At 32.3% G+C, this 72,089-nt stretch overlaps 2 protein-coding genes across 5 annotated transcripts; one reads left to right on the forward strand and one right to left on the reverse strand.

Annotated features, from left to right (window-relative positions):
* Window positions 1-8,259: 8,259 nt before the first annotated feature.
* On the forward strand, window positions 8,260-35,955 carry LOC114371167 (ubiquitin carboxyl-terminal hydrolase 13-like). 4 transcript variants are annotated; one of them, XM_028328602.1, is made up of 33 exons: window positions 8,270-8,328; window positions 8,445-8,481; window positions 8,647-8,725; window positions 9,551-9,710; window positions 9,828-9,985; window positions 17,729-17,991; window positions 18,071-18,289; window positions 18,405-18,513; window positions 18,595-18,710; window positions 18,886-18,984; window positions 19,795-19,904; window positions 20,924-20,998; window positions 21,866-21,944; window positions 22,080-22,226; window positions 22,691-22,771; window positions 22,881-23,000; window positions 23,754-23,876; window positions 25,296-25,373; window positions 25,510-25,598; window positions 25,676-25,784; window positions 25,877-25,945; window positions 26,119-26,232; window positions 28,074-28,129; window positions 28,218-28,395; window positions 28,548-28,649; window positions 28,735-28,806; window positions 30,037-30,102; window positions 32,072-32,137; window positions 33,920-34,003; window positions 34,128-34,244; window positions 34,765-34,839; window positions 34,974-35,060; window positions 35,421-35,955. In XM_028328602.1, the coding sequence occupies exons 2-33, from the start codon at window positions 8,452-8,454 to the stop codon at window positions 35,454-35,456; spliced, it is 3,366 nt and encodes a 1,121-aa protein (XP_028184403.1). In that variant the 5' UTR covers window positions 8,270-8,328; window positions 8,445-8,451; the 3' UTR covers window positions 35,457-35,955. The 4 variants fall into 4 exon arrangements, with proteins under 4 accessions (XP_028184406.1, XP_028184404.1, XP_028184403.1 ...); XM_028328604.1 differs by having other exon boundaries at window positions 8,276-8,328; window positions 8,650-8,725; XM_028328605.1 differs by having other exon boundaries at window positions 8,260-8,481; window positions 8,650-8,725; window positions 9,554-9,710.
* A 29,819-nt stretch (window positions 35,956-65,774) lies between these two features.
* LOC114371637 (RING-H2 finger protein ATL70-like) lies at window positions 65,775-66,296 on the reverse strand. Its single transcript, XM_028329010.1, has one exon. The coding sequence runs from the start codon at window positions 66,294-66,296 to the stop codon at window positions 65,775-65,777; it is 522 nt and encodes a 173-aa protein (XP_028184811.1).
* Window positions 66,297-72,089: the final 5,793 nt, after the last annotated feature.

Consider the following 72,089-nt stretch of genomic DNA (forward strand, 5'->3'; position numbering starts at 1 on the left):
GTTTATCTCTATTCGTGGAGAAATGTGATGATTCCTCGTGTGGTTTTTGTATTTGGATCCTATGATGATATTGAACTTTGTGTTTGTGGAAGCAAATGGCTAGGTGAATTGCTTTAAGGAACCCGTACTGGAGGACAATGAGACACAATGCTCTGATAGGATGTGAGATTGGGGGCATGAGTTTTTGTTTTAATGGCACGATGTTTCGAACATGTTATTTTACTTTATTTTATTTTGTTGCTTAATTTGGAGTGAATAGACATTTTGGTCCCTGTCTTTGTAACCATTTTGCAAATTAGTCCCTATCTTTTTGAAATGTAAAAAATAGTCCATATCTTTACATCCGTTATGCAAATAAGTCCCTATTGTTAAAATTCAATTTCCACTGATAGTCATATGTCTATGTGGCAAGTAGCCACTTACCACCACGTGTAGTAGTGGGGTCATTGGTGATCCACGTGAGTAAAGCCTCATTTCAACTTCCAGAAACCAACCCAAACCCAAGTTCCTTACTTTTTTGGGTGATTTTCAATTTTCAAAGGTTTGGATTTGCAGACGTTGTTGTTGTTTGTTCAAAACTGAAAGAGTGATGATGGGTATGGATTTTCACGGCATGAAAAGGAAGAGGCTGCAGGCTTTGTGCAAGAAACATGACATCCCTTCAAAGACATAAATGTGGAAATGATTGATTTGGTGACTCCTGGCCCGGGTTTAGAGAAAATGAGTGTTGTTTCAGTTAAGAATTTGAAAAGTTCAGAGATTGAAAGGTTGGAGTTTGAAACAAATTTTTCCCGGGAAATAACAAGGGGAGATTTTGGAATTTGTAGAGTTGAGGAAGACATGAAAAGTGGACTCAATGAGGAACAAGTTGTTAACAATCAAGGAGGTTTGCATTCAGCACCAGTTGAAGTTGTTGTAGAGGAATTTAACAACCCTCTGGTGGAGGGAGAAGGCGAGCATTTGGGTGGTGAAAATAATCTTCTTGAAGATGTTTGTGAAAATGGAAAGGAAAGAGATGAAGTTGTAGAACAAGGAAACCACAATAGCCCTCAAGGGTCAAACATGAAAGATGCCAACAATACACCTCACTAATGGGCGTTACTTTCAAATTTAACAAGGACTATTTTGTAACACTTATGCAAAGATAAGGATTATTTTTTACATTTAAAAAAGATAGGGACTAATTTGCAAAATGGTTACAAAGACAGGGACCAAAATGCCTATTCACTCCTTAATTTGAGTTCTTTTGTAAACTTCAGCGACCTTGTTGTGAATCGGAAATGTTTCTGATAAATTTTATTTGGTAACAGTGAAATAAATGTTGACCTTTTATCCACGTGGATTTACTTACAATTTTATTAAATAAAATTAATTTTGATTAGATTCCGCATCTTATGTGTTTTTTTTCATTTATATGCATGTTGGGATACATGGTGTCACACATAACATAATGCTTTTGCATATGAGGTGTTGCAATGTTCATAAGTGTATCTTGACCATTTATAATTGGTTTTCAAACTTATATATGAAAATATTATTTTATTTATTTTATTATTATTATCCATTATTATAGTACAATCATATCAATACTGTTGGATGTATATTTTATATTAGTTTAAGAAAATTATTAATATTGATTAGATATTTATTCTCGAAAATTGTATGCTCATTATTTTCATTATAATTTTGAGCAATTATAATTCTAAATTTAAATATTTGAAAGATTATGAATATATTTTGAGATATATTATTCAAAAAAAATTGATTAGTATTTTCATACCTTTAATGTGCTCCCATAGTAGAAATATCAAGGAAAAATAACTTACGAAACATTTGAAGTTTATTTCTTATATACTCGTGAAAAAAGCTATAAAATTTATATGAAAAATCATATCACTACTTTATTCTTATTCGTTATTATTATTATAGATGTAATTAACAATGATTATTTATAATTTAAATATTTTATATGGATTACTTTCGGATGATTTTATATTCACGCTTATTTTCACATTATGATTTGATTCATGCTTTTGTCAGAAGACATATTATTTGACTTAAAAGATTTGTAAATTCAGGTAATCAATAGCGTATGTATGTGTATATGAATTTTATACACATGTTTTTGAAAAGTTTTTCTTTGAATTGGTTTGTAAACTAATGTATAAAATGTGATGCTTTTAACTGTGATCGAGATTCAAATTATTTTGTGCTTATATATGATTGTCCGTGCTATTTATAATCCAAAATAAAATTTTGTCATCTTTATATTTAGAAGTGCATTCAGTGAGTTATCATAATTAGTTTTGTTTCACACGAACATGATTAATTATATATTAAAAGAAATATGAATTTGATTTAAAGTTGTATTCTGCGCATGATTGATTTCATATAGGTTGAATGCTTTTCTTTGAATGACATTATTGATTTATAAATATGTATGCATGATATGCACTGTGTCTTTTATATAAAACAATGTCAAGAAAAATAAGAAATAACTTGAGATATATTTTGTCTATCTCAATGGTATAATGACTCACAAGACAAGATACCAATGTTAAAATTGTACTACACATTTATCGGTACAATTGGAAAACATATGATTATAAACCAAAAATTTACAAGACAAAATAAGTTTGTTATTTGGAATGACCAATTGAGCCATTCCAATTTATTATGATGCAAAAAGTAGTTAAAAAATTGATGTGAACACCCATTGAAGAGTCAAAAGAATCTTTAGTTTAATGATTTCTGATGTATTACTTATTTCCAAGAGAAGTTAATAATAAAACCATCACATGATAATGCTAGTGTGTTTACATCTCATGATTTTATTGAGTATTGTATGACTATTAGAATTTATATTGCACAAAATGAACTTGCAAAATCACTTACTAAAGATTTAAAATTGATTGCAAGACCATTGCTCATTAGATCAAAACTATGAATGTCTTATTGGGGAAATGCAATCCTGCATATTGCAATATTAATTAGCATCGAGCTAATAAGTTATAGTTAGTTCTCATCTCTTGAAATTGATTTTCGGTTAGCAACCTTATATTTTCAATTTAATATATATCTTTTCTTCAGATGTATTATATATGTTGTAAATATGAGTCTAATTATTTGATCACAACACATTGAGATGAGTCCTCAAAGAAGGTTGCAAATATATGTTGGGTATGAATCTTCATATGCAATAAAATATGTTGAATCATCAACAATAGGTTTATTTACAACTCAGTTTATCGATTGTTATTTTGAATTAGTTTTTCCAACATGAGAGGGAGATAGTAGGAAGTTGGAAAAATGAGATTAGTTTAAATGGATTGTCATTATCTTGATGCTTGTGAATCAAAAATTCAAAAGATAATTCATTTACAAAGTTTAGTAAAAAAAATGACTAAATCGTAGGTATCAACTGCTAATGCTCCAATAAAGTTTGATGTCCTTGTTGGACATGATAATATTAAAAAACAAGTCTTAGATACACATGAAGCATAATAGATCATTGGTTTCAAAGATAAAAATTCTCAATTAAGAAAGTAAACTAGAAGTAATATGACCAAATTGAGGTTATGAGGATGTTAAAAGATTCCTTAGACATATTTATATATTTTAGTTCTAGAAGGACTCAGTTACTTGAAATTAGTGAAATTAAAGAAATCTCATATTGTGTCATGAGTGAAATATGATGGAATGAAAATAAAATCAACTTTGACAATATATTTGCATATAATGTAGTGTTCAATGAAATACATGATAATGATAATGAGGAATAAGAGTAAGTTTAAAAAAGATTATAGACAAAGAAATGATTAACCAAAATAGAAAAATTCAATTGAGGAAAAATTAGACTCATTTTCCAAAGTGAATGATTTTTGGACCTATAATCAATACACTTGAAGATGTGAAACACAATTAGGTTTTTGGACATGTAGTCCATAAACCTGAAAATGAAAAACTAGTTAGATTTTTGGACATGTAGCCCATATACTTGAAGATGTAAAATCAATTAAGTTTTTGGACTCGTAGATTATACACTTGAAGGTGTAAAAATAATTAAGTTTTTGGACTTATAGGTTATGCACTTGAAGATGTAAAACCAATTGGATGTAAATAAATTTTTGTGCAAAACGAGAATAATGAAATTGTGAGATATAAAACATGATTTGTTGCTCAAGAATTTTCACAAAGACCTAACATTATCTTTGAATACACATATTCACCTGTAGTGGATGTGAAACTTAATCAATCTAGTTACACATGAAAGGTTTAATTTACATCTAATGAATATTGTTACAGCCTATTTTGTATTGGTATATTGATAATGACATTTGTATGGAACTTATTAGTGGATATAATTTGCCCAGTAGTGCAAATTATTGAAAAGATTATCCTATCAAATTGATCAAGTCAATGTACGAACTAAAACAATCTAGATTATGAAGAACTCCTATAGGATTTAATCTTCTCAATAATATTTGATAAAAGAATGACATAAAATCATCTCGTTTGTCTATGTATTTTTACTAAAAGCATGAAAATAAATTTGACGTAATTATTTTATATGAAGATGACATAAATACTTTTGGAACTTTTGAAGAACTTTCAAAGCTATAAATTGATTAAACAAAGAGTTTGAGATGAAAGACCAAGGAAACACAAAGTTTTGTTTGAGAAATTGGATACTTGAAGAATAAAAAATTTTGTGCATCGGTAAGCTTTTATAGCAAAGGTGCTTAAAAGATTTTACATGGGAAAATTACATTCATTGTACACTCCAATGATTGTAAGGTCTCTAAATATTAACTATGATTCTTTTAGATATTGAGAAAAGAATCAAGAAGTATTTAGTTCTGAAGTACCATGTCTTAGTGTATCTTACTATGCATACATGACCTGATATATCATTTTCCACTAATTCACTAACAAAATATAATTATTCACCAGCACAAAGACATTTATGCATGCACTTTTTTATTTTAGAGGTTATTTATGTTGAACCAGCAGCCTCAATAACTTAAGAAGGATAGACTTAGAATGCAGAAGAAGCAACAATCAATTTAATAATGTTCTTTAAACATGTAAGACAAAATTGATTGCAACAAAATAAATGAGATAAGAGAAGAGAGAATGCAAACACAGTTTTATACTGGTTCGACAAAGTCCGTGCCTACATCCAGTACTCAAGCAACCCACTTGAGATTTTCCACTCCATTTGTAAAAATCCATTTACAAAGTCTGAACCACACAGGGACAACCCATCCCTTGTGTTCAGGAATTCTTACAACTTAAAGATCCTCAATCCCTTAATCAATCTCTTTGAATGAAAAGAAAGAAAGAAGAATTCTCTCTTGAAGAGAAAGATATTACAATTGAAGTCCATGGAAAAACTCTTAATGAATTTGCAAGTGTTTGCCCAAGAGTTTCTTTTGAGAGAAAATTTGGCAATGAAGTTCTTTTGGAATTTTTCTCATTTCCTTTTGAGAGGATAAAACATTTTGAACAAGCAAAACTCTCTCTTTAAAATTCGTGCCCAAGTCACTTATTTATAGGCCTTTGATGACCATTCACAAATCCAATCAAAAGATGTGACTATTGCCAGATTTTCTGAAAACTCTCTACTGGTAATCGATTACAATGTTTGTGTAATCAGTTACACAGCTATAATTTGAAGGGTCATGACTTTTGAATTTGAATTTCAGGAATTTCGTTGCTGGTAATCGATTACATACATATGATAATCGATTACATGTTCAAAATTTAAATTCAAAACCCTTTTCAACAGCTCTTTTTATTCTCCCCTTCTGGTAATCGATTACACTTCCTGGTAATCGATTACCAGAGCCTTGCATGACTTTGAAACCCTTTGTTTTGAAGCAAGGCTTGGTCTTGAAGAAATCTTGAATCAATGCTTTGTTTGTTGAAGAAATCTTATATTAATCTTGAAGCAAATGTAATAGCCTTGTTTGATTCTTCTTTGACATCATCAAAATCATGTATACATATATTCACAATTTATTAGATCCTTACAATGATATATCATAAGTTTACATGAGGTGTTACAACAATTCCATAATAATACGTGAAACAAGCCAAAATAGGCACATCAGCTAATCATGTAGAAAATTTAGCTCAACATAAGGAAAAATGACATCAACGATCACATGTGAAGACAATGTTACATGTATTGCTTAGTTGAAAAAATGATACATGAAAGGAGATAAAATAAAACATATTTTACCCAAGTTATTTTTCACCCATGATCTCCAAAAGAATGGTGATATAAATGTTCAACAAGTTTGTTCGCGAGAAAATCTAGAAGATCTCGCTACAAATCCATTGACAAGGAAAACCTTTGAGCAACTTGTTAACAAGATTGAACTTCCTGGCAAGGTTTTCAATGAGATAGGTGATAACGTACTCAAGAATGATGTACTTTTTTCCTTCACTAGATTTTTATCCCACATGATTTTTTCTAATAAGGTTTTAACGAGGTACATTTTCAAATTAATGGGCATCCAAGGGAGAGTGTTATGAATAATCTTTTGTGGATGTCATTATCTTCCCTTATCCTTATTTGTATATATCTTTATTTGTATTTATCTTTTGTAATGGTTCAAATACCTTTTGTATCTATAAATAGGTTACTTCTTTTAGAATGAATACGCACAATTATCATTCTCTCTAAACTATCTTCTGCTTTCTCTCTATTTCTTCATGTTATATTTAACCACTTTTAAAATAATTATAAATTTCAATAACCTTTTAATATTTTTTTTACAACCTTATCATATATTAAGTCTATGATCGAATCTACATATTGAATAACAATTTTTTTATATTTTTAAAATATTATAATTAAGTTTTATGGAAAATTAAATTTATATAATTTTATGTAATTTATTTGCATTCGTTCGGATATTATTCAAGTTTGATCTTTGTCGAAAATAATTATTGATCAGATTTTACTTACCTTTTGACTAAACTTCAAATTAGTCTGAGTTTATTTTTCCTAATGAACTAGAGGGTTAAAACATTTTTTTTTCTTTGCATCAAAATTATTTTATATCCTATTTGGTTTAAATTCTCCCTTCTCAAGTAAAGCCTCCATGCAATCACATAAAAAAAAACCTCCATGCAAATATTATTTGTTTTAAAAAATTTCTCTTATTCTTCTCTTATATTCTTATTTAAATTCCTTCATTTCTTTACTTGATTCTTTCATATCTCCCCTAATTTCTTCTTCTCTTTCTTATCCAATTTTATAGAGATTTTCTCTAATTTTCTAGGATAAATTAATTATTCTTATATATTATAACCTGCATACTAATTTAAATTTCTTTATATCATATTAATTTATCTTTTTTCTCTATTTAAACTATATTGCCTTTCTCATCTTTGATGTGTTCAACAAATATCCTCCTCTTTTACTATCATTTCATTCATTTAAATATATATTTACATGAATCATTTTATATATATTTTCTTTAATTATATAATATGGACAAATTTTTCTCTTTATGATATATAATTATAATAAAAAATTATATATTAGATTTGTCTTGTACATTGCACACTAAAATACTAGTTATAAGTTAATAAATGTATTTAAAATAATGTATTTATGGCGTTTATCATAAATTAAAATTAGAATACACAACTTATAAAAAGTGGAACTTTCACATTCCTCACTATTCTTACTATTCTTAATATTTTTTTTCTTTAAAATGTGCTTATGTTTAAGTGTCCGATTGATTCTCTATCAAACAATGCTATAAGGGAGATATTCATAGAAGAAGAAAACACAACTACTAAAGTCAGTTATTTCAAACTACATTATTTTTATATTTATTTATATATTTAGTTTTTCTTAATTGGCTACTTTTTTCATTATATTCTATTTCTAAATTAAACTTTAATAATTTTTAAAAATACCAACAATTAATTTTTATATTACAACTAAAATAACTCATTATAAATTTAACATATAATTTATATATTCAGAATTTTTTTTATCTAGACCACAAATATTTTGAAAGTATTTAACATAGATTCCATACCTGTATAATCTTTTTAATAAATATTCTTTTTAAGTATTTAATTCAGATCCCACACTATCCGCGTGATCGTGGTATTCAAAATATTTATTTATTATAAAATTTTAATTATATAAAAACAATTTTTGATTGAAAAAAGAAACTATCCAAAAAACCCTTTTAGCACACGTTCGTACACCGCATTGGGGTTTATTGTGACGAAATTCCTGAAACGTCCTATTCTTCCGTGCGCGAGCGAGCAACCCTTCTCACTAAAAAAGTCACGGTTTTTGCTTCTTCACATTGCTCACTCTCACTCACTAAATATATATACACTCTCTTACACTCCAATTTTTTCTGTCTATGAATTTCTTTCTTTTCTGCGTCTTTTCCTTCTTTCAGCACAACAATGACTCTCATGACTCCTCCTCCAATGGATGTAATCGATTCTTTCTTTCTTTTTCTTTCTTTTCTGCCTCAACTGAATTCGATTGCATTCACCGTACACCGTTCTTGCATTTGATCTTTTTTTTTTCTTTCTTTTTTTTGCGATTTTTCTATTGCGCGATTGCTAGGGTTTTTGATTTTGTTGTGTTGTGTGCAGCAGCAACAGCAGCAGCAGGAGCACGATGAGATGCTGGTTCCTCGCTCTGACCTGCCTGAAGGTCCTCAACCTATGGAAGGTAATTGTTGAATTTCGGTAATGCTTGTTGTTGGAGACTCTGAATGATCGTGTAAACTTCTATTGAATTTAGATTTTTTTTTAATTATACGTGAATTTAGTTTTTTTGTTTAAAGTTTATCGGAGGTGGCTGGTGCAAGTTTTTATGAATGTTTGGAAATAGGAATTGAAGTGAAAAACTGAAAATCAAGTGAAATTTTTGTAATTATCAGTGAAAACAGAAACTATATTTTGTCTTTGAACCGAATAGGTCCTCAGATAGTGGGGCCATGAGGGCAAGGGATTGAAAGCTAGGGAGCCTGTGGGAAAGGAATTCTCAGAATATCATATTTGATGATTAAACATGAAAAATGAGTACAACATTGCTCTTATTTATTGTGAATGATGAACACAAGAGTGAACAACTGATTGCCAACATTATTAATATCTCTGTTAACTTGTTTATAGGGTTGGTTGTGTTAAATGAATGAATTCAATAGAAATGCAAGCAATGGGGGATGGTGATGTTCTTGTCTTTTGTTCATTTTGTTGGGATTAATGTTATGTGTTGTCAAGAAGCATGAGTTTCTATGGTTATTGGGGTCGAGTTGAAGCTTTATTTGAAGTGGTGCTTCATTTTGATTGGGATAGATGGGTAATTTGAATATTGGGATTCTTTCTTTGGTTCTTCCAAGTGGTGTGTGAAAGTGACAATGATTTTTTTTCTTTTTTTGGTGAAGATGATTTAACACTGCTCTGATTTTTTTATATTTGGCATAACTGAGTAATGGTTAGGTTTCTTTTTATTGTTTTGCTTCTTGGTTTTTTATCCTTTCGATTTCAACAGCAGCCCAAGCAGAAATCCCAAGTACAGTGGATGCTCCAACAGTGGATGCTCCAACAGTGGATGATACACCAACTGCAAAATTCACTTGGACCATTGACAATTTTTCTAGTATTTCCCAAAAACTATTTTCTGACATTTTCTGTGTAGGGGGCTATAAGTGGTATGTCTATTTCTACCTCTATACATCAATGTCTAATGTTAATTAATTATGTGTATGGGTATCAAGTTATCTTTGTTACAAATGTTGGTCCTGACTAACATTAATTGAAATGAGCAGGCGGATACTTATATTTCCAAAGGGAAATGGTGCTGGCCATCTGTCAATGTATATAGATGTTGCAGATTCAGCTACATTGCCCTATGGTTGGAGTAGATATGCCCACTTCAACTTGACTGTTGTTAATCAAATTCATAGTAAATATTCAATAAGAAAAGGTAATTTCGTTGCAGCTGTTATTCATTGAAAGCTTTTCTCTTTACAAAGTTGAATAAGTAACAGAGGAATTATATTTCTTTTTTATATGGGTTGTTATATGTTTGAGAGAACCAATATAATGATTCTGTTTGTGGACATTAAATAATTTAAGCTAGGTACTAATGACCCAATATGATAGGAACCCAACCCTCAAGGTCCCTAAACCTCTTTAGGTTTACACTTGAAAGCCCAAGAATAACTAAGGCCCATAATTGACTGTATGCGAGAAGGTAGTGTGGGGAGTGGGGACATACTATGAGTAGACCTATGGAGTCCTAATAATTTACACTGTTTCCATACTATGTGTAGACCTATGGAGTCCTAATACAAGCTATATTGCAAGAATTAGGCATCCATAGGTCTGGATTTGTCTAGATACCCCTCCACAAAAAGTAACCTATAGAGCAATTCCCCCGAGTACAAAACCCGACCCTATATTACTAGCCCATGAATGAAAAGGGATGTCAAATCCTTTTTCCAAATTTTTGAGCCATATCTAGCAGAAAAAAAAATGGTGTCATCCATCAGCTTTTGACCGTTGAAACTTTCATTTGAGAAAACAATCTTGTTCCTATGATACCATATGCACCAAGTCAAGGAAATCCACCATGTTTGCCATCTCTGAATTCTGATACCCTTGAGATAACTGTGAGAATGTTGAAGGAAGTGATCTTTGGGCGCTTCCGGGGAAACACCAATTTTTTTTTATCAGCAAACATATTATATATATTGATAAATTGAGTACCAGAGGTACTAAAGTAAGCTATTTAAATACCCTTACTCTGGTTCCAATACAGACTAAATGGAGTCTAGTGAGGAACCACAGCCAGGCCATACTATGGTATTAAATTCTACTATTAATCTATGATTATATCCTCTACTGATACATAAACCCTTCTCTAAGATTACTAGACCAATGATTAAAATGAGTTACAAAATCCTTCTCCAAATTTCTGAGCCATGTCCACATGAGGAAAGCTGTCTCATCCATCAATTTGTTGTTGTCGAAAGAGTCATTGGAGAATATTATGTCATTCCTTTTCTTCCAAATAGTCCAAGTCACAGCCAACCACCAACATCTCCACCTATTAATCCTTAATCCATCAGCCGCTATCGATCCATGTTGGAGGAAATGTTGTCTTGGATCTTGTGGGAAAACTCCCACATTGTTCACCCAAGACAAGGATTCCCACCCAAGACAAGGACTCCCACAATGTTTAACCAAGAAAGCGCTTCCCACAAGATTTTATCACAGCTGAAGAAAAGGTGGGACATGTCCTCCTTGCTAGTTCTACAAAATGGGCAATATACGCCATTCAGATTCACATTCCTCCTCCTCAAATTGACCTTTGTTGGTAGTCTATCCCGAATCAACCTCCTAGCAAAGTGTGACGCTTTACTTGGGACTTTGAGCTTCCATAATTCATTGAACACGCCATCATTATTTTCATTTGACGAATGTCTACTGAGCAGTTTGTAAGCGCTGCCCACTATGTATCTCTTGCTAGGATCCACCCCCCAACACCAACTATCTTGCTTGTTAGTTTGCATTACCACCCCCTCGATGTCCTCCATGAATTTGGCAGCTATGTCTATCTCCGCTTCCCTAAATAATCTCCTCCAATATAGTTGCCATTCCTGTCTTCCGACTGATGCGACACCCAATTGCTAGATAAATTGATGTTGTTGTTGAGACATGCTATACATGCGCGAATATTTCTCCATCAACAAAAACCCTCCATCCTAGTCATCCATCTTCCCAAAACTTCACCTTTGACCCACATCTGATTTTGCATTTTATTCTACTTCTGAACCATCTCCCCTCCTCAAATGAATTGCAAACAATACTTAAATCCCACCACCAAATAGAATCTCTACTATTCCTTCTGGGTTCATCCAAACACCTCCAACTTCTATATCTGGAGTCCAATACTTTTGCCCACAATTTTCCCTGATGGTGGAAGAGGTTCCATCATTTTCCAAGTAAAGCATTGTTGAATTTTACTAAATCCCACACGCCCAATCCACCATTCTCCTTTTGAAGACAGATTTTCTCCCAGTTCACCCAGGCGATCTTCTACTAATCTGAATTTCCCCCTCACAGGAACCACCATTGCAGCCTCACCAACCTCTCGACCACCTTCTTTGGAACCCTGAAAAAAGAAAAGAAGAAAATAAGGATTGAATTTAGGATTGACTTTATCAGAGTTACCTTTCTCCCAAAAGATAGGTATCTTTGATTCCATTTTGATAGTTTTCTCTCACATCTCTGGACTATAGAATCCCATGTCTCATTACGCCAATAGGGATACCCAAATACGAAAAGGGTACGGACAACAATCTGCAACTTAGATAATTGGCTGCATTTTGTATCCAATGATTAGACATTCCAATTGTCCCGAATTTGCTTTTGGCAAAGTGTATCTTCAATCCCAACACTAACTCAGCTTCTCAGCATGACCTTAATTGCTTTTACATTAGCTAGCGATGCTTTCCCAAAGAATATTGTGTCATCAGCATATAGTATGATAAGCTGATTTCCACCTCATTCCTCCCTACCTTAAACCCTTCAAAGAAATTCTTTTCCTGAGCTTCTCTCATCAATCCAGTTAGACCCTCAGTTACAATATTGAACAAGAATGGGGCTAGTTGCCTGAGACCTCTCTGAGGAGAAAACTCGTCTGTGCGGCTCCCGTTTACCAATATAGATATCGAGACTGACTTTGAGCAACCCTCAATCCACTTAACCCATTTGGTGCAAAATTCCATCCGATTCATCATATATAAAAGAAAATCTCAGCACACTCCTTTTCGTAGTCAACTTTGAACACTAGACAACTTTTATTGCATCTCTTTGCTTCTTCAACGATTTCTTTAGCTATAACCGTGATGTGCAGCAAATGTCTACCCTCCATGTAAGCAGATTGACGTTCATCTATTATACAAGGCAACACCTTCTTAAGTCTTCTAGATAGCAATTTAGCCACAATTTTGTACATACAACCTATTAATGAGATAGGTCTGTAACTATTGAGGCCTTATGGATCATGTCCCATTTGGTCTGTATCAAGTAAATTTTTGCCCCACACTAGGCATGTCCTCAACCTCCAAGTCGCCAATCCAGTCATTAAATTCCTTCAAGCTACCCCCGCCCTGTATCCATGACACACACTCCCACTCTTTATGAAGGCCTTCTAATACAATTAAAGTCTCCTAAAACCTGCTTCTCCATTTTGAAAGTTTTGTCACTCCAAATACAGAATAATCCCCCAACACTATTAATTGCTTGTTGCATTTCCCATCTGACTTCAACATCTCCCCACAAAGCTTGACATAGAGCCTTGTCTATCACTTCCTTCTTAGTCTCTTGTAGACATAGCATATCTACATGTTCCTTCCTCATCAATTTTTTGATTGGAGTCCATTTTAACCCCCACCCTGGACCCCTTATATTGTAGGTAACAATCTTCATCAAACACTGGCACTGCTTCCCTTCCTCTGAATTATACCCTTGTCCCTTTCCTCCAGGTTGACTAGTTTAGTTATAATTGTTTCCTCCTGCTTGCTGAAATTTACTCCCAAATATTTTGCCATTTCCCAATTGCTTGCTGCCTCTTTCACCATCTCACAGCTTTTGGGTGTTGAAACAGAGCCCTGCATTACCTTGTATTTTCCTTCCCACGTGACAACCTCCTTCAGCCCACTGCCTCCATTTTGTTTAGGAGATGCTGCCTGAGTGTAATTCTTTGGGACTCTACTTATTTCCTTTTTTTCTTTACTGTCTAAGTGCGTTTTTTGTCCCTCGTGCAAGTCTATTTTTTCAATGGGCTCAATCTGCTTTTTACACCCCTTGTTTCTTGTATAAACCTTCCATGTGTGACTGGGCCCATTCAGTTTGAGGCCCAAATCATTGAACTTCTCTACTGTTTTTCCATCAGCTACTTTTACAGTGGGACCCGATAATGGGTTGTCCTTTTCCCACTCCTGTGTTAAATCACGTGCCTCCCTATACAGTTCCTTTAATTCAAATTTTGTCTTCAGGTGTGGGTCCCTTTCTTCCCCACTTTTACCCATTTTGTTATTCCTTTCTCCCTCATTAGAAGGGGTAGCATCTGCCTCCTCTACATACTCAACCTTTTCTGTCTGGCCTTGCTTTGTATTATCGTCCCTGTCCCCATCGCAGTGATTTTCTTCAAAGATTATTAGCTGACTTCCACCTAAAGCATCGATCTCGTCAGCTTTTTGTTCAGTTCTTTCCTCACCTAACCCAAATTGAGTGGGGTCACCATTTAGTGAGTATGACCTCCTGGCATAATTGTTGATCATGGTTACATAGTTTGTGTAATAACCAGCGGGCAATTGCTGCAACCCAATGTTTCTTTCAGGTTCGTCTCCTTCTGCACCCGTTGCTGTGTTGGTTCCTGGAAGCTTGCCGTCAACCTGTGCTTCCTTAGACAGAATATCCATCCTGACCTCACTCCCTTCTCCCCCTCTGTTACAGTTGCATCCCGACCCCATTAATGGACGCGGTTACAGTGCGGTTAATTGTAGGAGGCCATGGTGTTTTGATTAAAACTCGTGCCCTATCCAACCTTTTTTGAAGATCATCTACGTCTTCGTCCACATCAACCATCTCCCTGATCCCTTCCACGATCTTTGTGATGTTTTCCGCATCCCATGCGTGTAACAGAATCCCCCAGCACATCACCCACATCAACCTGAAACCAGGCCTCAAACTTGGACTCCATTTCTCCAGAGTATGGAACATAGATAAACCACTTTCTACTCCTTCTCTACGCAACTCTTCTGCTCTTGTGTCATTGAGCCCCATGAGAAGCACCATGTCATCACCAATGTATTTTGGTTTAATCTCTTCACCTCCATCCCTCATAAGTTCTTCTTAAAGTCTATCAAATGCAATGTTGTTAATGACGGATGGCGGACAAAAACATATATGCACATATATATATATATATATATATATATATTTATATATATGTATAAATATAAACAAAACAATAGATAAAAAATAACTATAAATAAAAAATTAAAAAAACAATGGATTGCATTCAAATAAACTAAAAAAGTTTCAAGAGTTCAAAATAACAAAAGGATAAAAGCATAATGTGTGATGATGGTTTAGCCATTGTAATTAGTAGAAAAGGGCTGAACAGAAACAAAAAAAACAGAACCAAAAATTAAAAAGAGTGTCAAACAGAAACAAAAAAAAGCAGAACAAAAAAAAAAACAGAACCAGGGTGTTGCCGTCGCCGTACGTTGCTTGCGTGCGTGGTGTGTGGTGCTCGCGTGGTGCTGTCGTCGACTTCGGGTGAGACCGTGAGAGAACTCGCGCTGGTGCGTGGTGCTTGTGTGGTGTCGGCATCGACTTCGGGTGAGATCGTGAGAGAACTCGCCTGGTGGTGGTGCCGTCATCGACTTAAGGAGTTTGGGAGTTCGTGTGGTGCTCGTGTTGGTGCGTGCTGCTCATCCCATTTTGATTCCAAAAACTGGGTTTAGGGTTGGGTCGGGTCAGCCTAAGACGGCCCACTCTGTCATTTAGGGAATTTTTTTAAAAAAAAAAACGTTTCTTTATCGCCATTCCGCCACCACTGTTAAACCTATGGATGCTGCCATTTGAAACCCGCAATGCCATTGCTATTTGGTAGCGTTTTTTCAAAAATCCACCACGCCATGGCGCCGTCATAACTGCCATTTGACAACACTGATCAAATGCCATTAGGTTCCTCAGTCTACCTATCCAAGCTTTGGTTAGCCATGTCATCTTATTCGTTGATCTTGTTATAGTTGGATAGACGAGCAAGAGGTCATATTTGATGCTACGCATACTTCGGTGTCCACCGTTTTGCCACATGCTTACTGCCTGCTGCAATCATATTTGCATACGATCTGAAAGCTGTCGCTCGTTGGGGATTCTGCTGCTGTAATCCTGTATTCAGTGTCATATGTTCTGCTGTCCCCTTTCCTTTACCTTTGTCTCTCTCTTCCACCTTCTCTATGGCTACCTCCTCCTTTTGCTGGTGTTTCTTGTTGACTGTCTTTGTCGGATTCTATTCCCTTCCATGCTTCAGGAGATTCATGTGTAGCTTCAATCCTCCAAGAACTAGGTTATCCAGTTGTCTCTTTAGTTTCCTTGCATTATCAACCCATTTGAATCTCACGAAGCCATATCTACGGCCACTCTTATTTTGATTCCTTGCGATGAATACCTCCCTAATGTCACCCCACTTCTTGAACTCAATCCATAGTTCTTTTTCTCTCATGTCTTCCGGGAACCTTGTGAAGCAAAATGATAGTATGTCCGATGCATCCCTCTATTTTTTGCTCCTTCCTTTCCCCCATCTTGTGGCTGTTGCCGTTGCACCATGTTGCACGTACCCCTTCTCGGTGTAGTTGAGGCAGGGCCTATCACTCACGCTCTCTCTGTTTCTCTCTCTACCTCGCTCTCTCATCTCTACCCCGGTACTGAATGCTGGGTTGCCAAAAATGATGGCTGGGAAAGGGGAGAGTGGGTTCAGCTGTTCAGAGAAGAGAAGAACAAAAATGTAAGAGAAAGAAGAGAGCATTGATGACTTTTCTCTTCTAAAAAGCCCTATAGGCTGCGAAAAAACAAAAAGCCCTTAACCTGCCCTTTGCAATGTGCAAACTTTTAGGTTGTTTTGAAGCTTTTGGGGCCACCTCCCCTGGTGTGGGCTGTAGCATGTGTCAGGTGTGATTGTGGTTGTTATAACTGCACCATCAATCTGTGACGTGTCGGCTGGAGAATCGTGGAGACCCTCTGCTTTGCCCTGCACTGTTGCTTTGCCCTGCACTGTTGCTTTAGAGCTCACATCATAGGTGTGATTACACTTGAGTTTTTCTATTTGGACCCTTAACAATGAAGTTGTACACAACTCAGCAGCATTTTTAGGTTTTTAATTTTTTTGTGAGGACTTTCGTTTTTGTTAGGACCTTTTTAAACCTTTTAAAACTTCAGTAAACACTTGTGCAAGTTGTGCTGGACCTGAGTTCAGTCCACATTTTTGCCCCATCATTATCATACCAATTGACTATTCTTCAGGTAGCCATTACGGAAACTGAACTATTCTTTTCAGTCATCACCTCCACCATTCCTCCTTTCATGTCTGACAACTTAGTCTCTCAGATAACATTCTATTACTTTTTTAGTTCTTTCTTTTTTCTTTAATCTCTTTAATTTTCCATTTTTTTACCCTTGTTTCTTCCAAAATTTTGAGTTTTGTTTTTCTTATTGTTTTTTTCTTCCCATTCCCTTTTTATATAATTATTTGCTCTCTACAAATTTATCCTATGTTTTTGTAATTTTTTTCTCTAATTGTTCTTCCTCTAATTTTCTCATTCTCTCTTTATACACACACACACACCCACATTAACAGCTATGCGACTTCCTCTATTTGTCTGTGACACTATTTTCTATACGACATAGCGGGTTTTAGCTTTTCGATTTTCCAAACACACTTATTGTTTCTCTACAAGATTTCCCTCTGATATTCATGGAGGTTAGACAGTTTATGTTAGATTTTGTCGCATTGGTTCTCTACTTTAATTTCACTTGTTTCTGTTTTTGATATTATCTTATCATCCTCTCTAGGTGCATTTCTTCTCGCTCCCTCCCCCTCTTCTTTTCTATTCAGAAAAATAAATTTGATTGCCTTTTCTTATTCCAGATTCACAACATCAGTTCAATGCACGTGAGAGCGACTGGGGTTTCATTAATTTCATGCCACTTGCTGAATTGTATGATCCTGCTAGAGGTTATCTTGTGAATGATACATGCATAGTTGAAGCTGACATTTCTGTGCGTAAAGATATGGATTGGTCATATGATTCAAAAAAGGAAACTGGTTATGTTGGACTGAAAAATCAAGGAGCTACATGTTATATGAATTCTCTGCTTCAAACATTGTACCACATTTCTTATTTCCGAAAGGTTACCCAGTAGCATATAAACTTTGTAAGGTCTTATTTTTTTATAAGGAAATAGCTCATGTATAAATTTTTTTGTTCAGGCTGTGTACCATATGCCCACGACTGAAAATGATATGCCATCAGTGAGCATCCCTCTGGCATTACAAAGTTTGTTTTACAAATTGCAGTATAGTGACACTAGTGTGGCAACGAAAGAGTTAACAACGTCTTTTGGATGGGATACATATGATTCGTTCATGCAGCATGATGTCCAAGAGCTTAATAGGGTTCTTTGTGAAAAGCTAGAAGGCAAAATGAAGGTACTGGTTTTTCATGATGGCTCTTATTGTCTTCTTAAAATAGCTTTTACTCTAGATACTTGTGTATTTTTATGATGTCTTGAAAGATTATTTGTTGGGGTTTCATCTTGGCCAGGGAACTGTTGTGGAAGGCACTATACAGCAATTGTTTGAAGGACACCATATGAACTATATTGAATGCATAAATGTGGATTATAAATCAACAAGGAAAGAATCATTTTATGGTATGCATTTTTGCCTTTAGGATTGTTTACTACATTATTGCATATCTTGAACCTTATAGAATATTGGATATTTTATTATAGATCTTCAGCTTGATGTCAAAGGCTGTAAGGACGTATATGCTTCTTTTGATAAGTATGTGGAAGTGGAACAACTTGAGGGTGATAACAAGTATCATGCTGAGCACTATGGTTTACAGGTAAAACCTGAACATGTGTTTTTGCTTTTTTGTTGTCAGGCTAACCTTCAGTATGTGCGTTATTTTTTGTTAATTGTTTGATTATCTTTTTACATCACTTTTGTTGGTTGTTGTTGTTAAATTCGTATTTTAGAATGATTATTTTCCTAGAACGTGATTATGATTACCCTTTCAGGATGCTAGGAAGGGTATGTTGTTCATTGATTTCCCACCTGTTCTTCAGCTTCAGTTAAAACGGTTTGAGTACGATTGTACGCGAGACACTATGGTAAAGGTTAGTATTAAATTCAAGAATCAATAAAATATCCTTTGCATTGTGAACTTCTCTTACATTTAAACTTTTTTTTCCCCGCATTATTATTATATTTTATTCAGATCAGAAAGGAAGGCTGTTTTTTTGCTGATTGCAGTTATCCTTTTTTCTTTTATGAAGTTAAAGATATTTTGCTTATTATTAAACATACGATGCACTACATTTACTGCTAATTTTTTAAATTTCTGAGAGTAAATGTTCGTTTTGGGGTTGTCTTTTATTTTTATCAAGTAATCTTTGTTTCTCCCAAGATTTCTATTCTTATTTTGGGGGTTGTCTCTTGCTCTGATCTAGGAACTTTTGTCCTATATTGTTGAAATAGGAGCATTTGACATCAAGCTTAGTTTAGTTAGTGTTTAGCTTAGTTCAATGTACCTCAGGATGTTGTGACGTTTTAATTGTTCTCTTGAAAATATTAGTAGTTATTAATTATCTTTGTAACCATTCTTATTATAAATAAATCAATATGCTGAGTGGAGAATACACTCACGCACATTCAGAAAATTTTCTCTCATATATCCTGTTGTATACTTTGTTTAGAACTTAAAACGAAGTGATTATAACTTGCAATTACTTGAAATTTGAAACATACAATATAGTTGTTTTCTGTCTTAGTATATGTGTATTTATTTTCTGTTTTGCCTTGATTATTTTTTTGCCATTAGATACTTTTATGATAATTTTTTTCTTGGTTTATTATTCCATTTGTAATATTTTCTTTTACTTTTTGATACATCTATTTGGCTTGGCCATTAACTTGATTGGCATCAGATCAATGACCGCTATGAGTTCCCCTTGCAACTAGATCTTGATATGGATAATGGGAAATATCTATCTCCTGACGCAGACAGAAGTATTCGCAATTTTTATACACTTCACAGGTATCTTAAATAATGTATCTACTATGTCACCAATCTTTTCTAGGCAATGCCTGATTTGGAACTGCATGCTATGCTGCGTCATTGAAAACTATGGTTATGCTTCTGCTTGAATTGGTGAAAATGGGAAGGTAGAAGATTTGAAAAGAAAAGCCACTTCATACTCCCATAAAAATTTAGATGTTTGAAAGTGGAGCACAATTCACTTTCACTCTACCCCACAAGGTTTTACTAAATCCTAAACAAGACAGTATAACAATGTCTTAATGAGTGAAAATCAAAAACTACCTACCAAACTAAAATAAAATGTGTTGAAATGGGAAATGGGAGAGTGGAAGAAAATGTGTTGAAATGATACATTTATCTATCAACCAGCTACCAACAAAAGGATGTAAAATCATTTAACATTATACATTTTATTTCCTCTCATTTTTCTTCCCAACCAAACAAAAAGAAAAATAATCAGTTCCTCTCTTTTTTCTGTTCTCCCAAACAAAAAAAAACTTCGTACCCCATTGCCCAGAGGCTCTTCGCTATGCGAAACAAAAGAAGAGAAAATATTTTTTTTCTTTATCTTTTCTTATACTTTCTTCACATCCAATCAAAGCATAAGTGCATACTTAGCAGTGTTTTAGAAAAAAGGTTGGGAGAATTAAATTTAAAGATGCATGCAATCATGTGTTGCTGAAGTGGGTGTTTTGTGGTATTTTTCTCCCTCTTTAGTATTGAGGATTTTTATTAATATTTTTGATAATTTGCTCAAATTGTTGTCATATTCCTTATTAACCATAATTTCATTTAGAAATTTTGGTTCCTGTGTGATAAATACCCGGACTAAATTTATAAATTGATCTATTTGCATAAGATTGAAAATTTGAAATTGAATTTACTTGTTATATGAGTAATTGCATTATTTCATGAGGTGGGGTAGCCATGAACTGTGCTGCAGCTTGCTGTTACTAATAGTTTTACTTCAAATTGCTAATATCCATGTGGACCTTGTGTTCACTATTTGTTTGCAGTGTTTTGGTTCACAGTAGTGGGGTGCATGGCGGACACTACTATGCTTACATTAGGCCAACACTATCAAATCAGTGGTACACTCTTTTTAAACCTTTCAGTAATGTTCATCTTACTATTCATTGTACACTTGTTTATTTGTTATGAAACAATTAATGTGATGAAATTGATTATTGAGGAGAATATTGGCCACTATGAAACAGGCAAAATCAGAGTAATATCTATTGATGTGCTACAGAGCTAGTAAACATCACTAGTTAATTACTCTGACTGAATCAATTTCATTGCTATCAAATTTATTCTATTGTAATTTTATCATGTTTATTATATTCAATAGATAGAAGGTTTGGAGGTACAGAGGATAATAAGGCTTGGAAATTGATAAAAAATCTATTTCCGGAGATATAGAGGTTTCTTTAGGTTTTGTAAGATTATTTAGATGATTTGTTGGGTATCATTAATCAATATTTTATTTATCTGTGATATGGTATATGAGAGGGCATTGTTATTTGATTTCCCTTGTATTTTGTTCATTCTTCATTTCTGTTTTAATTAATCTCTGGCTAATATTGGAATGTCAGTCACAGTAGTGGATACAGTCACAATTTAAATATTCTCTTTTGTAATGACTTTTTTTTCTCCTCAACCAAATCAAGATCACACAGTTCCAACGTCAGTGTTTATGGCTTAGCAATATAATGCTGTGTAAAGCTGTCCTTGTACCTTGTTTAGTTGGTAAAGGTTTCATTAACAGTGTTTATGGTTTTGGGATGCCTGTGTGAAAGTGTCAGTATATCTCTACCACACACTGATGTATTTATGTTCTTATATTTTAATATCCCCATCTTGTCACTGATTTAAAATTTGTAAGGAAAGCATAACTTGCTTGTATGTTGATCCAACTTTCCCAAAATGTCTAAGCTGTTAGGCAACACTTGTTTCAGGTTTAAATTTGACGATGAGCGAGTAACAAAAGAAGAATCCAAGAGGGCTTTGGAAGAACAGTATGGTGGTGAAGAAGAGGTAATACTCAGTAAGCATTTGTTGGGCTTGTCTCTTATGTTTTTTCTTCATATTTGTTGACTTGGTAAAGATTTTCTTTTGGACATCATCATGGTCTTTTTTGTTTACTTCATTTTATTTTTATTTTGTTAACAGTTACCTTGTATAAATCCTGGCTTCGACCACTCTCCTTTTAGATTTACAAAACACTCGAATGCATATATGCTTGTCTATGTACGTGAGAGTGACAAGGATAAAATAATTTGTAATGTGGACGAGAAGGACATTGCTGAACACCTTAGAGTAAGACGTTTGAATCATTGATGTCATATTCTTTTTTGGCTTAATTGAATTTTTGTTCACTTAATATTGTCATTTGGTAAATTCCCCCCCACCCCCACCCCCACCCCCACCTCCATCTTTTTTTGTTAGTTTAACCACTTACTATTTTAATTTGACATCCAATATTTAATAGAAATTTGACTGACATTGCAGTAGAGTGCCCTGTTAGCATGTATGTGCTGATGTAATAGCATAATAGTGTTATGTAAGCATTTTTGTTAAATATTGGGTGTCATGTTAATGGAGGAACCCAAATTGCACTATTAAAGTAGTGGGAGAATCAAATTTGCGAAAAAAGAGAATGGAGGGACCAAATTTGTGAAACGACAATAGTAGAGGGACTCAAGTGCAATTAAGCCTATTTTTTAAAAACATATTTTGAATATAAAAATCCTTCCCTTTAAAGTTTCAACTGTATATATTAGATGAGATTAAAGAAAGAACAAGACGAAAAAGAGCTGAAGAGGAAGGAGAAGGCTGAGGCTCACTTGTACACCACCATAAAGGTTGTAACTCTATCTTTCTTTTACTTTGACCCCTTTACTTTGTATGATATTGGTATGCATAATTGATAAGTTGAGATTCAATATTATGTTATTGATTCATTGGTCCCAGGTTGCTTGTGATGAAGATCTACGTGAACAGATTGGAAATAATATACACTTTGATCTTGTGGATTATGATAAAGTACGAAGTTTTCGTGTTCAAATACACATGCCTTTTATGGTTTTCAAGGTATGAGATTTGGTTTTATCATGTAGTAACCAATTGGTACTATCTTTAATTTGTTTGACTATATATGTTTCAATTCTTTCCATTTGGGACTCTTGTTAGGTAAAATGATATAATAAAACTGGACCAGAATGTGAGAAGATTGAATAATCATTATTGCAAGCTATCAATCCATGTACTATTGTTAGGATAAAACCATGAGACTTGAAACAGAAATTTTATTTCTGAATGATCTCTGAAATAGGGGAGGGTTTCCTCAGCAAGAAACAGACGCAACACTACTGTGACTGAAAAATATAGATGGGAAATGGAGCACTGCTCCTTAAGACATTGGGAAATTAAAAAATAAGAAATATGAGTTGTATGTAATTATGTAATTTAGGGTATGTTATTTATTGTATTTATTACTCATTAAAAATAAGAGCTTCCACTGGGTAAATCACATGGATTTCATCACATGTCTCTCGATTTCTCTTAACATTTTTGTTTCCTTTTCTGTCTCAGCTAACCATGTGACTATCACCCATTTGATAGGTTTATGTTACCGCATTTGACAAAAGTTTAGGAGTGACATATATAATCATTGAATGTGTTCTATACTATTGGCTCCACACTTGATTCTTAAATATATCTCTTCTATGTTCATTGTGTACTTTCTCATCTAAGTGATATTGTTAATTGACCTATTTAGCTTCTGATACGCTATAAAACTATTTTGAATTTACCTCTTATTTTTCCGACAAAATCTTTTATCAGGAAGAAGTTGCCAAAGAGTTCGGCATACCCATCCAGTATCAACGTTTTTGGTTGTGGGCAAAGCGCCAAAACAACACATATAGGCCAAATAGAACACTGACACCTCAGGAAGAAGCACAATCAGTAAGTACATGAAAGAACTTCCAATGCACCGTGTTTCATAAATAGCAGGGTTCTTAATAAGCTTGATATTAAGTATAATAACTTCATTAACCTTAATTATTTGTGATTTTGAAGACCAATGTGTCTGTTTTATTCAATGTTGTGGTTGCTCGTTTTGCATATTTTAATGAACACGTGTCCCCAACATGCCTTGTGTTCGCAAACATGAAATGTGGATATTTTTTCTGATTTCTGATAATATAGAATAGGATAGTCTCGTTATCAATAAATGGTGTGCTAAAGTTGTTGAGTGACCTTACACTGCTGCAGGACTTCTGTTGTGTCATGTTTTTCAGCTGTGGCAGTAGCAACAGTTATCTTGGCAAATTTTCAATATCACAGCTGTTACCTTAATCAGAAAATCCCATCTTTACCCACCTGTTTGTTTTTCTTTTTGATGATTTGTGATTTGCCTTGTTTTTGCATCAGAAACTTCTAGGGTTTGAGTTATGATGCAAAACATGCCAGGAGACCTCTATTTCGTTTTCGGCTATTGATCCAGCTTCCCGTGTCATTATTGGGCCAACCCTGGCATTTTTCAACACACCCACCACTCTCTGCCTCTCTGGCATTCAAATCTCTGTTCTCCCTTTGGTCTCTGTTCATGCATCGTAGCACACTTAATTTGGTCTCTGTCCATGCATCGCAACACATTTTGTTTGGTTTCTGACTCCGTTTTATTTATTTTTTATTGTGTCCTTGATGTTTTACTGTTCATAATTTATGTATTTTCTTAACTTTTCCCAGTTTCTGCTTTGGTCTTTGTTAAGTGTTAACATATGTAATGTGGTCTACTTACCAAAAGAAATATCTAACGTTCTTTTTTATCTATTAATTCCATTTTTTCAATTTTGTTCCTGTGTTCTTATTCTATTAATTATGATTATGATAATGTCGTTTATTTTTTAGCATTTATATATATGCACAGTATAAATTGGTTATCTCATATCTACAATCTTCAGTGTAAAAACTATACACTGCTCTGTGGGGTTGAAAAACTATTCAGTGTTATTATGTTTTAACCTAATTTGTTGTTTAGTACTTTTTTTTTAAAAAATATTATGGAGCTTTGGACTATGATTCTTGGGATGTAGTATTATGAATGTAGACTACTTATCATATAAGACAGATGCTTTTCTATCTTTTTTGAAGTTCCAACCAATTGTATTCTTTCTTTCAAAATTTCATTTGAATATAAAAAGATAATTGTGTTCAATAACAGTAGATAATAAAACTGATGTCTACTAATAAAAAATGAACGAAAGATAGTGAGAGTGTAAGTTTCATTTTTTAAAGTGTTTTCTCCCGTATCCAGTATATCTTGTGATTATTTTTTCTAATAATGATTTGTGTGATATGTTTGTGCTGTGGCAAATGTAGGTTGGACTGCTAAGAGAAGTTTCCACTAAAGCAAATAATGCAGCGCTGAAGTTATTTTTGGAACTAGAAATGGGGCAGGTAATAATTTTCTGAGTAATTTAATCTTTCTGGATAGTATGGTTGTGACCATTAAAACGTATATACTCTTCCCGCCCCTTCTAAGTGAGTCACAACTGACATGGATTTGTTACTTATACCTTGCTCAATGAATCAGGATTTGCGGCCTATTCCTCCTCCAGAGAAGTCAAAAGAGAATCTCTTGCTTTTCCTTAAACTTTATGAACCTTCAAATGAGAAGCTTCGGTACTTGCTCTGCCTAATACTTATCAGAGGTGAATCTGCATTTTATTAACAAAATGTATTTTCCTCTGTTTTCTCAGGTATGTTGGGCGACTTTTTGTGAATAGTAGTGGGAAGCCAGAAGATATACTGGTAAAACTAAATGAAATGGCCGGATATGATCCTGATCAAGATATAGACATGTTTGAGGTTAGTCCATCTGCATCTCATGTACAATTATGTTCCATGTTTGCAATATCAATAAAGTGCAATAATGCTTACATTCTGTTATGCACGCTCAGGAGATCAAGTTTGTGCCTAATGTCATGTGTGAACGGGTTGACAAGAAATCCACATTCCGTGAGAGTCAGGTATACATTATGAGTGTCTATCATTATATTGGTTTTCCATTGCTATCAAGTATGTTTTTAGTACTTTATATTTCTTATTCCGACTTCATGCACTTACATTGTTTTAAGTTTATAATAATAAATAAATATTCCCACCTATGGTTGTGACTTTTGTACTTTTGTAATTTGAGCAGCTTGAGGATGGTGATATTATTTGCTTCCAAAAGTCCTCCCCCCAAACTGGAAGCGGAGAGCGATATCGCTATCCAGATGTTCCTTCTTTCTTGGAATATGTGCATAACCGTTTGGTATGAATTGTTTAAATTTTCGTATAATTTCTTGTTGGGTGTTGACTGCTATGTAAATTTAAACTGTTGTGTCCTTAATTTCAATATTTCCTGCTATAAGAAGGAATCACACTGCATCAATTATGAAATGAGTTCTTATCCTTGGGTTCCCCTGATGTGTTAATTTTCCCTTGAAAAGTTGGTTTCTCATCTAAGTGATCATAATGTTATTAATCCCCTTTGCATATATAATTTAATCATCTGTAACTATAATATGTAATATAAAAATAGAAGTAATATGTACACAATAAAATATAGTTGTATTAACTATTAATTAATAAATTATGAGATTGCATATTTTATCAGGTAAGATAAATTGATATTAGTTTTTTAAATTTGTAAAGACTCATTTTTAATTAAGTAAATTTTTTGATAAAATTATATTTATTAAATAAGTTAATATGTAATTGTAAATTATATTCATTAAAGTTTATTTTAATTTTGATTAGATGTATATATTTGTGTATGTAAATAGTAAAAAAAAGAAAAAGAGTTGTAACTTATTTGAATAGCAACAAGAGTAAAAGAATTTTAATGAAAAGAAAAGAAACAGAAAAAATGTTACTGTAGATGGATGGGTAATATTCCCTAGGAGCTGACACGTGTCCAAGAAAACCTTCTTTAATTAGATAGATTAATTAGTAGATGGCTTCATTCAACTTGTAAACCAGAGATTTGGCTTGCTTTTCAAAACTAGGAGGTTGAGTCATGTAAACCTCTTCCTCAAGAAGCCAATTGAGGAAAGCATTGTTGACACCTAGATGGAGTGGTCACTTATAAGTTAAGAGCAAGGGTTAAAATGGTGTGAACAGTAACTGGCTTGATGACTGGAGAAAAGGTCTTGGTGTAGTCATAGCCGAACTGTTGATTAAATTATTTTGCCACAAGTTAGGCCTTGTATCTATTTAATTTATCATCAGGGTTTTTTTTATTCGAAAAATCCATTTATTGCCAATGAGCTGTCTGCCAGGAAGTAAGGGAACAAGGTGCCACATGTTACATAAGGCAGGGAGAAAAATTTCTGGGCATTAGCGTTCGTACCCTGGTTTGGATACCATGTTGAATTTCAGAGGTATAGAGAGAGAATTGTAACTTAAACTAACAGAATATTAACTGAATTAATTATGAATTGATTGAATCATTACAGGAGGTTGAGTCATCTATATATAAGATGAATAAATGATGTAGGACAGCTAACTAACTAGGCCCAAGGCTCAAACAGTTGATACTAGAACACCAGTACAAAATAGAGAAGGTACATGTCATACAACTAACTGTAATACTTTAGAACCATGTGTAGGAATTCTCTTTAAAGACTAAGCTATAAGATGAAGGCTTATGGTAGTTTTATATCTTCAACACTCGTCGATAGGATGCTGTCTAGACTCCATACCAAAAAATCCTTTTTGGTGTTCAAGTTGTAGTTTGCTTTCTCCTAATAAAATCACATGTTTTGTTGATATTCAGCTTGCGGTTTATTTTGGGGAAGTCACTGATGGTTGTTTCTGTACACGTTGGATGTTGTGTTGAATTTTAAATTGGACTTGATATATTTTTCTTCAATTGCTATGTGCCAAATGGTTTGTTTTGATCTTTCCTCATTTTTTTTCCAATTATGAAAGACATATAAAGCAAAAAAATTCATAGTTTAATTGATTTCATTAGGCTTGCACCTGTAAAAGTTAAAACATTCAATATAGTGTCGGTCTCAGTTGCAGCTAAAGATCCTGCTACGTGGACATTATTTCTGTACGATAAAGTATTTTGACCTATTCAATTAGTTATTTTGCTTTGATATGCAGGTTGTTCGCTTTAGGACTTTGGAGAAACCAAAGGAGGATGAATTTAGTCTTGAGCTGTTAGTTTCTTTTAAATCTACTATTCTCTTTCTATTATAAATGATTAAAGTATATCTGGTAGTTCAATTTTGCTCTTTGATCATCTAGGTCAAAGCTTGACTCCTATGACAATGTTGTTGAAGAAGTTGCTCAACATATTGGTTTGCATGATCCTTCTAAAATTAGACTCACATCTCATAACTGCTACTCCCAGCAACCTAAAGCACAGTCTATCAAGTTCCGAGGAATGGAACATTTGACAGACATGCTAATTCACTCTAATCAGGTCTGTTGTTTCACAGAGCAAAATTTTTGCAATCGATTTTGTTACATTCTATTTGCATAATGTTGCATGGGCTTGAAGTTGTTTTTTATTTTTTTTTTAATTTTTGTAAGCTTCCAATATGCTAAACTGTTGTCTTTTGGTTTTGCTTCTAGACTTCTGATATTCTATACTATGAAGTATTGGATATCCCTCTGCCAGAATTGCAATGCCTAAAAACTCTTAAAATTACTTTCCATCATGCTACCAAGGATGAAGTAAGCTTTGTCAGTCACCACTTTCAATTTTTACACAATAAATTTCCATCAGTGTTATACTTCTAACCGAGTTATCCTTGTTCAGGTTGTGATTCATACTATTAGATTACCGAGACATAGTACTGTGTCAGATGTAATTAATGATCTTAAATCAAAGGTATGATGGTAAACCCACACAATCAAAGTTGATAAATTTTGTTGAGGGATTATAGACACATTCTGTAGACACAATCAAAGTTTATAATTTTGTTGAGGCCTTTTGGCTTTCCTGCCTATTTATTTTTTATTATTTTGTATTAGAGAGTTTTTAAGACAGATAGTAAGTTACCATTGATAATTTGTGTGAAGGCAATTCAATTTTAGAACTTTTCATATGCTTATAGTGTTTGACTTTAGTGCAACACATGCCAAAAACTGGAAGTCTAATGCTATAAAGCTTTTACTATGTGAATGGTTTTGGGATGGGTCAATACCCAAGACTCCTCCTCGTCTGCAACACATATAACACATTACTTAAATTTTGTATACAGAAACTCACTAAATTTATAGGTTATCTCTTCCTCTCTCCATTGCATATGGAATAATGGAAGAACAGGAAAAGAATTGGAAATTGTTGAAATTTTGGAGTTACAGGCATTGACGGGTAGAGAACAGAGAAAGACACTGTATGATATTCTATTATGTAATCAAATGTATTACAGTCTGTTAATGTGTGTATTAAACGTAGAGCACTAACCTGTATCTATTCTAATTGTTATTGTCATTATATTTCCTTAAGTCTTATCTAAATGTTTTACAAAGGGTTCTCCTAACTAGTTAGAATTATGATTAGTATAAATAAGGCTTTGTGTTTTAGGTTTTATGAACATCATCAACCCATTGTAATAATTATATTATATTTATATCAGTTCATCAATTAGTGTTTCATTTTCTTTAATCCCTGTACCTCCCCATACCTAAAATCACATAACTTCAACATTGGCAACAGAGTATTGCCATCTGCTGCGACATGTCCCATAGTTTCTTTCAGGGTGTAGAAGTCCAAAGATAAGAGACACTTGCTGCTATTACAAACACAAACTATTATTATAACTTATACTACAGGGGATCAGTATTTTGGACATGCAAAGAGATTGGAGAGCTCTTTTACTCTGATTACAGATTACTTTTATAGCACTGTTGTTGCTAGTGTATTTGTTGTGGTTTTTTTCTGGTCTGTGGATTCCTTAATCATTAATCTCTCTACCTTTTCTTTCAAATTCTAATTGGAATTTTATGTGTAAAAAATGATATATGGTTTTGGGTCACATTTTGGTGGTAATGTATGCTATGCAGTTGTGATTTCTGCTTTATGGTAAATTTGTTAACATTTTTTGTTTTGAGACAGGTAGATCTATCACATCCTGATGCAGAACTTAGATTGCTTGAAGTTTTCTATCACAAGATTTATAAGGTGTGGAGAATATAGTTTTTTAATCTCACTTTCAGATACTCGTATTATCCTATTAGTAGTGAAAATGATTTCCCTTGCTCTTCATGAGGTGAAAAGTGAATTCATATGGTATTCTTGAAAATGTGATCAGGTGCTCAGGTGTTTCTGGCTTATCATTGAAGCAATACAGCTAGTGCATAAAAGAAAATTGCAAACTTAATTCAAATAACACAAACATGGTTTTTAAAAGTAATGCCAATATTTTGTAAAAAGAAAAGTGCCAATATTTTAAAAATGATAGAAAGAGAGCATACAGAATGATTAAAAATGTGAAGTGACTCTGAATAACTGTATCCACTGGTTTGTTAGTTGTACTTTTCAGTCAATTATAACTGTCACTGTCAGATATTGTAACTGTCACATCAGTTGAGCTTCTGTAGCATATATTAGGGCTGTTTAGAACCAAACCAAACCGACCCAAAAAACCGCAAACCACAGAAAAACTGAAGGGCATCGCTTTGGTTTGGTTTTTCTATTTCCCAAACCGAGAGGTTTGGTTCGGTTTTTGGTTTGGCATGCGAAAACTCAACCAAACCGAACCGCACTCACTAGTTTAATTATCATAGGACTCATATACGTGTACAACGTTAAGTTTAAGCTTTTGTGAAAAGACACTTAGATACAGTCATACACTAAGACTAAAATGCCAAACTTAACACTTAACACTGAGTCTCTCTCTCTCCTCTAACGCCTAAAATCACCCTCCATGCGGCCCTCTCTGAGTTTGCAGCGGCGTCTCTCTTCCATGCATGCCTCGACTCTCTGTTTTAATGGTTTTTTTTTTTAAGTTTAGTCGTTGCAACTTGAACTAGTTATTATTCAAGTTTTGTCCAATTATAACAAACTTTATAAGCATTTTTTTTATTACTCACTAGCAGAATTTTTAACCCGCCAAAATCGAATCAAACCAAACTGCATAAGATTGGTTTGGTTTGGTTTGAATTTCATAAATAATTTAAACCGAACCAAATCGCACCACACTTCATTTTCTTGTTTGGTTTGGACTAATTTTAAGCTAAAATCGCACCAAACCACACTGCCCTAGTATATATGATGTTGTCAACAGAAGCTCTCTTCCCTTTTGTAATAACTCAGATCAATCTCATTCTTCATTCTCTGTTTTCTCTCTATAGTAAGTGCAGTTAATAAAATGCAAAATTGAATTACGGTGTCATGAGTAACAAAGTACTAATGCATAAAATAATAAAATAAAGCAAAGTCCCAAGAGAAGTATACAAATGGCTTCTCTTTCATTCTAAAACTTTACCCAAAGACATGAGCAAAGAATGAAGCAACATTGATTGGCTATAAATAATTGATTTGTCTGTAAATTTTTTTATATCTTTCCCTCTTATTAGTTATTGGTTGAGAACGCATCTGGCAGAATGAAACTGCTGTGCCTTGTCTACGAGTTTTGGTAGTTAATTTACAAGTCATTTTTATATGAATACTCTTTTCAAAGTAGTATGCTTGAGTGTAATCTTGCATTAGAATGCTGAATGTGTTATTGGGTGAGGCTTGAATTAGAATTCAACTTGTCCTAGTATAAATGGGGTTTTGAGTGTTATGTATGCTCAAAGTAATTAGTATAATATTGTTTTCTTTATCTGTATCTGCTCCTGGGAAAAATAATGAAATCCTTAACTCATGACACCTTGTAGACCATATGCTTGAGCTGTCTGAAATTCTGAATGAGCACATCAAATATAATCCTAGCTTGATCTAATCATCTCATTTAATATTGAATTTTTCAAGGTTTATTTTTGTTATCTCAATGCATTGACAAAATATTACATTGCTAATGGTAGCCTTTTAATTTAGCCATTTCAACCTGCTTAACGTAATACCTATTTCTTTCTTTCTTAACTATGAGAAAATATTCCAAATTCTGGGTAGTTTTGTTCATAGTCTTGCGATCTATCTTTTGCAGATTTTCCGTGTCAATGAAAAGATTGAGAACATTAATGATCAATATTGTGCACTTCGAGCAGAGGAGGTAAATATTTGTATATATGCTGTTTTTTAATAAAATAGTCTTTAATTTTTTAATAGTTTGGATAAGTTGTTATCTATTAGTATTTTAGCTAACCACATATATGCTAGAAAGAAGCCCGGGTTTAAGTCTGAATGAGTAGAAATGGGAACTATCATTATAACAGAATAATGAGAAATGGTGATGAGCAAGATAGGATTATATTTTGCTGTCAGTTGTATAACAGAATGCAAGAATAAGATAGAGTTATGTTCTGTTATAACAGAATGTTTCAAGTCTGAATGAGTAGGAATGGGGACAACATTGAGTAGATAAGGGAGTTTGTATTTGGGTAGTTAGTTAAATGTAGAGGGGAAGGCTAAGGGAAGGGGGATAAAGAGGTATTTTAGTTTGGAAGGGGGTTGCAGTCCCTTGAAATGCTCTGCTTATCCTGTATTCTCGTTTCTTTTTTATTCCATTATCAATTCCTTCCTTGTATTGGTCTAGTTCGTCCATTGTTCATGAAATATTAGTGGAAATAAGGGGGTTTTGCTATAATTAATAATAATAACTTCAGTAAGATATCAGTTTTCTTGTGTTAACGTATTTGAATACAGATATTGAAATGACATAGCCCGCTCATTGAGCTTGTTAAAAGCCATCATTTTTATAGGCTACATTCCATTTGATTTGGTTTTCTTACTTGAGAGAAGGAGCTGGAAGCATAAAGGTGGGGGAGGAAAATCAGGGAAACAGTAAAGATCTTTAACAAAATATTATAAAGATAAGGACCTGGAGTTACATGGTAACAAGAAAAACATTAGGACCATTTTTTGAAAGACCATCCTCTTTCTGATATACTGTTATACTTGAGATAAGGACCTGGAGTTACATGGTAACAAGAAAAACATAAGGATGTGGAGGGAGGAAACAAAATAATAAAGATCTTTAACAAAATATTATAAAGATAAAGGAAATTGAAGACTAGGAAAGTGATGAGAATTTTTTCAGACAACCATTCTGTTTTTTGTTGAGGACCAATGATACTACTCATTACCGGTTAACTGTTTGCCAAATGGGAGAAGCTACTTGTAGTATGCATTGACAATTTGACATCCTTGTTGGTCCTTGGTTTATATGTTTGAAAATTGCATATATTATCATTATTTTTTAATAGATTTATTTATGGTCACTTTATTGGTTCCATAATTAGTTAGGAAACCCTATTAAGAGGGTCTATTTTAGTGGGGGAGGGCCCAAGTCTCTTGAATTACCAGGAAAATTTGTACTGTTCTTTTCTTTGTTAAATTTAAGTTTCTTCTATTCTCCTTTTCTGATTCTGTTTGTATCAAACTAGTATAAGTGCTCCGTCTATTAGAGAGGTAGAGGGTTGGACTGTGGACAAAGACGCATGAGATTAGGTTCAACCTGAAAAACACCCATCATAAAAAATTAGTGGAAATTATGGGAAAAATGGGTGACTCAAAGAAGGTGGAGATGTATTCTTGTTGATTTCCAAAAGATCTCGAGTTTGGGAGGATTCCTATCCAGACTCCATTCATTACTAGATAATTTGTTAGGGAATATGAAAATCACCACTCCCATGATAGATTTGTGACAAAATGACTTTCTTTTCTGATAGAATTTAAGGAATTGAAGCCTGCCATCATAGCTATTTCAATTTGGCAGTTCCAAAATTTCCAAACCTTTTGTCTTCAATGTCATTTTCTGTCTATGGTGTTATACATTTTTTCGTGGCACATTATTCATTTTTCAAGTTTCATCTTCAATTTCCTATTGCTGCAGATTCCTGAAGAAGAGAAAAACCTTGGCTCGCATGATCGGTTGATCCATGTTTATCATTTCTTGAAAGACACAACTCAAAATCAGGTGCTTTGCTACTAAATCTGTCTTGATATAATAATATTTTTCTTCTCTCTAAAATTACTACCTTAATTTTTTTTAACATTTGCACTTTCTTTTCTTTTGTGTTTATGTTCTTTGAAAACAACAGCAAGTTCAGAATTTTGGACATCCTTTTTTATTGGTTATCCGTGAGGGTGAGACATTGGCTGAAGTCAAATTGCGAATACAGAAAAAGTTGCAAGTTCCAGATGAGGAGTTTTCAAAGGTAAATATTACTAACGTGATTGAATTATGTGCTCCTGCTTTTAGGCATTTTGTTTCTGTTAGTCGTATCAAATGGACTATTAATTTCTCGAAGTTCTGTCTAGTTGATTTTTGAAACACATTTCTGACTTCACAATATAATTTTGAGCTTGTTAAATTTTATGTGCGGATAGTCATTTTTCTGTGATATTGAAGCATGTTACTTAGTGGTATTTTGAAACATTATTGTGCCCTTGCCAAATAGGTATAAGTATCATTTGAATTGTTATTACATAATAAAATATAATTCCAAGTGATCTATGTGCATAACTTTATTACATGCTTCATAGTGCATCAAATCTAAGTAAGACGGACATAGGTTTGTATATTTACAAATATTGTCTAGTTATTGAATTTTAAAGTACTTTGTAAAATGTTCCAATATTGTATAACTGCATAGGTTCGATCAAATCTTTTGGGCGTAAACATTTTAGAGCTTTTCTAAAATGTTTAAATATTTCTTCTCTTGCTTGTTTCTTCAGTGGAAGTTTGCATTTTTGTCGTTTGGTCGTCCTGAGTACCTTCAAGATTCAGATATTGTATCCACTCGGTTTCAGGTCTGTCAATCTTCTCTCCTCTGTGATTTTACCTTTTGGTTGTGATTGGTTGATTGTTTGAGTTTTAGGCTGTCAATGTAACTCAATTTTTTTTCCTTTTATGCAAAATTAAGTTATATTGTTTTATTGTTTAGAGAAGGGATATCTATGGTGCATGGGAGCAATATCTCGGACTGGAACACATCGACAGTGCTTCAAAAAGGTCGAACACAGCCAATCAGGTATATAATATTATCATGAAGCTAGCTCCTCATTTCTGAGGAATGGGTGGTGGGGGTGGGTTTGTTTGCCCCATCATAAAATGTGTATATCATATGGTGGATGATGAGTCAGTGAGGAGGAAATTTATTACAGAAACTTTAAATTTGAAAATTTTAAATAAAAATATGTACTTAGTAGAAAAGGAAGAGCTCATCTGAACTCATGTTCTAGACATGAATCCTGTTTCATGATAGATCTTTGCTCCTAACTACCCGCCACCCACAAATGGCAATGGGAAAAATAGCTAGATGGTTGTAATGTCACTGTAATTTTATTGCGGGTTTCAGAAGCCTACAATGATTATTTCTTAATTTTTGCAGAATCGTCACGAGAAGGCTGTAAAAATCTATGATTAGAAAATCATTTCATCTTGACCAGTCGTCAATTTAATAGTACCATATGCAGCTGCACTTGAAGCGTTCTGAAGGTAACAACGAGAGTGGTGAAGCTACCAATCTTCTAAAGGGTAGTCTGTTGAAAACCATAATTTTTTTAGCTGAGGTGGTGGGGGTGGTGTATAGCCTTCAATAGTGATTTAAACTCGTCTTTTGAGCAAACAAATCTTTTGATGGTTAGGAGATTGAATTTGAAATTCCCATTTTGGGGTTGGGTTTTGTATAGAAGATATAGAAATGTAGGTATACTTAACTCTTTTCTATGGCCCACTTCACCATTGTGGGATTTTTATTTGCTTCAGTTGGTGAAGCTTTTTCCATAGGATGGGGAAGTGTGTAATGCTTCTACAGGTTCTAACATGTAAATTTCCCTTGCGCCTTTCTTAATCATAGTTTTTGTTACCGTAAAGGAAAACATTATTTTTCCTTATGTGTATCATCGTCGAATTACCTTTGATCATGCTGATTTGCTTTCTTGCTCTTTCGCCTTGTGTTATAGACGTCTGGTTTGATTGCTTCAGGAAAAACACCATAGCGAAACTTTATATTACAATTAGGCAAGCAATTACATTCCATAAGTGCGTTTATTTTAAGGATTATAAAGTTATTCTTCAGAAAGTTAACTAAAGAACATGACATTTTCATGTTTCGCACAGGTTTTTAAAATTATTTTTGAACATTGTTGATTCTCGAGAATGTGATATTTTCATGTTTGCTTGATTTTTAATCTCATGAATCGCAACTTGCGAGTTTTTTTTTCCAAGAAAAATGACGTACTCAGCTATGTAGGGGTGTTAGCAGGTTTGTTTGATTTGTCTTTAGAGTAAAGTAATCCCTGCAATATTTCAATCCTCACTAATTTTATTGTTTTGATTATATTTTGTAATACTCCAAATTATATTAGTGATGTATGTTTCAAAGTTCGTGCTAATTGCAGATTTGTTGCTAGTCAAATAACTTATAAATATAAAACTTAATCAAGAAACATAATTGAATAATAGATAAAATATTTTTTCTTTGGTGTGAAGGAAGATCAACGGTCACAACAAAAAATTACGAACGTGGTATAACTAGTTCCATTACATTTTTAAATAACAAATGAGAACACTCCTTATAAATGAGCATATGACTAACTAATAGTAGAAGTGAATTCAATAATTTTGGCTTTTGGTCATATTAGTGTATTAAGTAAGTTTTATTGTGATTTAGTTAGGACAACTATTAGAAAAATTATGATTCACTTAGGACAGTTGTTAGAACAGTAATGGTTCAGTTAGGACAATTGTGATTTGTTATTTTTGTTAGTTTGTTAGAAGCTGTTATTTTTGTTAGAGTTGTAACTAACTTTGGTTAGTTAATTGCCTTGGTTAGGTTATGTGTCATCATATATGTTCTCTCTGTACATAGAGAAACAGAATCAGTTTGTAACTAACATTTCAATTCTAACTAAATAATAATATCTTTCAACTTTCTTCTTTTCTCTCTCAAACTTTATGATGGTATCTCGAGCTTGAGGTCTATCCATGACGACTAATTAGAATTTCGCTTTTGCTACTCCTTCTTTTCATTCGATTTCTTAGAAGTTGGATGATTCTAACTTCCTGCTATGGAGGCAACAAGTAGAACCTGTCATCAAGGCTCATAAACTTCAGCATTTCGTGGCAAGTCCTCATATCCCAATGCGCTTTCTCACAGGCAGATTGTGAAGCTGAAAATGAAAATCTAGCATACACCGATTGGGAACAAGAAGATAAGATTCTTTTATCATGGCTCCAATCGACTCTTTCAGTTTCCATCCTATCTCGAATTTGGATGTGTTCATTCATATAAGCTTTGGGAGCAGATCCGTGAGTATTTTCAAAAGCAAACTTGTGCAAAAGCTAGGATTCTTCGTACATAACTCAGAACTACAATGCTTGAGCAAAAAACAATGCGTGCGTTTCTTCTGTGCATCAAATGCATAGTCGATGCGCTTGGATCGTGTGGAGATCCTGTTCTTCTGTGTGAACATCTTGACGCAATTCTTGAAGGCGTGCCAGAGGAGTACGGTCTAGTGATTTCAGTGATCGAAAATAAGTTTGAACCACTTTCGATTGGAGAAGTAGAGGCGTTGCTGCTCGCACATGAGGCACACATGAAAAAGTTTCAGAAGCGCTTTACTGATTCACCATCGATTAATGTTGCTCGAGGTTACAATTCATCCTCGAATAATTTCAATTCAGAAAATTGATCCAATTATTTTGGAAATCGTGGTGACTTCAATTGTGACAGTGGCTATAGTCGTGGAGGCGGTTTGGCTGTGCTAGAGGTCATCATGGTGACGATAGAGGCCGCTGTCGTTATGCTAATTTTTAGTGCCGAGTTTGCTTCAAATTTGGTTACACAACAGTAGTGTGTCATTTTCACTATGATTCTGATTTTCAGCCAAACACATCTCTCACGCTGAAGGAACTAGTGTTTCAAAGCAATTTTTCAAACACCTTCGGTTCAGAACAAAATCAGTGAACTAATTCTCACAAAGACTCCCAACCTAGTGCAATGCTGGTTAATTCTGAAAATCAAGATCCTAACTCTACTACTTGGATACTAATTCCACGATTGGAGAGTCTCAAAACATCCAGCACCTTGGTCCATTTGAGGGACCAGATCAAATATACATAGGTAATGGCCAAGGCCTTTCTATTAAGTCTTCTGGTTGCACAAAGTCTGTTTCCCCTATTAATCCTAGAGTCAGTTTGTCCTTAAAACAATTATTACATGTACCTGCCATCACTAAAAACTTAATCAGTGTCAACAAATTTTCTAAGGAAAACAATATTTTCTTTGAACTTTATCCTAATCATTGTGTTGTGAAATCACAGGGAACCAATGAAGTCCTACTTTAAGGTTCACTAGGTCCTGATGGCCTCTACATATTTCCACATCTTGCACTTAAAGATTCTGCCTCAGCCACTTGCTTACTTTCAAATTCCAGTGTTAATTTTGTTTTTACTTTTGTTTTTAGTGGTTCTAATACAAAAATTTATGATTCCTTTGTAAATACTGTTTTTGATGTTAAAACAACACCTAACATTAGCTCTCAAACTATATGACACCTTAGATTGGGCCATCCTAATGCTAATGTACTAAGGCTTGTGCTTAATCATTGTAATATACCCATAGTTAATAAAACTATGTTCGAATTTTGTGCTGCTTGTTGTGTTGAAAAGTCACATAGACTACCATCTTCTCTATCTCAAATTGTATATTCTGCGCCTCTTGAACTTATATATAGTGATTTGTGGGGACCATTTTATATTTCATCCTCAAATGGTTTCTCTTATTATATAAGCTTTGTTGATGCCTATTCTAAGTTCACTTGGTTCTATTTTCTTAAAAATAAATCAGAAACATTTTTTGTTTTTCAGCAATTTAAAACTACAATTGAATCATAACTGTTCTAACAATTGTCCTAACTGAATCACAAAGTAAAACTTACTTAATACACTAATGAGTCATAAGTTCTAACTTAGTCTCCTCCAATCATGAAAGGAGGTTAGGATGGTCCTAGCCTAACACTAACTAATAGTATATGCGATTCCAATAATTATGACGTTCTAACCTAGTCTTTTTCCATCGGGGAAGGAGGCTAAAATGGTCCTAGCCTAGCCTCTTCCAATTGGGAAAGGAGTCTAGGAGTAAAGTCAAAATTATTGGATTCGCTTATGCTATTAGTTACTGATTGACATACAATATGCCAAAGGAGAAAAAAGTGATTTAGATATGATTTTAACTGTAGATTAATAAGACGGGAAACATGGTTTGTGTTACTTTTCATTTTCAATTAGTATAAAGAATGGTGCTACATAGTAGTAGGAAGGAATGTTACATGAATCCAACTGTTAAAAAGGAAGCTGCGAATGTTAGACAAAAGCCTTTTGACTCACATAGAACACTGAATCATCAGTGTTTCCACTGTACCAATTACAATGTTATTTGTAGTCACTGTATAACATGTTAGATGCTATTTTTTCAAAAATATTTTTTCTAATAATTATTAAAAATAAATACATATAAAAAGACAATGATCTAGCCAGAATTTATCCTAATTTGGGGGAAATTAATAAAATTTTCTTTGAAATCTTGAGAAAATACATGGTGAGGTAATTAGGTTGGCTTTGCAATATTACCTTTGAAATCACACTATTATAAAGTAGTAAAACTTAGATGAATCATCATCATCTATGACAGAAAGTGCACTAGGCACTACTATACAAGTAAGAAAATTATGTAACAACCACAAGATAAGATTTTTCTCATCATAAATTACACCACTTATTTTAATTTATATATATACTCGATAGTGTATACTCAGCAATTGGTTGGCATTGGGGAGCCACAACTGTCACTAACCATCTTGGCATTGGAAGTGTTGATGAACTTCTCAAGTGTTGGGTCTTTCATGTACTGGCAAATGCATGATCTTGGTTGCTCTCTGAGTCTTTCACAGCACTCTGGTGAGGGCGGGGTTGAGGTGGTGAAGGCAGCAGCACATGGAACCAACTCCATTACGTTGCAACACTCTGCCACTGGAGCTGGTGCTGGTGCTGGTGCTGGTGCTGACACGTCTGCTTCAATTAGAAAAAGACTAAGAAGCATAATGCACAGCATCACACATTGAATCTTCATTTTGAAACAAGGCACTAGTATTGTGACTTTTTGAGTGAGGGAAACTTGAATCTCTTTATTGTTTATAAGGGGCAAGAAGTTAGGGGATTTGAGCTCACTCACAAAATATGTGTATTTTTTTCATTTGAAACAAATTTAGTGAGTTGGGTCTTGGGGGTCCACCAAGATGATGACATCAAGATTCAAAGAACACTTACAAATGTACTTAGATATTATCTACCAATAAGATTCTCAGGTTCACAACTGGAGTGGAACTCGGGACATGAGTTCGTTCCTTACCGATTAGACCAACCTTTGTTGATACGAAATATAATTTTAGTTCTTATAAAATAGTGAGTAATAATTTTTATTTCAATAACTTCTATACTTTTAAAATCTAAAATAATCATTTTCGGTTCTTAATGTTCATTCTAAGCTATATAAGTAATATTTATTTAGAGATCTAAAAAAATTGAGGTATCACGTATTGACATGCTACCATACATACCATTAGATGTCACGTAAAATATGCACACAAATCGTTAACGAATATAACATAATTACCGGTATAAAAACAATAAGTTTGTTTTTTATGGATAAAAATCAAAGAAAAAACCTTGACTTAAATAAAAGTTTACTCATGAATAACTACATTTAACCCACGCAAAATTGTGCATATATCACTCCAATCTTGTGTGTAAAAGCTACTATTATGGCTTAAAAAATTGTGCTGCAGTGTAAAAAGCTACTAATGTGTGCCTTGTGAAGGATTTGAAGAGCCATTTACACCTTTTTTTACTTCCGCCCTTTGCTTTATTACGTGGTCTTATTTTCTTGATCTTAGAATAACGCATGTGGGGGAGGAAATAATATCACCCCTTTATTGTCTGTAAAAGCCATTAGTGATTATGTCTTCTGTGAATATTTTTTTTGCTAGAAGTTTGTGTGCCTTGTGAAGGATTTGGGAGCTGTTGACTTTGATTTTTCTTCCCCACCCTGCTTCATTATTTGATCAGTTTTTGCTTGATCTTACAGTATCTCAATTGGATTTACCACTACAATTTTGGAAATAGTAAAGCATTTTTATAGTTTCCTACGCTTAAAGAATAATTCATATTTATCTTACAAATGATTTATTATCATGTCTACTTGCTAGTATGTTGAAATAGTCAACATGAACAGTGAACAAATGCAAAGTTCTGACTATAAAAGTGTAGAATTAAATGAAGCTATGTTTGATATTTTTGAGCCTGTACCTTATTGTCTAGTAGCATAGGCAATAGCCACAGCAAAGTGAATAGTGCAAATAAAAAAAAGACTAAATTCAGAAAATAATTTAGTGAAAAGGATTGCAAAGTTAGTTCATGCCTTATAATTAGAAGCAGCATACTCTAATATTCTACATCCAAGAATAGTTCTACATGTGCAATTGTCCATATGGTGCAGGATCTTGCAAGTCCAGAGGCATGATATGACATATATTGTCCAGCCACATGCAACAATGGTTATGACTCATTAAGAATCAAATGTCTATAAATAAATCACTACAGTATTAGCAAGGTTGGTAAGGCTAAGAATTACAAGCTAAAAAGAGGGGAAAAATTAGCTAGGCAGCTTATAAATATAAAAGTCAAAATTTTATAATATTGTTGGAATGTAAAATACTAACAACACTTATTCCAACATGTTATTTTAAACATATTCTATAATAATATTAGCTGAAATTTATTAAAAACATAAATTTTTGTTGGTCTCACCTTAATTATAATCAATCGCTCTTCTGACTTTATATTTTTCAGTAAATTTAAACGAGTGTGTATTGATAAGGGTATGGTGCTAGGACAATTCTTTCAGAATTATGTGACTAATCTGAATTTACAATGAAAAGATGTTGTAAACTCATGACCAAGTCTGTACGGCGGTCATGCAGGCAGGAGTGAGAACAATACTGATTTTTATAATCTTTTTTATTTCAATATTTGTTTCATAAGTTGAAGACAAATGGAAAAACTTAACTTCAAGATTATCAAAAAGGACACTTAAATTATTATCATCAATTGAAACCAAAGGTAGCGGTAACAACGACAAAGACGGGGTATGGGATATGAGATACGAAACTTTAAAAAATCTAGAATACATATATGATAATGTAAATTTTTAATATATATATATATATATATATATATATATATATATATATATAGGAAGGATCAAATTATATTAGTGTAATATTGATAATTATTATATCGTTTTTATAATTTGATATAAAATATGATTTTTAATGATCCAACCATTTAATTATATCTACATAATGTAAAGATTGTCTTTGTCAAATTTTGTCAAAATTGAACTATAACCGAAGAATAATCAAATGATTCATATTTTAGTATATTTTGAAATGTTTATATTACGTCGATTTTAATTTATATGAATGAATTAACAAATAATTTTTGATTAATATGAAATTTTACATATGTGATATATGTGAAAGGAACTTTCAATCCATCGGTGAATATTATTTAGTTGAAAGTTATAGAATGATACAATAGTTATTAAGATTACACGGTTTTAATTTTGATCTCTCTCCCTATTTATATATGACTGATTTATTATACCAGAATGATTCTCTTGTGTGAAGATGAGAATCGTCATTCTCATCCGTTATGTTAAAACAAAATATTAATATTAAAATATTTTAAATTTAAATTAAAGTCTCATTTAACTATAAAATCTCCAAAAGATTTATCAAACAAAAATCAAAGTAAAGATTTAATTTACGTCAAGAACATCACCAACATATTTGATATTCTGTTTAGTAAATATTACATAGGTTTTATAATTAAATGAAACAAGCTTTAATTTGAATTTAAAATATTTTAATTTTGACCATTCATTTTAATAACATATTTCATATAAGAGGAGAATTTTTATATAAAACTCTCTCTCTGATATACACTTATTTTTTAAGTATGATTGAATATGTTAGCAAATTGCATCATTAATATATTATAAGATAATATATAATAATAATTTGCTATCGCACTTATACTTAAAAACACGTATGTACCTTAGCAAATTCTACTAGCATTTGCTAATGTATAATTTTTTTTAATGTGAGAGTATTAACAAGTTACACCATTGGTATATTAATGTAAGCAATGTTTTTAAAATCAGTCTACTAACCCAGTCAAGACACTAATTCAAAGTTCATTGGTTCAAGTGTGATTAAACCAATAATAATTAAATATTACATAAGATAATATTAGAAATATAATATCCTAATTTTATAGCTTTAAAAGCTAAAATAAAACAACATTTTATAGATTTTTAACATTCAAAATAAAAATAAAAATTCAAAGAAAACATATCACAATATTTAAATTTAATTTTTAATAAAATACAATAATATCTATTAACAATATAAATATACATATGTATAAAAAATAAAATTTCAAATTAATATAATATAAAATTATAAACATTAAGATATAAAAAAATTCTAATTATACAAATTGATAAAATTTTAATATTTATTTTGTTTTAAAAAAAATTATTTAATAAATAGTTATTGTATTCCACTTATATATATATGAAGAAAATTACATAACTTAAGATGTAAATTATATAAATTTTTATTCTAGTTATAAAAATTAATAAAATTTTAATGTTATTATAAATTTACCTAATTTTATAAATTACATAAATCAGTTATGTAAATATAATATATTAATTTACGTATTTTTTATAATTATAATAATAAGAACAATTTGTATACAAATTTATATTAAAGTAAAATTAAAACAATTTATATAAAATAAATTTATTTATCCGTAAGACAAGAAAAAATTGACTTATATTCAAAACATTTTGATACATGGTAAATATTGTCTATAGCATTAATATTGTGGTAATCATTGGAATAGTTCTCATCAATGCTAATATACCACACATTTAAGTCAACATTTTACTTTGGATGATGGAATTGAGTGTGGATTTTTGGCAATGGGAGATTATGGGGGGGGGGGGGGGGGGTGCCGGTGGGAATGGCTTTGTGCACCTAGCATTTTTCATATATCCCCAGCTAACTTCTTCTTCTTCTTCTTTCTTTTGCCTTCACGCACCATTCATTTTGTTACTTTCTTCTTTACATTCATTCATTCTCGTGAGAGGTGGCCCTTTGTTGTTGTGTTTGTTTTGGTTAAGATGCATTGGTTACAATGGTTCTTTGACAAATGGTGGTTGTGATGGTGGTTGGTGTGGCGGTTAACGGTGGATGTAAGGTACGTTGATTTTCTTGTGCAACTTTGATCTAGTTTTATACGAATTTACAATCCGTATAAAACTTACGGATTGATAATCCGTAAGTTATATAAAAGTTACAAATTGATAATCCTTAAGTTTTATATAACTTACTAACAATCTATATGATTGTTACAGATTGACAATCCGTATGTTTCTTACGAATTGACAATCCGTAAGAACCATATATATTGACAATCCACAAGATTCTTACATATTGGTAATCCGTATGAACCTTACGGGTTGATAATATGTAAAAACTTTTTTTTTAATTTTAAAAAAATTTGTTTTATTGTTTTTAATATAATTATTTTTATTATTTCAAATATTTTTAAATACGTATAATTTCATAATTTGTATCTTTTAGTTTTTATATTTTGAAAGTGATATTTATTTTAAAATAATTTAGACTTTTTATTTTATTTTAGTCTTTTTATTTTAAAATTGTTTTTTTAGTTCTTATAATTTTATGAATTACAATTAATTACAAAAATATTAACAACACATTCGTAAGTAATTTATCACAATATAATTTGTAATAAAAAAATTGATATTTATAACTAATTTTTAGGTAATTATTTATGTATATTTATTTTGTAGTAAGGACTAAAAGGTAAGTCCCTAAAAAAGTTGATATTGTTTTTGGTAGCTAGTACTTGATGAGTATTTAAACGTTTATAATATTTGTGTAAATATTATTAAGTTAACTACTTTATGGAAGTCAAAAAATAATTATATTTTGTCATATTAGTTTATGCAAGTCTAAATTTTTAATATATATGGTTATCAATTTTAATGTATTATATTATCAAATGCAATAAAAAAATAAAAAAATTGTGTGATAGTATATGTATGATGTTGTTAGGGGTTGTTTGTTTGTCATTGAATTTTTTTCAATGTTTTGTTAAGATGAACGAAGATCATTGGATTTATGATAACATAATGTTTGAAGAAGTTGATATGAATGAAGAGAAACTTGGTGTGAATGAAGAAAATGTAGAAGAACCTGGTGTGCATCAACATGTTAGTTGTTCCGATGCCTTCAATACTTCTTAGGCATTAATATAATTTTTTTGTTAAAGTAAATGAATTTCATTTGAAGACTAAACATGTATTATCCCTATTGTAGGTATTTGATACCCATGATGATGTTTTGCATTGGGCTCAATCTGTTGCGTATGATATTGGTTTTGTGATGGTGATTATGAGATTAGACACAAATACTGGAGTTAGAGGAAGGACCTTATTTATTTTAATTGGTTGTGAAATGAGTGGAAAATATAGGGATAGGAAGAAAGTTTTAATACGAACAGTTATTGCCAATAGAAAATATGGGTGTCCCTTTAGACGACGAGTGATACCAGTGGTGGGAGGTGAATGATGGATGGTGAAGTTAATATGTGGGAGTCATAATCATGCATTGGCTAAGTCATTAGTTGGACATTCATATGTTGGTCGATTGACTAAGGATGAGAAAATTATTATTGTTGATATAACAAAGTTAATGGTGAAACCAAGAAATATTCTTCTAACATTGAAGGAGCACAATGCCAACAGTTATACTACAATGAAACAAGTATACAATGCAAGATATGCATACAGTTCTTCTATAAGAGGCAGTAATACTGAAATGCAACAACTAATGAAACTTCTTGAACCAAATCAGTATATTCATTGGCATAGATTGAAGGATGAAAATGTTGTACGTAATATATTTTGGAGTCATCCTTATGTAGTGAAATTATTCAATGCTTGTAATTTGGTGTTTCTCATAGATAGTACCTACAAAACAAATAGGTATGAACTGTCGTTACTTGACATTGTTGGTGTGACACCAATAAGGATGACATTTTCAGCTGCTTTTGTCTATTTGGAGGGAAAACGTGTAAACAATATTTTTGGGCTCTATAACGGTTTTGATGTATTTTTCTGAGACGTGATACACTTCCGGAGTCATTGTTACCAACAAAGATTTAGCATTGATGAATGCAGTGAAAACTATTTTCCCTGAGTATACCAATTTGTTGTGTCGGTTTCACATTGATAAGAATGTGAAGGAAAAATGTATGATCATTGTTGCTCACAAAAATGCATGAGATTATGTCATGGAAGCTTGGGAAAGTCTAGTGGATTGTCCTTCTGAGCAAGAGTTTGATGACTACCTTATGAAGTTTGAAATTGCTTGCTCACCATCAGTGGCGGACCTACACTATGGTGAGGGTGTGCACTTGCACCCCCTCATTTTTTAAAATTCACCAATAAATTTTCTTTTAAATTAAAAATTGTAAATAAAATCTTATATTTTTGTATTTTATTCCATATATATTTATATAGTTGAACCCACTGATTTTATTTTTTATAATTTGTCCCTACTGACTTAGGGTCTTGGGTCCGCCAGTGTTCACCATGGCAAATGTTTGTTAACAATGTGAAACAAACATGGTTGATTCCCATAAAGAAAGATTTGTTAAAGCCTGGATGAATAAGGTGATGTATTTAGGAAACATAACAACTAACATGTATGAAAATTGGAAATATTTTGGTGTTAGGGTTTAGGGTCTAATGGATAAAAATAATTGTTTTTGTTTACTTGTTTGTGTATTTGAAATGTAGGGTTGAGTCTACTCATTGGGCCTTAATGAGACTACTGTAAAATAGCCTTGGAGACCTATAAAGTGTTTGTTTGGGAAGCCATGAACAACATGATCACGCTGCAACACACTGAAATTAAGACATCTTTTGAGACAAGTACACATGTGGTTGGACATGTTTTTAAAGTTACCTTATACAAGAAACTACTTGGCATGGTATCAAGGTATGCTTTAAGCAAGATTGCTACTAATTTTAAGTGTGTACATTATGTTGGCAAAAATCCTTCTTGTTGTGGATATATAATGAGAACTAATCACAGTCTTCCATGTGCATGTGAAGTAGCTAAATATGTTGTTGATATCATACCACTTGACACAATCTATATGTTTTGGCAGAGGCTAAGTTTTATAGATCAAAGTTTATCTGAGTCCAAAGTTAGCATAACCGAAGAAATGAAAATCATATCCTAGCGGTTTAAAGAGCTTGATGTATGTGGGAAATTTCCTACCTTGATGTAAATTCTATGTGTGCTCCCCCATAAAAGGTGAAAACAAAAGGTGCTCAAAAGAAACCAATGACCAAACATCAAAGATCAACAAAGTGTGATCCATCTTACTAGGAGTATGTGGATGCATTACATTCTATGTAAAATAGCAATTCTTCAGTCAAACGGGCTGCATCATCACCTGAACAACCAAAACCAAGAAGGAACATGCCCATGTTGGATCAATTTCATCCATGCATGCATGATTTCATTGAAAACATTATCGATGTCAAACCTAATGGTAATTATGGATATCGTACAATTGTTGCCTTATTAGGTACGAGTGAAGATTCATGGTCTTTGGTTCGTAACCATTTGCTTAAAGAACTTGCAAAATGGTCTAATGAGTATATCAACTCGCTTGGTGACATAGATAGATATGAGGAGTTAAAGCAATCGCTACTTGTTGATGAATTATCCATAGTATGCAAGTTTTTTGTTATGTTGTAATGGGTTAATTTAGCTTTAAGTCAAATGTAATTAAAATTGTTATGTGCAAGTTACCATGGATAAGTGGGTGCCACATGATGAACATATTCCGTCAAAATTGATGTATCATGGGGTTCGCTTGGAAAACCTTGGGCATCAGCACATGCATCATCAGTAATTGCCTCCTGAGACTGCTCATGAACCTCATCAGCTGCATGATGCATATGCTCAACATCCTCAGCAACAAGTGTAACTACCCGATGTCTATGTGCAAATGCTATTGGCCTTCGTCGCTGGGGCTTCATCCATATCACCACAAACTTGTGTCCCAAGAAATCATCATTTAAGTAGTAGTAACAATTAATGTCATTGTTCAAATAATAGTTGACTTTCATAAACTAACTAACAAATTGGATAATAAATAAATTTAATTTAGAATATTGGATAAATTAATATTTAATAATTCATAAATAAATATTTAATCATTTTTAATTAACTTTTTAAATACTTTTATATATTAAAAAATCAATATAGAAATTCTTTTTAAAAATTTATAAACTTCAGATCACTAATTCTAGTAAACTTAAATATATGATCAAAATTTGAGTACAATTTTGTTTTTTTATTTCTAATAAATGACTATTTTTTTTATAAATTAGTATTTGAATACTTTTAAATATTTATAAACAAATGAAGAAATTTTAATTTTATAATTCTAAATACTATTTATATAAATATTTAATACTATTAGTGTAATACTATTTATATGACTATATCAATAAAAAAATTTGTCATTTACAAATTTATATTTTCTTGTTAAACTAATTTATACAATATATACCTATAAAATTTTTGAACTAATGATATTTAATGATTTTATAAATAACTATTTTAAATATCAAATATAATTAAATTCCTTATATTTTAAAAATAAATAAATAAAAATAATATTTATACATTCTTTTTTAATAAAAAAATTCTTAAATTATTTACTTATTGAATAAATTAATTATTAAAAATAAACTTTAAAAAAAATTCAATTAATTAAATTAAAACACATTAAAAATATAAAACAATATTTATTTATAAATTAATTAATTTTTTAATAAGAAAAATTATTCTTATTTTATTAATTAATAAATTAAAAAAAATTATATGGATTAGAAATCCGTATAATTCATATGGATTGACAATTCGTATGTATTATACGGATTAGCAATCCGTATGAATTATACGGATTGACAATTCGTATAGTTCTTATGGATTGACAATTCATATAATCTATACGGATTGTGAATTCATATGGATTATAATACGGATTTGCAGTCCGTATGGATTATAAGGAATATTAATCCGTATAATCCAGACAATTTGATAATTCATATGCATTATACATAGTTCAAATTCGTATAAATGTCAAATTCGTATGCAGTTTTGTCAGATGCACTAAGGAAAACCTGGTGTTGGTTCATTAGAGTGCATATGTTAGGTGTTGGTTAATGGGTTAGAGTTTTAGGTACACCCAAATTAGTTTACATTGTAATTATAATGCAATGTAATTAAAAGAAACAAACCCTTTGCCTTGTTCAAGAAAAAAACCTTCACTTAAAAGAAACAAACACGATGTAATTTTATAGTCTGTAATTATATCGCAAATTTAGTGTCTTTCCACTTTCCTCTTTCTGGAACAAACCCTTCGCTTAAATCTTTTGATTCACAGACAAAACTTTAAAAGAAAGAATTAAATTCACATGCAACTTTAGCATAAAATAAATAAATTCAAGTAACATGCAAATAATTTAATTAATTAAAAAAACAGTAATAAATATTTAAATAAAAACTACAGACAACTTAGATACAGACAACCAGTATTTAATTTAATTTTAAAGTAGACAATGATATATATGATTTGTACTTTTTTTCTACTTAACCATTATTATGAAATACTCATTTATTTATTTTCCATCATTTCCTTAATTTCTCAATTAATCACCAATTACATTTAATTACACAAGTCACACCTTTTTTATTTTAAACAAATTAAACTCAACTAAATCAAAAGCAAATCGCTTAAGTACGTACCTAATTGGTATAATTTCATGGGTGTTACAAACTCTGAAGATTGTTTGAAAGAATACTTGGATAGTGCCTATAGAGGCCTAAAAAATATTGGGGTGAAACACAAAGAGACTTTATGAAAGAATAGTTAAAAATAACTCATAGAGGCTTAGAGAATACCAATTGTTATAGGAGCATATGGAGGGTTTGAAAAAGAAACAATACTGAGTACTTGATCTTGGTGGAAAGCCTACACTGAACGTAGTCCAGGTTGAGAGATGAACTAATATAATTTTTTGGTATGTTGTTTTTCTACTTGACTGCTTGTTTAATATTTGTTGTTGCATGCTTAAAATATGTTTTTGGAAAAACCATGTTTTAAAAGCTTAATATTGATCTTTGATCAAAATATTTTTATAAAACTATTTTATCATTCAAAAGCAACACCTACTCTTTGCAAGAATAATTATAATCAAAATTTTTATTTAACATATGTGGTTTATGAAGAGTAGGTTTTGAAGCAATGAACAACAAGATTACTAGGAGGATTTTACTAGAAAATATTCTTACATCCACAAGTATTTGTAAAGGAAACATGTTATTCTTGTAAGTCTTTTGATTTTCCAAGCAAAAGTTGAGAAGAAAAATTAGAAATAAAGTGTGCTCGGCGAAAAATAACCAAATCAATTGTTGGATAACTATTCAACCCTCGTTTTAAAGTTCTAGTGACCATTCACTTCACATATATTAGAGTAAAACTAGTTTAATAAGCTGAAGATGTTACGAATACTAATTATTATGGTGGACGATGTCCATTGGCTTTCCATCTCCAAAATTTATTTATCCTTGATGGTCTTAAATATTTGGTAACCTTTGTCCTAAATATTTCTCAACTTAAGTTTATAATTTCATGGCACAAGAAAGAGTGGATCATATGTATTTCTTACTTTACCCATCTTTGCACCCTCTGATAGCACTACAAAGGATTCTACTGCATGAAAATCATGAACATAATAAACTGCATTCCTAAGATGTTTTCAAACACACACTTAACTTTTGATAGAATTGATTTTGATAAATCTAAATTTATAACTTGTTAATACTATTTCAAACACGTAAGGATATATCATTAACATACTCATATATGCATGACCTGATACCTATTTCAACCGAGGCTACAAGTTGAATAATACAAAATACTTAAATTTGTCCATCGATCCAGATTACTCTAATATTGGTAATTTACATGTCAAACATATTTTACTTGATATCAAGGGATGATTTCCAATTAATTTTATATATGTTTTTAATGTCTAGGTAGATTCATTTGCTTGCAACAAATTGAAAGTAGGATTGAAGTAACTTTGAAATCTCTTTAATATTCTGATACATTTTAGTTATAAGATGAGATCTCTCAATTTCACAAACAAATTAATTGCCAAAGTAATCAAATAGGTCCTGTGATTTCATATACCAATTACAACAAGAGATGGGAGACACCCTAATGACACCATTCTCACTCACAAATGATCAGTTGATTTTGCTCTTGTAAGGCTAGAAGCATCAAAGGAAGCAACAGAGTTCTCTGAATTGGTCACCGGAAATTTTTCATGCCCTGACATTTGAAAGATACCATCTTCAGCGGCTATTTGAATGGCACGAACACATCTCCAGCTAGACCTGAATTATTGTCAATCCTGTGAGCCATTGGAGAGGAGCAAATGAGTTAGTCAATGGAAGATCAAAAGTTTCACACATGCAAGTGAACTGAAAGAAAATCCATCTAATTCATTGAACATATCATCTTAAAGAACAAGTACGTACATGTACTTTGGTTTAGGCCATCTTTTAATCCGACAAAGTTGATGAAGTCTAAGCTTGGCATCTATAATAACAGAGGTACCATCCTCGTTTGTGTAGAAGCTTAGCTTCATATTAGTAGGAGACTTAATATTAGAAGGGACCCAATATCCAAGTTTATGCAGGGCAATCTTGGAGGCTTCCAGATTTGGAAGAGACTACCCAGCAGAGGCAGATGCAACAATTTTTTTTTGGTTTAAATATTTTTTTTTTATTTACTTCCGAACAAATTTTTGTTTTGTGACGAGTTTTCAATAAAATAACAATTTTATTTTTGGTCATTGACATTTACTTTTAATCTCTAATAAATTAATAAATTTTGTGTTTGTTCCATGATAAATATTTTTTATTTGCTATTAATACAAAATAAAATATTTTTTTTTAATTTATTATGAAGAAAAATAAAATTTTCTAATTTATCTGGAGCTAAAACAAAATAGCAAAGATAAAAAATAAAAATATTATTTTATTAGAGACTCAATGTAAAAAATAAACACAAAAACTGAATATTAATTAAGAATAAAAAAATATATTTAAACTTTTTTTTTTCTATAAAGACATTAACAATACTTACTTCATTCCTCCATTGTTTTATATCAAAGTGCATTCCCTTCTTTTGGTAAATCTCAAACAACGGAGTGACCGGCCGGTTGAGGTTGTTGCCCTAAATCAATTGGTGTCACCATCGGCTCCAAGACATGCTTAATTACTTACCGCAATTACAATTGACTAGAAATTTTTCATCATATTGAATTATACAAAGATGTAAAAAATTGTCCACTGCCTCAATTTTAACAACTTTAAGGATTTTGGAGTCACCACAACAGGAGGATTGCAATTTAAAACCTTATCACAAAATCACTTACAATAATTATTATCATTCATTATGATCACACTGAATAAAAAACAATAATTTATAGTTATATATATATATATATATATATATTTTTTATATGATCCCAATGGATTTACTTTCGTGGTGATGAATTGATAAAAAAAAGGCAACAAATAAAGAAGTGGTTGGTGATGGTGACTCTTAGCATGTTGCACTATTAAAAAAATGGTTTTTTACGATACATCTTTTAAGACAATTCCCCTAAAACCGTTTTAAAATGTCAGGCGAAATTTTTTGTAAATAACAAGAAATGTATGACAACGGTTTTATAAAAATCATCTTAGAAATTAAATGTTCAAAGACAATTTTATTAAAATCGTCTTAAAAATCATATATTCAAAGACGGTTTTATTAAAACGGTAAAAAATCGTCTTTCAAATTAATCTCATCCTAACGCATAGTTCTCCTCATACACCCTTTTTATTTCTGCCCTAGCCTCACTCAAAATATATTCTTCCATCGTTTCCGTCTTCTCCTTTCACAAGCGATAACGACAACGAGATGTCAGAGCTCCTCTAGAGCGGCAGCGAGATGTCAACACTCCTTTAGATTCCGACGTTCCCTCTTTTGGTTCTGGAGTTCCTTCGACATCCTTCACAAAGTTTGTGGCATCTATTCGAGGTGCGTTTTTATTTATGCGTTCAGACTTCATAGCTTCTTGTTCTGCTTTCATGGATTATTTTTTTAAGTTTCACGAAAGAACATAGCATATTTTGTTTTTGCTTTTATTCCAGATTTTTGCTTTTATTTCATGCTCTGTTACTTCTCTTAATTATTTTTTATTTTATGATTTACTGATTCCTTTTAATTGTTGCCCATGGCTTACTCTGAAGAATATGAGTAACATAATGCGTTAGAGATATTAATGTTAGATATGAAGTACCTAATCTTCTCAAAGGCATTATTTTCCTTACCACATCGCTCACCCAATGTTTTTGCAATAAATTTTAAGTTATTTTAGATTTGAAAATTCCAGGGGATGTGGTATTTTGAAAATTCCTTCATCTAGTGTCTTCTGTGAGGGATTCTGTAAGAGATATAAAATCAATCTTGAGTCTTCGCCTAACAGCTTAACTTTTAGAAGAATTAATCCTTGACACCCCTAAACAGTCATGACAACCCTCTTCTAGAGAAAAATGAATTCAAAATTTGCTTCTAACTTCATTTACCATTTAGGCTGATGAAAATAACTATCTGTGAAGGTTAAATATTGGTGGTTTCTATCATAGTTGCTCTTTTTATTCCCTCGGAGGTATGCATTTTATGATTTTTTTTGTTTTTTTTTTGTGTTCATATGTTACAAAAGCAGTAAAATGTTGACGAAGGTTATTCAGTAAAAACTTCTTCCGGAAGAAGCTCTTCCGGAAACTTCTTCCAGAAGAAGTTCTTCCGGAAGTTGATGCTACTTATTCCGGAAGAAGTTCTTCCGCAATAAGGTGTGTCAGCTTCCGGAAGAACTTCTTCCGGAAGATGTTTCCAGTAGTGCACACTGCTTCTTCTGGAAGAAGTTCTTCCGGAAACTGTATTTTTTTAATTTTTTTGGAATTGTGTTTTTAAATTTGTGAAAAAATTAATATATATGAATATTATAATTTATAATATTTGTATTTGATATTTTTTAAATTGTGGATAATTGGTTTAATTAGGTATAATAATTTAGGTATATTATTAAATGATTTTGATAAAATAATTGTATTTTGTTGCTGTAGTAAAATGTTTTATTAGTTGTTAGTTATAGTGTTAACTTTAGTTTAAGTAAATAATTTAGTTTTAACTTTTGTATTACTTGTGTATGATGCATAATTTAATAATATATCGTTAAGATGGACGAAGATCAATGGACGTATGACTATACGATGTCACAAGAAGTTCATATGGATTATGATAATGAAGAAGAATGTGGTGTGAATGAACCACATGTTGATTGTTCGAATGCTTTTAATACCTGTCAGGTAATCATGTTCATTAGTTTGAGTCATTTGGTTGAACGTATGTTTCGTATAAAAATTAATATGTCGGAGTTGCGTTGTAGGTCTTTGGTACTCGAGATGATGTTTTGTAGTGGGCTCGAGCAGTTGCCCATGAAAATGAATTTGTTGCAGTGGTTATGAGGTCTGACACAAATACTGGTAGCAGAGAAAGAAGTTCATTTGTGTTAATTGGGTGTGAAATGAGTGGTCTGTACAAGTGTAGGAATAAAGAATTTGTTAGAAGAGACACTGGGAGTAGGAAATGTGGTTATCCCTTCAGGCTTCGTGGGAAATCAATGCATAGAGGGGAAGGTTGGATGGTGAAGTTGATCTGTGGGATTCACAATCATGAATTGGCCAAGTCCTTAGTTGGACATCCATATGTTGGGTGATTGACTAAGGATAAAAGAAAATTATTGCTGATATGACAAAGTTGATGGTGAAACCAAAAAACATCTTGCTAACGTTGAAGGAGCACAATGCCAATAGTTGCACCATGATCAAGCAAATTTACAATGCAAGAAGTGCATATCATTCTTCAATAAGAGGAGCTGATACTGAAATGCAACATCTGATGAAGCTTCTCGAACGTGATCAATACATTCATTGGCATAGATTGAAGGATGAAGTTGTGGTGCGTGATCTGTTTTGGTATCACCCAGATGCAATAAAGTTATGCAATGCATGTCATCTGGCGTTTTTTATAGATAGTACCTACAAAACAAACAGGTACAGACTCCCACTACTTGACTTTGTTGGGGTGACACCAACAGTGATAACATTCTCTACTGGGTTTGCATATCTGGAGGGTGAGCGTGTTAATAATATTGTATGGACTTTGGAACGGTTTCGAGGTGTATTTTTAAGAAATGATCATCTCCCTATTGTTATTGTCACTGACAGAGACCTAGCACTAATGAATGCAGTGAAAACTGTGTTCCTGGAGTGTACAAACTTGTTGTGCAGGTTTCACATCGATAAGAATGTCAAGGCGAAGTGAAAATCTTTAATCGGTAAAAAAAATGTCTGGGACTATGTGATGGATAACTGGGGTACTTTGGTTGATTGTCCGTCCGAACAACAATTCGCTGAGTCCCTTCAGAAGTTTCAAATTGTTTGTTTACCTTGGCCAATGTATGTTGACTATGTTAACGACACATGAATTATCTCTCACAAGGAAAAATTTATTACAGTCTGAACGAATAAGGTCATGCACCTAGGCAACACAACAACAAACAAATATTAAAATCTTATTTTTTTCTTGTAAGGATTATTAACAAATGGTATTTAATTGTTGTATATTTTTCATGTTTGTTGTGTATTTTAAATGTAGGGTTGAATAAGCTCATTGGACTCTAAAAAGAGTATTATAAAATAGCCTTGGAGACCTGTGTAGTGTTTGGGATGCCATGAACAACATGATCACGCTGCAACACGTTGAAATTAAAGCATCCTTTGAAACCAGTACGCATGTGGTTGGACATGTATTTAAAAAAACCTTATACAAGAGGCTCGTTGGAATGGTTTCAAGGAACACTTTAAATGAGATTGTTGCCAAGGTTGAGCGTCTACGTTATCTCGGCAATGATCCCTCTTCTTGTGGTTCTGTGATGAGAAGCACGCTCGGTCTTCCTTGTGCATGTGAGCTTTCTAGGTATGCTGCTGGCAGCATCACAGTGGATTCAGTCCATATGTTCTGGAGTAGACTTTGCTTTTTAGACCAAGGGTTATGTGAGGCCGAAGTCAGCATCAAGGAAGAGATTGAGACCATATCTAAAAGATTTGAGGAACTTGATGTGTGTGGAAAACTAACTCTCAAGAGTAAACTTCGAGATATTGCATACCCTGATCATAACTCTATGTGCCCTCCTTCATCAAAGGTCAACACTAAAGGTCAACACTAAAGGTGCACCGAAGAAACCGATGAAAAGAAGTCAAAGATCCACAAAGCGTGATCCGTCTTACTGGGATTATGTTGATGCTTTTCATTCTGTTCAAAGCAACAAATCTTCAATGAAACGTACTGCATCATCTTTTGAACCGCTGAAGCCAACAAGGATCATCCCGATGTTGGATCAATTTGCGTCATTTATACTGGATTTCATTCACAACGTTGTGGATGTGAAAGCGGACGGTAACTGTGGATATCGGTCCATTGCCGGTTTATTAGGTATGGGGGAAGATTCTTGGCTGTTGGTGCGCAACGAATTGATTAAAGAACTTGACAGATGGTTTCATGACTACACTAACCTCTTCAGTGGCACAGAGAGATTTGAACAATTAAGGCTATCCCTACTTGTTGATGGGTTTTCCAAGGTATGTTTTTAGGTTTTTTTTTAAAGAACAACAAATCGCTAACAGGCGGCAGAGGGATCATGTCTGGGTTGGTCACCTGCCTGGGTCGGTATCATGAATGGGTGAAATGTCTGGAAAAACCACTCCATGTAATCTGTAGATACCTGCCCAAGCACTACACAAAGGTCACTCACAACTACTACGTGGTCTGAGAAATGCATCCACCTGTCATCTATATCATCATATGACAACGAAGCGCTATCAGGCGGTGGAGGGATGCTCTGAATGTACCCAAACTGGCGTAGCACCCTCTCCGGTCGAACTGTGAGCACCATAGGACCCCATCTCAGCTGACCCTGGAACGACGAAATCAGCTCAAACCTCCTAACCCCTCGATGGTCACTGTAAGGCAACCAGCACACGTCTGTGACTGTCAAAGCATCACAACATGCCCGGTACAACGCTCCTGTAATTCCCTTCATATGAGCCTTCATCGTCAGCCACTGGGAGGCACGAGAGGACGTCTCCTCATACGCATCATTGATGACGCACTGATGCACACTTGGAAAATGCTCATAGATCCAGCACTACAAAAAAAAAATTAGGTTAACATAACATAAAAACATGTTTACATCATAATCCAATGTAACATATTACGAACACAAAATTTACTTGTAATAAAGTAAGGTACCCCCCCAATCTGCCATGTCGTGGTCCTAGAAACTTCATCTAACTGATCATAGATATGAACCAGGGCTGCAGCTCCCCAGGCATAGCCCCCACTCTGACCCATGTCGCGAAAAGCCTTTAGATGCACCACATGAACATTTGTTGCACTCTTGTTAGAAAAAAGAGTGCAACCGACCAGGTGCAGGATATAAGCACGAGCTGCTACAATCCATCGTCATGCTTGACATCTCATCTCATAGATCTCCCGAACCCATGAGAGGTGTACATATGCCCCGCGCGCTTGTACTGTCTCGGCTCTAGCCTCCTCACCGGACACTTCAAGCAACTCAATCAACAAAAATATCGTCTCGTCCACGGAAAGAGCCTCGAAGTTGTGCAAGGCACCACTGATAGGGAGATGGAGGAGTGACGACACATCATATAGTGTGATCGTCAACTCTCCTACTGGAAGGTGGAAGGTGCTGGTCTCCCTGTGCCACCTCTCCACAAATGCGGATATAAGTCCAGGATCGTCAGTTACAACTGAACACTCGATCAATGGACTTAATCCTGTGGTGACAACCAACCCTTCAATCGCAGGCACTGGCTTCCCAATTAATGCCACCTTCCTCCTGTGCGACACCAACTTTAGCTCAGGACGCTCCTGAATTGAAGTACAAATCATTCGAAATACACAAATATCAATTTTTTTTTAATGAAAAACAAATCAAGAAGAAAACAGTAAGAAATTATAATACCTATCCAGTCCAAATGGCATGTGCGACATGCTCCGCAAATGAAGTCAGAACTGATGGGTCACAGGGCCCACCAGGGAATCCCTCATCAGCATGTGACCCCTCAGCACCATCACGACCTAAGTCCTTTGCAACAGTCGCATCTATGTCCGCAGTCATCTGAGGTGCATTTTCACTCATCTAAGCAACATCGTCAGCCATATGAGGGACATCCTCATTCACCTGAGGAACATCCTCAGTCACCTGAGGAACACCCTTATCAACCGTAATATGTACTCGTCGCCTACGGGTTGATGCAGTAGGCCTACGCCTCTGGGGAACATCGACTGCATCATGCTCATCCTGTCTACCTCTGCCTATAACCCTAGCTAAAACATGACCTAAACCTCGTGTTCTAACCATGATCTGCAAATCATGAAGAACACGTATTTTTTTGGGTTAAATAAACTATTCATATAATTAAAAACCTACATATATTTACATAAATCTTTAGTCTTACGTTATAAACCCTAATCACACTACCCTAAGCATTGTTGACTACCCTAAACTAAACCCTACACACTCAACGACTAAACATATATCTTACACTCAACTAGGTCCTAACCCTAATACCAAATTTTTTATGCAAATACAAAAAAAAAACAAAAATTTAACCTAATATATAATATTTAATTAATTTTTTTTACTTACCACCATGAAAGCATAAATATTTGAATTATTATAAAACAAAATTTATATAAAAAAACAACTTCATTTATAAAAAAAAAATACTAATTTTGGAAAAAATAATTCTTTTTTCCAGAAGAAGGTTCTTCCGGAGAAGTTACCGGAAGAACTTCTTCCGGAAGCTTCTCCGGAAGAACTTTTGTTCTACTGGAAGAACCTTCTTCCAGAGAAGCTATCGGAAGAAGTTCTTCCGGGAGTATCGGAACGATTGCTCTTCTCCATTTTGAGGCGATTTCCATGTCTTCTACCCTAAAGTCATCATCTCCTAAACTAACTAAACAGTTAACCTACGAGAGGAGGGGAGATAGGGGTTACTAACCTCGACGACAGAAACGTAGCAACAGCACCACGGAAGCTTCGCAGCAACGCAACAATGGCAGCTTCAGGCGTAGAGGAAGAAGGAACGAAGAAAAGAAGAAAGAAGCCAGAAAGGTGGGGAAGAAAAGAAAGATACCTAACGCGTTTTGTTTTTAAATTTTAAGTTAAGGACAATTTTGTCCATTCAAAAAATTACTGGGTGCACCAACAACATTGTTGGGTGCACCTAGCATGTCCCAAAGAAGTATAATGGACATGGCATGGTTAGTGGACATGCACGGAAATGTCTTATGTGTGAGATCAAGCTGTAACACAACATTTAGGGGCCCACATACACGTTGGTCTTTCATATGGCATCTTCAATCCTTCACAAAACCAGTAACCAAATCAAAACTTTTGTATGTCATTAATTATTAATTATTATTGTTAGTACTTGTCATCAATTCTTTCATATTAATAATTTTTTACTGATAAATATTTTTTTAACTTTTTACTAATATTTTATGGCACTTGTTAATAGTTGTCATTAATTATTAATTATTATTGCCAGTACTCATTTTGACGTGATAAAGCTCAATGAATCTTTTTACATTTTATTATTTTATATTTAAATTTTTTTACATGTTTTTGTAATGCAAAAATTATATCTAATTATATAATGTGACATAGAATAAAAAATATTTAATTAGATATATATGAATTATTTTTATTTTTAAATAAGTAAAAAATGATGAATTCTTAAATTTGATGTAGCATGATAGATTTCACGAAAGTAAATTAGGCAGCTCTAGGTCAAAGGAGGAAGTTCAATTTTTTTAATATCTTTTTAAAAAATATATTCTAAGACGGTTCTATGAGAAAACCATCTTAGTATCCTCAATATTTTTTATTTTAAAAAAAAATATTTTAAGACGGTTCTTACATTCTAAGAAGGTTTTCTCATAAAACCGTCTTAGAATCCTAAATTTATTTAATTTTTTTTTAAAAATTATATTCTAAGACGATGCTTAAAAAATTGTCTTAAAAAAGCTGCACATTCTAAGACGATTTTTAGCAAAATAATCGTCTTAGAATGTACAACTTTTCTAAGATGATTTTTTAAAAATCGTTATAAAAAGTTTTAACTTTCTACGATGTTAACTACAAAGACGATTCAAAACCGTAGTTAAAAGTACCTTAGAACCGATGTAGAATGACCATTTTGTAGTAGTAATGGTAACGCGAGCAAGCTTCTTGGTGCAGATGTTGGCCAAGCTTGAAAAAAGGGTAAAGAATAAAGAGGCGGTCGGTGAAGGTAGCACTCAAGATGCTATTTCCAATGAACTCGAGGCGCTTATAGGAGACAACTTTGGTGAAGGAGGGATGGGTGAGAGCTTCTTCTAAAAGCTTTTTGTTTCTGAATTTGTAGCCTAGGATCATCTCCACCTTCTTGAGCAAACACAAATCCATCTTCGTAGATATGGCAGTGACACAAACACGGTGCAAATATTTCAACACTTTGTCTTTGCCATGTCTTGTATGTGCCTCGAACACTAACAATGCATAATTGCAAGTGAGAAACACGGCTTTTACAAGCTCCTTTGGATTTTTTTTTAATTACCAGAATAAATTTTGAATATTTTTTCTTCCAAAAGAAGATATTACATAATTGCACATGCCACTCCTAGTAGGAGTAAAAAAATAAATATTTTTTTACTCCTAGTAGAAGTAAAAAAAAAATATTTTTTTATCATCAAATGACGTAGTATCTTTTAAGAGACACGTCCACGTGTCATGCCACGTCATCCTTTAGTGTCACGTTCGATAGTCCACGTGACACTAAAATTAACCTCAGTAACAGCGTTACTTTAAAATTTATCCGAAGAACTATTTTGCAATACTTATGCAAAGATAGAGACTATTTTGCATTTCACATTAAGTTAGGGACTAATATACAAAATTGGTATAATCTCAGGGACTAAATTGCATATTCACTCTATTTTATAATAAATTGGAATTTTATAAAAAAAAAAAGTAAAATACTATATAAAACATGTTTGAAAAAAAAATTAAATGTATATTAACATAATATATCGAGTTTGGAAACATATAATCTATAACTTATATAAAATTTATACCTGAAAAATAAAACTAATATAGCATTTAAAGTTATTAGTATAATATTTAGTCAAGTATACAAAAAACTAGATTTTTAACCTATGCATTGCCCATGCTTGTTTAAATTAAATATTTTTACATTTGCTTTTAGTATATTTTTTTAAAATATATGTACATACAAAAAGTTATAACTTTTAAATTATTATTTTGAAAGGAATTATCTTTTAAAATATTTAGAATTATATTAATATAATTACATTAAATTAAATATGACTAATTACCTTTTTACTTGAATAAATCTTTTTTTTAAAATAATCAGGTCCAGTCATGTTTTTAATCCAGATAATTAGGAGAACTTATAATTTCAATAAAATATTAAATAAAAATTATTTAATATTGACGGTTACAAACATGAAAAAATTATAATTGACAATTATAAATGAAAGTGAATTATTATTACTACTACTACTATTATTTTTTTTCTCTTACATTTAAAATAATATTTAATATTACATGAAAATAAAATAATAAACATTAAATATGTTTTCTTTTCAAAACTAATTTTTGTTAAGCTAAACTAATATTATATTATATTATCCATAATAGCATTTAAGATTTGAATTAAACAAACCAATAAACAATAAAGATATTTTCAGTTGAAAACTATTCATTGGTGAGAGAAGCCAATAATATTTAAGATTTATAAAGGTAAAAAGTTATCATTTATTTTTTTTAAAATGTTTCTTATATAAAAATTGAATAAATTTAAGATACATTAATTTCAGGATTTGTTTTCCCACCTTATTTTGGATATGCATGAACTTTATTTAAAACTATATATATATATATATATATATATATATATATATATATATATGTTAATGTTAATAAAAACTCATGTTTATTTCCTATTTATATCGTTAGTTATTTATTAAAATAAATATACGAAAATTAATTTTTAGATTTAAGTTTTTATAATATTACTAATTTTGATATATATTTGACTTTTTTATGTGTATCAAATATTAAAATAATTAATTTTATATGATAATATATTTTGAATATAGAGATTCTAATGAGAATTCATATATTTAATTAATACAATAATTAATATGGTTACCCAAAAAATATTATTTAATGTTAATATATTTCATAAAACATTAATATACTATATTTAATGTTGCTCAAGTAAATTTTAAGTAAAAACATACATAAGTAGACTGTTTCCTTTATAGTATTTTTTTTTGTTAATTAATGAAAATTCAAAAAGAAAACAGTTCAGAAAATTTGTTTTGAAAACCAAAAAAAATGAAAACCAGTTCAATTTTTTTTTTCTATTATCATATAGAGGAATCAATAAAAGTATATAATAATAATATTTTATCTCTCAATCTTATCATTAAATATTATCTTAAATAAATTACAATAAATTGTTCTCAAGTATTATACATATTTAAAATATCCACATTTTTATTATTATTTATATAATATATTTTAAAGCGATGACATTAAAATTCATATTAATATAATTTTAAATTTATTTAAAACTTCATTACTTGTCAACAATTAATTTTGAAAAATTAATTTTTACATATGGTATTTTTTATGTATATAATGTATTAAGTTGAATTTTATTTGTTAAAAATAACCAAACTAACAATAAAAACCATAGATAATATGAAATTAATGGGATATTTTGTGTAGCGGTGTATTATAAAAAATAAATAAAAAATGGTTTAAAATAATTTATTTTACAAATCTTCAATGGAAAACTAAAAAAAATATTATATAAAATGTAGGCTTAAATATATTTTTAATTCTTGATAAATACTCATTTTTTATGTTTGATCCTTAATAAAATTTTAGTTCGGATCGGGTCCCTCATATTTGAAATTTTTTTTTCAGGTCACTCGTCAATAGACGAGATCTATTATTTGTCTACTTACGTGACTGTTAACCGGTCCCATTGACATGAGACCTGGTAATATCACATGTACCCATTTCTCAGTAGGATTACACTTACTATGAAATTAATGGGATATTTTATGTAGCTGGTGTATTATAAAATATAAATAACACAATGGTTTAAAATAATTTATTTTACAAGTCTTGAATGGAAAACCAAAAAAATACTATATAAAATTTATTTTAAAAAAATTCATGAGATTTTTTGTATCGATTGTTAGTTTTGTTAAAAATAAATTCAAATATGCAATCTTTTTTTCCATCTTTCTTTTTGGTTCTCCCTTGATTCTCAAGCTACTTTCTCAACCACTAGATCAACATTTATATCCCCACAATCGATGTAGCTTATTAACAACAGGATTTAAAGTTGTAGGCATCTGAAGCAAATGTAACTAAATATGATATGATACCAATACTACATATTAATTTTTGGTCTTCAAAGCTTGCAGACAAAAACACTAAGCTACTTCAAGTCATAAAATTCAATGTTTATATATATTTTTCAATCTTGCAAAGGTTTCCGTTTCTGAATTTGTCGAAGAGACATTTTCTCCGGTACACTTCATTGACAAAATATTAAAAAGTTTCTTTATGCACTATCTTTAAACAAGGTCATTTGAACTCAAAAGTTTATGTAGACTCATAGAGTTTCATAAATTTGACTCATAAACTTAACTAGTAAATTCGTAAGAGTTCATTTCATATAAAAATAATAACAAAATATCTATAAATAACAGTAATTAAATATTTCAACTATATAATTAAGTAAAATAGTAAATCATAAATTTCATAATAATTAAATAACCAAGTCTAGTAATGTATCACTACTAGATAATAACTTGCAGATGTTACAGTAGTGATATATCACTCTTATCGAGAATTTGATGTTATTAGAGAATAAGAGTTTGATGTTATTAAAGGTGAAAATTTTTGTATTTGAGAATAATACTAAATAAAGGTATGTTGAACACTAAACAGATAAAAATAACCCAAAATAACTTATATTTTGGTCTAATTTTTTAACTTGTTGACTCGTTAACTCGGTGATAAACTAGGAAGTCTACCGAGTTTACTTAGAGTTTATAGAGTCTACCCAGAGTCTACTAAAAAAAGAATTTACTCAAGAGTCAACTCACAAAAGATAAATAAACAAAGAGTTAATGAATTAACTTAGAAAGTTTGATAACCATTATCTATATATTGAAAACCAATAAGCCAAATTAATTCACCAAGTTGCAACCTCCTTAAATAGATTTCCATGAGTCCATATCCAACAACAATAATTGAGTTTGAGTCCTTGGGTACTTGCAATAGCCTGCTATATATGGTTACAAAAGGCTTTAATTAAATTGTGATCGTAGTTATAATTTTGTTACATTTCTTGATATTGAAGAAAAATATGGCGAATTTGATCACAATTATGGTCACAAATATTTTATATATTTTGACGTAATGGTCGAAATTACCATTAGGGACTGTTTTTTAAAACCTACATTACATGCATACGGATACGGAACTAGTATCAAATACCAGTTTTTGGGGTGAGATATGTGATTTTTCATAAATCTAGAGTACGGCCGCATTAATATAAATTAAAAAAATGTATATGTTTATATATAAAAATAGAATTTAATATAAACATGCATAACTAAAATTATATATATATATATATATATATAAGATTATGCACTGACTTGTAAATTAGTTTTACTGTCACTTATTCATAGACTTTAAGATAAGTTTATTTTTAAAAATCATATCAATAATAATTTTAATTATTTAATAGTGTAAAAGTTTCTATACTAATAATACGTAACTATTAAAACTCAATTTATAAATGATATAAAAAAACATAAATAAGAATAATTTATATATAGTAAAATAGGAAGATTTTTGTATCTATAAAAATTAAATCTTCAACTCTCTAAGTCTTGGGGTTGAACTTGTTTCTTTGCAAGGAATAAATAAAAGAATATGTACCTTCTGTTTCTCTTGGAACAAATAAAACTTGGATACAGATTTGATACCTATTCAAAAATATCCAATTTTAAAAAAAAATGCACATACATACCCAAGAATATCCAATGAATCCTACAACATAATTTTTTAGAAGTACCTATACTTCAGAGTTTAAAATCTTACCGTTCTAAATTATTCTATTTAATCACGTCTTGTTACCAAAGGAGTAGCTTCAGCAAGAGGAGTTGAAAGAGGAGATGGCAATGGCGAATTTCGACACATGGGGCATGAGAGGTTCACCTGCAACCACCTATCAATGCATTCTCTATGAAACAAGTGACCACAATTAGAAAGAAGCTTCACACAGTCCGTGTCCTTGTAATCTGCCAAGCATATTGAGCAACATGATGATGTCATTGTTTCTGAATCAGGCCTATGATGCTTGGCTTCGGAGAACAACAACACTGGATAATTGTTCACAAAAGAGTTTTGCTGATGAACTTGGATAGTTAAGGCAGAATCAAGCTCCATGCTGGTGTTGGCAGTGACACTTACTTGGCTGTTTTGCAAGCTTCTATGGCTACAGTAAAAGGAAATGAGACTTATGAGAGCGATCATTAGGAGAATCCCTAGAGATAACCCTACCGAGTAATATGCGTATGATCCATTATGCTCCTCAGAAGGGTTGTTCATGCCATGATCAGAATTGGAAGTGTTGTTCATGATCCTTTTAAGTCAATTTCCCTGCACACGGATGGAATGAGGGATAAGAAATTAACTTCAAAAGCAATCCAAGGCAAAGTTTCAATGTATGGAGTGGACAAAACCTTAATTAAAATTCAAGTTCCTTATATTCTTGTCTTCAAGTTCTTAAATTAGATAATAACACGTGGGTATACTTTTTTTTTTCTAACGTCAATTAGCCTCTATTTAAAATATACTGGGGGAGATTTTAAAAAATTCACTTGAGTATTTGATATAAAGTTGGGTTAATTAAGTTTTTTTCCTCAAATTATATGGGGTTTTGAATTTTTGGCTCCTAAACTATTTTTTTAAAAAAAGTTGGTCCCTAAAGAATTTGCCATTATTAAAAATAGTTTTTGTCGTTAATATTTTCTATTAAGTAATGAAATATTATGAAATAAGACAGATTAAGTGCCACATGTATGTCACATACATGACATATAAGCTTTATTATATTTAAGTAAATAATTAGAATATTATATTATTAAAATGCAAAAAGGAAAGAAAAGAGTCATTGTTGAACTCTAGCGCTCTAAGCACGCATGAACATACAAAACTATAAATTTTGCAGGGGTTTTGATGATGTCAAAAAAGAATTTTCTTAATAATAAGTGTCATCATAAAAAGGGGGGAGGAATGTGAATCGTGCATGTTTTGATTATGCTGAAAAGAAATCACTTGATAATGATTGTCATCATAAAAAAAGGGGAGAATGTGAATGTATGGATACATAATTTTGATGATGCCAAAGAAGAATCAAACAAGGTTGTTTCAAAGGATAAACATTACTTTAAAATTAATACAAGGTTGTTTCAACAAACAAAGTTTTGCTTCAAGATTAACTCAAGATCAAGTCTTTCCTCAAAACAAAGTGTTTCCAAGACATCCAAGGCTCTGGTATTTGATTACCAGGCAGTGTAATCGATTATCAGAAGACAATTTTGAAAAATAACTGTTAAAAATGATTTTGAATTTGAATTTTGAACCTGTAATCGATTATCAGCAACAGATCTCTTAAAATTCAAATTTAAAAGTCATGACCCTTCAAAATATAACTGTGTAATCGATTATCAGAAACCTATAATCGATTACCAGTGGAAAAATTAAGAAAAAACTTTTTGAAAAGACACATATCTTCAAACCATTTTAAAAAGGTACAAAGGACCTATATATATGTGTGTCTGATTTCAAAAAGCAAGAGAGAGATATTCCAAGAGAACTTCGTTGTCAAATGCTCTCTCAACAACTCTTGAGCAAATACTTGCAAATCTATTGAGAGTTCATCTAGGAACTTCAAACTGTATTATCCACTCTAAAGGAGAAAAATCTTTATGTTCTTCTTCTCAGAAAGTCAATTGTAATCAAGAGACTGGTTGTCTCTTGAATTGTGAGTTTCCTGAACACAAGGGAAAGAGATTCCTTGGGTGTTCAAAAGTTATAAAAAGGATTTTTACAAAGATAGTGAAAAATCTCAAGTGGGTTGCTTGAGGACTGGAAGTAAGCACGAGAAGTGGCCGAACTAGTATAAATTGAGTTTGCATTTCTCTCTTCCCTTATCTCATTTATGTTATTGTAATCAATTTTGTAAATTGATTATTATTTCTTCTTCTGCATTCTGAGCCTATCATTTAGAAGGGGGTTAAAAGTTTGTAAGTGAGAAATTTTGAAACTTAATTCACCCCCTCTAAGTTATTGAGACCACTTGTCTAACAAAAACTACCCATGAGGTGATATGGGATGTAGAGCAGCAATTCATCCTTCTCATCTACAAATATAGTAATATTCATGACTCAACACTTAACAAAAATTATTACTGATAAGGACTATTTATATTAATGAAAAATTATTTAAGGACCAAATATTTTAAAAAAATAATTTAGGAATAAAAAATTCAAAATTCCTCTAATTTAAGGACTAAAAACTTAATTAACCCTATAAAAATTTTCACATTAAGTTCCTATAATTAAAGCGAACAACTCACTTCACATGATGAAGTATTCAATCTCGATAATTCAGCAAAAAAAAGTATTCAATCTCAACTGTTTTCCACAATTAATATTACGTAAATATTTATAACAAATGAGAAATTCAATGATTTTATCATCATCAAAGACTAAATTATTTACTTTACCTAACACGCTTTAGGGTCGTACCCAAATCCATATTATCCTTATTTTGTAATAGCATACCATATGAGGTTGAGTTTCTTTTCCATAATATTGATGTCAACTTAGAGTTTTATTTTTTAGTATTTGGAATGGAAAGGGAGGTTATATCGAGTGAATGATATAAGAACATGTGAGCAGTTGTTACCTGTGATCATATTCATGGACAAAAGGAATAAGATGGCAACTAGTGGGGGAGTTATTATGTGGAGGTGGTAGTGTATATACATATTATCCATACTATAGTAGTTGCGTACTAACTGGCGAAGGCCAAACATGTCTGTCATTTAAGTCAAGGATACCTAGGAAGAGACGTCACGTTAAGAGAAAAAGAAAAAAAAAAGTACTAGGTGTGACTATTAAATTAATTGATGCACATATAATTAAGATTGTCATATCATATGTATGTTTCTCTAATCTACGAAATAGTACATGATTGGTGTTAATGTCATTATATTTGACAAATAATTAAGAAAATCAAGAATCAAAATGTGGAGCTTTGTGGTGCCGTATTTTGTATGAAATTTTTATTACTGGATGTACGTGTGCATGCTTCATTATTTGCTGCAAATTTTGACTTCGGCTCGTTATCGTATGTGTCATCCATCGCTTTGAAATGAGAAAATCAAATTTGAAAGGTTAAATTACAATTTTCATTTTCTTTTAATTTTTCATTAATTTGTGATGTATAACTGCTTGTGTTAAGACTTTGTATTAAGTTTTAGGTTTAAATATATTTTTCATATACGTAAAATAGTTCATTTTGGTTTTACTACCTAAATTATCTTTTTTATTTATTTACTACTTAACATTTTTTATGTTCAATTCTAGTACCTACCATCATTTAGGATATGTTAAGTTATGATGCAGACACTCTGTTAGTCTTTCACATCACCACTTAATATCACTGAAACACGGGAGGTAAGCATGGGTTCGGGCCCCCCTCCTTTCCAATTCTGTCTGCACTCCCCCCCCCCCCCCCCCCCCTAAAAAAAGGAAAAAACAAAAAATAAAAAAAGACTATGTTATCTATAAGGAGAGTCCATTAGGTCAAGAGGAAGAGGGACTGTGCATTAAGGCATAGAGAGGGTGACACAAATCTCGAGGACAAAAATAAGGTCAATTACGTTGCGTCATTTAGCAATGTCGTTAGAGAAGAGGGAGGGGTCACCAAGTAACCCCTCATTCCTTCACTTTCTCACTTTTTCCTCTCCTTTCTTCTTTTCCCCATTCTTTCTCCTTTCTTTTCTTTTTTGCGATTTGTTGCTTCATTTCGTTCTATCTCACTGGGGCACCTTGGCCACTGGCGAGGTTCATGTGGATTGGACTGCGATGTATAATTTATTATTGTGTTTTGTTTTGGCTATTCACACATTTCTCATCACCTTCCTCATGTTATTTTCATTTTCTTTAGCTCCGCCACCATGCCACCATCATGTCGCAATGCTGCCATCACTGGCCTCGTGCCGTCGGGCCTTGCACTGGTGGCGCCATAGAGGTGTACCATCCTTCGTGGTAGGGGCCTCCTTACTCACACCGTTTTGGGGTTAGGCAATTAGGGTTTTTCCAACCCTATTGCTTGATTACGGGTTGGGTCGGGTTGCCTTGACCTGGTTCCAACCCTAGCCCAAAAAGAGAAAACGATAGAAAAAGAATCTATTCCTACCTCCTCTCTTACATTTACACCCCTTGTCTGAAAGAAAATAAAAACTTCTATTTACACCGGTTTTCATTTGCGCATACACCCTTTTTTCTTTCAAGGCCTGACAAGTAATTTACATATCTTTAATTTGAATTGTTATCATTAATTCACATATCTTTGTTTACATAAAAAATAATTTGAATTGTTATCATTAATTTATATATCTTTGTTTTCTAATTTTTATTTTTGATCAATAATTTTTGTAGAGATTGTTATGGGAAAAACAACTACTCTTGATGCATATTATAAAAGACAACGTAATGAAACTCCCTAAGTAGCAAGTAATCCATCAACTCTTCCATCATCTTCACAAGAACAACAATTTAAAGTTCCTAGAATAGAAGAAGTAGATATCTCCTCACTTGAGAAAGATCCAGGAAAGCGTCTTTCTATTTGGAAATATCCGATTGACCAACGTGACAAGATTCGTAGAGCTTACATCAATGCTGGATCATATCAACCTAAAAATATAGTGTTTTCAACTTCTACCATTGGAAAACATCGTCAACAATTTCAACCTTCTTGGTATAATAAGTTTCGAAGTTGGTTGGAGTATTCACCTCACAAGGATGTTGTCTTTTGCTTACCTTGCTACTTGTTCAATAAGAATCATGGTGATCGAAATGATGGAAGACATACTTTTGCTGAAATGAGATTTAGAAATTGGAAGAAAGTCAATGATGGAAAGAATTGTGCATTTCTATTTCAAGAAGGAGTTGGCCCTAACTTAATGCATAAAAGATGTCTAAAATTTTGTGATGATTTACTAGATCAATCTCAACATATTGAGAAAGTATTTGACAAACAAAGTGTTGAAATTATAGCAAACAACTGCTTACAGCTAAAGATTTCTATTGATGCAGTTTGATGGCTCACATTTCAAGCATGTGCCTTTAGAGGCAATGATGAAAGTCTTCAGTCACTAAATAAAGGAAATTTTATTGAGCTAACAAAGCTTATGGTGTCTTATAGTTCTAATGTTGCTAATGTTGTTCTTGAAAATGCTCCAAGAAATGCTCAATATATCTCACCTAGTATTCAAAAAAAGATATTGTATATTTTTGCTAGAAGAGTACGTGCTGCAATAGGTGAAGAGATTGGTATTTCTATTTTTTTTCTTATTGTTGATGAAGCTAGAGATGAATCAAAAAGAGAACAAATGGCAATAGTGTTGAGATTTGTGGATAAAGATGGGCATGTTCAAGAGAGATTTTTTTTATCTTATTCATGTTGCTGACATTGAAGAAAGAAATTTCAAGTGTTCTTTCTCGCCATTATCTTGATATTCAAAATCTTTGTGACCAAGGGTATGATGGAGCTAGCAACATGCATGGTGAATGGAATGGGTTACAGGCTTTATTCTTTAAGGACTGTCCTTATGCATATTATATCCATTGTCTTGCTCATCACCTACAACTTGCTCTAGTTGCAATTGCTAGAGAAGTTAGTCGTGTTCATCAATTTTTTTCAAATTTATCATTGATTGTGAATGTTGTGACTTCTTCTCCTAAGCGACATTAACAATTGCAAGTTGCACATTCGACAATAATAGAAAATTTGATTGCTAGTGACGATATTGAAATAGGTAGTGGATTAAATCAAATTGGAACATTACAAAGAGTGACAGATACTCAATGGGGATCTCACTTAAATTATGTTTGAAGCCTATTATACATGTTTGATGCTACTTGTGAAGTTCTTCAAAATGCTATTGAAGATGGTAATTATTCCCTCTATGGTGATACTAGCACTGCTTATAATATTCTCACATCTTTTGAGTGTATTTTTTTGTTACATCTTTTGAGAGATATATTAGCAGTTACGCATGATCTTTGTCATGCTTTGCAATGCAAGAATTAAGATATTTTGAATGCAATGTCTTTGGTTTCCACTACTAAAAGTTTG

This window comes from Glycine soja, chromosome 10 (assembly GCF_004193775.1).
Source record: "Glycine soja cultivar W05 chromosome 10, ASM419377v2, whole genome shotgun sequence".
NCBI lineage: Eukaryota > Viridiplantae > Streptophyta > Magnoliopsida > Fabales > Fabaceae > Glycine > Glycine soja.

Excerpts from the sequence above, each read along its gene's own strand:
- LOC114371637 (XM_028329010.1), bottom strand. The coding sequence starts at position 66,296 with ATGAACAACACTTCCAATTCTGATCATGGCATGAACAACCCTTCTGAG.
- LOC114371167 (XM_028328602.1), top strand. The coding sequence starts at position 8,452 with ATGACTCTCATGACTCCTCCTCCAATGGAT. Across the intron at positions 20,999-21,865 it reads CCAACACTATCAAATCAGTG|GTTTAAATTTGACGATGAGC; the intron begins GTACACTCTTTT and ends CACTTGTTTCAG. Across the intron at positions 22,227-22,690 it reads ACATTGCTGAACACCTTAGA|ATGAGATTAAAGAAAGAACA; the intron begins GTAAGACGTTTG and ends TGTATATATTAG.